Below are 54,872 nucleotides of genomic sequence, written 5' to 3'. Positions count from 1 at the left end.
GTTAGCACTTTACATTAGGTGGATGTTTCCGCTGAGACCAATTAGCAGTGAGGGACTTAACAAGGCTGACACTGAAATGGTCATTTTTGCCCCAATACCCCATTGAACTGAACGGGTCGGTTCACACCTTCTCCCTAGAGATATTGTGTTGGGCTTTCTCCCCACCTGCACTACCCGGGTGGCCTTACCTTTGCAAGCAGACAGGGCTGCCCTTTGGTTTGTGTTTGTCCGGCACCCGCACAGCGGGGTCCTGGCTCCTCGGCACTGTGATAATACAAATAATAAATCCGAATAACACCTGTGTGTATTTTTACCGTGACAGCGTGGATTGTGGGAAACATTAAATAGCCAGGATTGCTGCAGACACCCTGAAGCCACATTCCCATGTGGAAGTTCCCGGGATCCCCACTCATCATCCTGTGATATGCTCCTGCAGTTCCAGCCGTTCCTCGTCTTACCCTCCCCCAGGATCCCCCCAATCCAGCCTCCCCCATCAGCAGTCTCCCCGCCTGTAACACCCAGCTCCTTCACACTCATATTAGCCCCAGACATGTTGGGGGGCTCCCGTGATGATGGCACACTAAGAACATGGCTGTGCCATGCTTTGGACACACAGACCCCGTTCGAGAACGTGGTTATGGTTGTAGCACGTTGCGGCTGGACCTTTTGACCTGGGTCCTTTCGTAGTCAAGGATGTTGAGGCCAGCAGGGACTGTTATAAGCATCCAGTCTGAGCACCTGCGTAGCACAGGCCAGAGACCCACCCCCAGAGATTCCAGCGTCCAGCCCCATCACCTGTGCTGCAGCTAGAGCGCGTGCCATACCCCTGGGCAATCTCCAGTAAAGTTACCCTCCTTGGTTGAAATTGCCTCCTGTTTCCAGTTCACTTTGTAATCTGGCGTGTCCCCTCCAACCCGGAACTAGCAATGGGTTCAACCTTCCACAACCTCAGAGCTTCCGAGATCATGCCAGGGCCATCTCCACCCTGCCTCCCAGCTCCCCAGGTCCCTAGGGGCTCTCCCCATACCTCCATCCCATGCAAACTCCAACAGCAGTTGGACAGGCTCAGCCTGGCATCGCTGTAGGGTTGAGGGGGCACAGGGGATCATATTGTGGATCCCGACAAAGGGGCCCCCCAACCATCCTTTGCCACCCACAGGATCAGCAGTTATCAGGGAGCAAGCCTGCGAGTGGGCATTTGCCCCCTTTCACTCCCCTTTCACTTCCCCTGGGCCGGCTGAATTTTGCACCCAGAAGGGTGAATATGGACTGGTAACAACCAAGGCCTTGTCCGTCCCGGGGTTATCCATTCAGCTGTGCATGGCACAGCAGAGAAGGCAATGGTGGAGGGCGGGAGGCAGATTGTGTCCTAGGATGAGTTAATTACTGCTGAAAAACACCTCTGATTTAAGATGAGCATTCTGGGCCAAATTCACCCTGGTGTAAGGGCTGTTGTATTCCATGGAGTTGCAGCAGCCACAGACGGAGGTCACAGGGGCCTAAATTGTTTCATAAGTCTGTTTCATGGTGGTTTCTTCAACAGGAAATCTACAAATCTACTGGGTGTTATTTCAGGAAGGGCTCTAGGCAGGAAGTGTAGTTTTGTGGCTAGGGCAGAGAGAGGCTGGGAGTCAGGACTCCTGGGTTCTAATGCCAGTTCTGGGGGTGGGGTCTAGTGGCCAGAGATGGAGGGCGGGGAGGGCTAAGAATCAGGACTCCTGGGCTATAATCCCAGTTCTGAAAAGGGAGTGGGGTCTAGTGGACTAGCGTAGAGGGGATTCAACACAGATTGGGAATCAGGAGACTTGGAGTCTATTCCTATGCCACTGTCCTGCTGAGCCACTTCCTCTCTCTGTACCTCAGTTTCTCCTTCTGGGAATGATGAAGTTGACTCACCTCCCAGAACAAATTCATGAATGTGCGAGAAGTGCTTTGAGAGGCTCAGCTGGAGCTGGGAGGGGCAGAGTGCTACGCCGGGTCATATCCGCCCCTGGTGTGACTCCATCCACGTTAGCAGAGTCACACAGCAAGCGTGAGCTTCACCAGGGAGCTACAGCTGTCAACTGCCAGGGCCCAGACATGCCAGGCTGCCCTTTCAACCACATCAGCTCTCCCATTTATCCCATGCTAACCAAGGAGGGCTGGTCCGTTTTAGTGATTGTTAGTGCAGGGCTTTGTCTACATAAGGCTTTTTTGCCAGACATCTCAATCTTTGCTACCCTTGGGCACCAATGGTGGGAGTGCTAGTGTAGACAGGTCTCTGGCACACCCTGGAGTTTTAAGACAGAGTCTATAGGTCTGAGGATTCTCCTTTCAGTTATGCCAATCTTATAGCATTGAAATCCCATTGACGTCAGTGGAGTTACTCCCGATTGACATTAGTGTCAATCAATTAGGGGGCCACCAGTCCCAGGGAAGCTAAGGGAAATGTGATCTACTTCCCCATCCACATCAGTTGGGGTGTTGACTCTGAAACATAATGATGACCATTTGAATATCAATGTACTTTTTCGCTAGTGACGACTTTAGCAGAAACATTCAGCCAATGGTCGTAGATTCTAAAGCTAGAAAGGAGCACTGTGGTCTTCTAGTCCAATCTGCATAACGCAGGCCAGAGAATCCTTCCCGGAGCTGGATTAAAGCCTATCTATTAGAAAGATATCTAATCTTGTTTTAAAGACCCCAAAGCAATGGTGAGTGCACCAACGCCCCTGATAAGCTGTTCCAATGTTTAATTACCCCTCGCTGCTAGGAAATTGCATCTTATTTCAAGGCTGAATTTGTTTAACTTCAGCTTCCAGCCATTGGCTCTTGTTATGCCTTTGTCAACATGATTGCAAAGCCCCTCCACTATCAGATCTCTTGTCCACGTGCAAGTCCATATACCCAGGGATCAAATCACCTCTCAACCGCTCTTCCGTAAACCGAATAGATGGAGTCCCTCCACCACTGCAAGGCTTCTTTTCCAGCCCTGTGATAATGTCTGCAGCTCTCCTTTTGAACTCTCTCCCCATCCTTCTTGAAGCCTGAACACCAGAACTGGACGCTGCATTCGAGTAGCCGTCTTACCAGCGCAGTGTACAGAGGCAAGGTCTCTTCCCTCCTTTCTACTTCTTATACATGTAAGGATCCCACTAGCTCTTTTAGCCAGAGCAAGCATCACCCTGAAATCACTCATGCTGAGCTCAGGGCCTGCGCTATATCCCAGAGCTTTTGGATTCCTTTGGAAGGAGAAGCCACGGCGGGGAGCAGGGGGGAAAGGAGGCTGGACATTTTAAATGCAGTTAGTGTAATGTTCTCTCCAGTGCCTGCTTTCAGTTATTTGTTTGTCCTCAAAATAGGAATCTTGGGAGGGGACGGGGGGAAGGTAATCTTGATTAGGGAAAGCATGGTGAAGGCAAATTCTAGTCTTCAAAAGACAAGAAGAGGGTGAAAACACCCCACTTCATTCAAAGTTAGTAGCAATATGCTAAAGTGTTAGAGTTTTCAGCTGTGTTGGGAGTGAATTTGCTTTAAAACGTGTCTGATTAAAAAAATAACCCCACGGAACAATGTACGGTGGGTGGGCTGGGTGCGTGTGACAAAGCGGGAGTGTGCACACGGCCACAACACTGCTGATATTTTCCCAGTGCTTCCACTCCTTTGGGATTCAGCTCGAGCTAGAGCGTTTGTCTCATCAGCAGCTCTCGTGATTTCGTTGTGACTCCCATGATATCTGGATGTTTTGCTGAATCATTTTCTAAAGTCTTGTCATGGTTTTCTTAAATCCCCAGCTCCTGTAGTCATGGCGTTAACCGAGTCTCAGCTTTTACTTTTTAAAATGTGAGTTTCTGGAGTCATGGCTGCAAATAAAAGCTCGAAAACATGACCAGTCCCACACCTACCCCAAAGGTTCAAAAACCCACAGGCAAATAAAAAGACCCAATGTTCATTTTTGTAAAAAACCTGATTTTGTGGGGTCCTTACTCTGATTTTTGAGCCTTTGACATTGGCAATACTGTATATATTGTATATTACAGTAATGCCTAGGGGTTTTGTCTGTATTGAGCCCCAGCGTACTGGGTGCTGTATAAACATATAGGACATGAAGTGCTTATAGTCTAAAAGAAGATAAACCCTAGACTGCAGCTGTGTCTGATTTGTTGTTCCACGCCACTTCCCCTTTGATGGGTGGGTTTATATGGTCCAGCTGCTGGGTGAGCTCAGGCACCTCAGGGTGAGCTCAGTTTCCCCAGCTGTAAAATGGGGATCATGATGCTGACCCATCCCACAGGGCAAATCTGGAGACTGATTAATTTACATGTGTGAAGTGCTTTGATGGCAAGTGCTGTAGAAAGGCTGAAGATTATTTTTCTAATGAAGGAGCTCAGAAGACAGCTGGCCTTTCTACATGGTTTGTCCAACTGGAAAGTTTTCACACTATCCCCCTGAATTTATCTTTGCTCAAATGCGCCTGCAGATTGAATCTCGAGGGATAATAGCTGCATTTTGCAACCAGTTTTCAGGAAATTTATGTTCCTCATAAAGTGGAGGCAGTTGCCCAGTGAATGAACACTTAAGAAACATCGTTATCACAAATCAAGGACTGCCCAGCTGTGACTTGAACCTATGAAGAGAATTGGGCTGATCCCTGGTCCAAGCCTCCCAGGGCAGAGTGATCTAATCATGACTGTTCTGCAGAGCTGGGGTGATTGCAGTGTCCAGACAGATCTAGATCAGCTGCCTGCTGGAATCAATTGAAGGGCTCCCATTGACTTGGGTGAGGTTTGGATTGGGCGCAGAGGGCATGTCTATGCGGCAGCTCACAGGTGTGATTCCCAGCATGGGTAGACAGACTGGTACTAGCTCAGCTAGTGCTAGCGTGCTAACAACAGCCGTGTGGACACCGTGGCCTGGGCAGTGGCTCGGGCTAGCCACCAGAGTCCAAGTCTGCCTGACCCCCTGACATTTCTGTAGCCTCTAACAACCTATGCACCCTGAGTTAGGCCTTGTCTACACTGGGTTACGCGGATCTCAGCCGTCAGTATAGCTGCCCCAGTGCAAGCATCAGTGTAGACAGGCAAAGTGACGATTTGCACTGATGGTGCTTAGTCCTTCTTGAAATAGGGGGTAACCTGTCCTGCAGCTGTGCAAATAGTGGCTTTGCCTGTCTGCACTGATGGATGCACCAGTGCAGCTGCACTGGTGACTGATATCTGGGCACAACTCCCAGTGTAGACAAAATCCTACAAATTAGGAGTGAGTCCTCCTTTCATTTTTACCCAGTCGTTACTCAGACAACACTCCAGGCCATTCCTACACTAGGAGGTCTTTGCTTGAATATCCCACGACTGCTACCACCAGTTCAACTCCACCCGTGACAGCAAGAGCAATGGCAGTTCCAGTGTAGGCGGGGGGCTCAGGTGGCTGCTGGTGTTCGAACCGCCACATCACACCGGCCTAGTCTGAGCGGGGTTAAATGGCATGGTGCCTGAAACCGCTGAGGCCACCCAGAGACTTAAATTGCAGTCACCAGTGGAGCTGAACTTGGTGGTAGCAGTGATGAGACTTCGGGGGGGGGGGGCAAAAAGCCTAGTGTAGACACCTCTCCGCCGCATAGGGTCAGAGCCTGAAGTGCACAGGCAAACGCTCTTATAGGCAGTATAGCCTAGTGGATAGGGCACTGAACCTAGATCACAAGGAGACTATGCTTTCAGGGCACTTCACAGTCTATTCGCACCGTACCTATCATCCCTCATTCGCTGTCAAGCTGTGGATCCTCACCTCTGATCCGCCTCCATCGCCCACTTGTTACATTTTCAAACAAGCCCCTTCACGCTTCCTCCCACAGGACCCTCACGCTTGGGAGGAGCTCCCTGTAAACATTCACAATGCTAATCGTCCTCCTCCAAACCCCTCCTTAAAACTCTCCTTTGCCGCCACGCCAACAAAAACACTGGCACCGATTAGGCTGCGGCTGTGCTGAGACCCCGGCTGATCATGCTGAGCTGTATTGTCTCATGGTTTCCTTGCACTCCCCTGTCTGGCTGTCTCCATCTGTCGCCTCTTGTCTTGTACTTAGCTTGTCAGCTGCTGGGGGCAGCGTGGTGGGACACGCCCCCGTGCCTGACAGCCATCCATCCAAGGAGCATCCTTGCACTCTGGCCGTGCCAATTCGGCGCACCCGCAGAGCGTGCTGCATCAGGAGAAGGGGAGCTTGAGAAGGTGAAGCTGGCCACAGAGTTGGAGAGAAATTTGCGCTGGAAGAGAGGCTGCAAGAGAGCCCAGCCCAGCCCACTCGCCTTCCCTCCCTTGCGTAGGCAGACGTATGCTACAGCCCTGAGAGGGGCTCTGGACCTTGGCTCTGTCAGTCCCCTGCAGGTGGACTTGAGGTGCGGCCCCAGGGTCTGGAGGTAACTAGAGTGAGAAAGGACCCAGGGGTAAACCCAGCTCTCTCAGGGAACAGACTGTGCCCAGGATTGCAGTTTCCAGAGGGGATCCAGGGGCCAGGGACATAAAGAGATGAGACCGGCTGACTGTAGGCAGGGACTGTCTTTTTATTCTGTTTGTACAGCGACGAGCGCAATGGGGCTTGCGCCATGACCAGGGCTCGTAGGTGCTACTGTAATACAAATACATTATAACAATTAACAATAACAATAAATTATAACTGGCTCACTGGGTGGCCTTGTGCAAGTCGCTTCCCCTCCCAGTGCCTCAGTTTCCTCATCTGTAAAATGAGGCTAATGATACTGACCACCCCCATGTAAAGCATGTTGAGATCTACTGATAGAAATCGCTATATAAGAGCAAGGTGTTATTAATTATTATTGTATTTAATGAGTAAGGACTGAGCTAAAAACTGAGTCTGTATCCATCCATCCATCCATCCACACCCCGCTATCTATCTCTACCGTGTCCGTCGCTGTGGTGTCTGAGCTGGGATGTATCAGTGTCCTGTCCTCAGGGTGCTGGGTGATCTGTTTGTGGATACGCCTGCACCCAGGGCCTGATCCAAAGCTCACTGAGGTCAATGGCAAAGCTCCCACTGGCATCAATGCGCGTGGGATCAGGCCCTCATGAGGACGCCTGTGGGGACACTGCATGACGCGGCTGGCTGTGGCGTTCATCCTTCCGCTGCTCAGTGCCTCACACGCACCCACAGCGAACTGGGAAATCAGGGGAGTTAGGCGCCCAGCGGCTTTTGAAAATCCCACCAAATTGCCTCTTCAGGCACCAAAATACTGGTACAAATCTGGCCCCAACATGGGCGACTGCCCTCGTGCATTGTGGGGCTCCTGCAGCAGCTATCCCACAAGGCCAAGCGCTGGTGCCGAGAGCAGGGCTGTGGAGGCAAGTTCCCAAAGGCTAAGGAAAAGATGCTGGGAAAGATCATGCACGCTTGAGAAGCCGCCTCAACCAGCCGGGATCCGTCCTGACTCTCCCCACCAACCACCCGCCTGCCTGAGCTCCCAGAGCTCAACCCTCCGGCTCCTGAGAGATTTCGGCATGCGTTAAAGGAGGCCTGGCCTAAGACGTGCGCCTCCCACACACGCCCTGCCTGGCTGGTGAAAGAGAGTCACATAACGACTGGTGCCGGTCCTGACCACGACAGCCAAGGAGCCAATCCTCCCTTCCTTCTTCGAACACACAACCGTCCAAATACCACTGGAGAAACCCACCCTGGACACTTCAGTCCTAGGCCACTGCCACCCTGTGTCTAACCTCCTGGAGAAGCCAGAAAGGCCAACTCCAAACATTTCCAACAGCACGGTCAGGAGTCAGGCCAGGACACAGAACTGAAACGGCTTCCGTGACACTGAGGGATGCTCTTCTGCTCTCAATAGACAAGGCAGATATCCATTCCCGCCCCGCTGGACGTCTCTGCAGCATTGGACGCTGCTGACCTGCCTGAGGGAGGTGGCAGGGGTCTAGGATAATGCGTTAAAATAGTTTGAGCCCTTCTTGCAGGGACACACCCAAAAAGAAGTTACGGGAAACTGCACTTCCACCACGGAAGGATCCTTTCTCTCCACAGTCCTATTCATCATCTACATGGAACCGCTAGGTGAACTATTCAGAGGACAAAGACTAACGTGCCAGCAATATGCAGATGATGCGCAGCTCTACCTATCCTTCACCACGTCCGACCACGCCACTGCCACCAAGATGGCCCGGTGCTTGCATGAGACCAGCTCTTGGCTGAAGCCGACCTAAGCAAGACAGAGGCAATGCTGACGGGCAGAGGGAAGTATTTGGAAGAGCTCGCGGCCACGCCGCAGTTGCTGCTGAAGATACACCCCCGGAATTGATCAGTTCAGTCCAGAGTCTAGGAGTACTCTTGGATTCCTCGCTGACGCTGAGCTTGCACATAGCAGCATCCTTGAGTTACGCTTTACAACATCTCTGGTTGCTCAGAGACTCCATCCCACCCTGGTGGACAATGACCTGGCCTCAGTTACTCACACCTTCACCACCTCGCAGCTGGGCTCCAGGAACGTCATATACCTGAGCATGAAACCCGCAGTGCTTAGGAAAGTCCAAGCTAGAACAGAACGCTGCGGCTTGTCTCCTCAGCAACACGGGCTACCGTGGGTGCATCAGACCTGTCCTCTGCTCAAGTTCAAGATCTCGGCCCTTATCTGCAAGGCGCTCCATGGCCTGGGCTCAGGATACCTAAAAGACTTTCCAAAGGTCTGGGTCGAAGGTGGTTGACAGCTCTGCTCCTCTGGCTCAGCAGAACTTTACCATGAGGGCAAAGCTTGTCTGTGCAGGAGACAGAACCTCCTCCGGGGTGGGCTGAGATTGTGGCATGAACTCCCCCAGGAGCTAAGGACTATCACAAACCTCATCTCCTCCCGCTCCAAGTGCAAGTCACCTTTCTTTGACCTGCCCTCTCTACTATCAACAGGTAGCAACAGGTATATTTATATTAAACAAAATCGCCAGGAGACACATTCTACCAAAACCAGACAGTCCGCGGCACACGCCTCTCTCTCTGGAGAGGATGGGAGAGCAAACAGCACGTGACCGATGTGTGGTCATGTGGCTGAGCACGACTGCAAGGCTCATCCTACGACGCTGAGCGTGGTATGAAAACCTACCTAGGCTAGCATAGAAAGTACCGAGTCCTGTTGGGGAGCTGGGCAGCCTGGCCCGGCTGAACTGGTGCCGCTCCTGCTCTTCTGCATCCAGACCCCACAAAAGGGGAGTTGTTGCAGGTGACACCGGTTGAGTGGGGCCTGAGCTAACAACCCCAGTGCAGGCCAATGAGTGCAATCAGCATAGGAACAGAGCAACTGCTGTATCTGATCAGGCCACCAGCCAGTCCCGGCTGCTTCAGAGGAAGGTGCAAAGAAACCCATTTGTGGACCATTATGGGCTTGAAAGAGGACAATAACCCGCCTACCGGGCAAATTTCCTCACCCCCCACCAGTGAGGCCCCATCTAGCCAGGGGGTTTTCATACTAGTGTAGCTGCACCAACACGGTGGTGCTAATGATATATTGGTGCAAACCCCTAATCTGGATGTGTTGCTGACACGGAGCTTTCCCACGGCGGCTCTGACAGCAGAGTGAGGCGCACCTCTCCGCAAGCTTCGCTTTCCGCCAGCTGCAGCACATTTTACACCAGGGATTTGCACTGGGGGAACTACGCGGGTGCAAAAACCCCTTTACAGATGGCGCCCTAGTGGGTAGCTTCAGCCCCAGAGTAGGAAAGTTTGTAACCCCATCGAGCGTGACTCTGGCTGTTCCCACTATCCATCCTTTTTTGGACCCCTGCAAAGCTCTTGTCTCAGGAATATCTTGTGGCGATGGGTTCCATAGGACAATTCTTGTTAATTACTGTTATTATCTGTGTCTCAATCATTGTGCTAGGTGCTGGACAGACATAGAGTAAGAGACAGTCCCTGCCCGAAAGAGCTGACAGTCTAATGGCTGTTGCATGTAATGCAGTATTTCCTTTTATCAGTTCTATGGCCCCGATCTTGCAGGTGAACCCATGCAGGAGGATCCCGGGCCTGTGTGGAGCCCCATTGCAGGGGTCTAACCACATGGAACCGAGTTCAGGATCAGGGCCTGAGTTTGTTGCCCTTTACTTTCACTGGACACCCTTTTACGCCATCCTTATGACTGGCAATCCCTTGTCCAAATGCCTCTGATGCTCTCTGTGTGAGGCCAGGCCCAGGCCTCCTGCAAGCTCAAGACCTTCCAAGCTGCGGGGTTGGGCCAGGTCTGTACTAAAAAGTTAGGTCAAGCCAGCTACGGCGCTCAGGGGGGTGAAAAATCCTTACCCCTGAGCGACAGAGTTAAGCCAACCTAAACCCCGGTGCAGCCAGCACCAGGCTGACGGAAGAATTCTTGCAGCCCTGCCGCTGCTGCGGTGTAAGTGAAGACACAGCCTTATCGTTTGCAAAGCTTTTGGGATTAGTGTGGACGGGGCCCACCTGTCAACGCCAGCCAGAGCTTGTGTGACTTGGGAGGTTTCCAGGGCTGAATGGTGAGGAGCTTTCTCATGTAAAGCAGCTGTTATCCGCATTCCACTGCCCTGACCCCGGCTCTCCAAGGGCTCCCCAGGGCTGGGGGTGGCATTCCTTTCAAGCCAGTGTCAGGGAGGGCTTCATTCTTTCTTTTCGAGGGGGGGACCCAAAGGGGAACAGAGGGGCGGGATCTGTTTTGCCTTTGCCCAGGAGATCTGAGCCTTGCTTTGTGCTGGGGCCAGGAGTGGGGAGCCGGGTGCTTGTGAATGGAGGATGGGACCAGCAAGCTGGGTTGACAGACCACAGGGGAACCTCTCAGCTCACCAAGCTGAGCGGGGGAGGTTGGAAGGAGACAGAGAGGTCAGTGAGATCACTTGCTCCATGGGGAATAGACAGTGGGCCAAATTCGATCAGGGACATGGGGTAAAGGCCAGATTCTGCTCTCAAGTCATTGACTTGGATAGGGCCAGGGATCGGCCCTAACTCCAGAGAAACTCAAGCCCAGGGGGACACTTTGGATTGACACCAGCGTCACTGAAATCTGGCCCAGTTTCTTTATTACTCCTGGGAGCAGGGCTGGAGCCAGACAGACTCTGTGTGCCAGGAGCCACGAGGACAGGACCTTGCTTACCTAACACACTGAGCTAGGTTTGAATATTAAAATTCAGTAATATGCCAACACCTTCCCCATTTCCCGAAGGAGTCAGGCTGTCACTGATTCCTTCCGCCCTCCCCTCCCCAGCACCCCTGGTGTCTCCTGGTCTTGTCCTCACCCAGCTTCCTGCCACATCCGTGACTAGCGAGTGCCGGATCATGGCACTCCACCGGCTCTCTGGAAGGGCGTTCGTGCTCGAGCAGGGAACATCGCAGGGAGGCTTCTTATTCTGAGGCTCTGCCGCGGTGACAGGCAGCGGGGCCACTGATGAAACCCCACTTGACACCGACCAGCCCCAGTGTGGAGTTGGTGGAGGCTACGCACAGGGTGGCAGGTGCTTGGCTTGTGGGAGCCGGAGCAACCCTGGCGAGGGAGGAACATAAGTAATGTAGTCCCCCAGCGTAGGCCATCTCCCTGGCAGCAGGGACGTGGTTCATCACTCCCGATAGCAACAAGATCGGAGTGGAACTGACTTAATGACTGGTTGGGGGCCCCTCGGACACTGGGGCGCACGGCCCTCGTTTATCACAAGGCCAGGCACCCGTTGGGCACTTAGCAGGATGTGATGAATTATATTGCCCTGGTCCTGCATCTGCCCTTCCTGATTGGCCCCTCTTGTAGTCCAGCCAGCCAGAAAGCCCTGGGGGCCAGACCCCCAGCTGGCGCCAATGAGTGCAGCTCCAGTCAAGTTGACGCCGCTTGGAGGATCTGGCCCAGAGAAGCGAGGGCAGAAAGCACCAGAAGGCTTTGCACCATACTTTCCAGTGCAAGAAGCCTCCGCTGCATTCCCAAGCAGCTCTGGCCACCAAAGGTGACTTGGGATGGCGGGGGCCTTCCATGGTCAAAACTCAGAGCCAAGCAAACAGAGCTCTGTCCCCGGCACGCTGCCTGGCCCCATCCAACAGGGCTGCCGTGCCAGGGCTAAGGCCTCCCAGGGTCCTTAAAACTCGCTGGAGCCAGCTGGCTGCATTCTCATTCTGCTGGCGAGGGGTTTAATTACTTCCAGTTTAATAAACAAAAGCTTGATGGGGGGATGGGATGAGAGAAGGCGCCTTCGCCCGGAGGCCACCGCTTCCACTTCCGGTGCTGCTCGGGAGGGACCGAAAGCTGCCCTGGTCCAGGCGCTATTCCGCCACCCCCAGGAGCTGAGATGGGGGAGGTCTCGGTCCGGTCCGCTCCCTGGTGTCCATAAACAATCACAAAACCAGGGGGCCTTCCCCTCCTGGGGTCCCCGGGATGTGCTCCTGGAGAGCAGTTGCTGCCAGGCTGCTGCCCATCCGGCTGCTCCCAGGGGATGGGCCGCTCCATGGCGGTGTCACACTTTGTGATGTTCGCGTCCAAAGAACTCAGACCCGGCCCGGTCAGGGAGCGAGGCCGGTCCAGCAACTTGGGTGCTAGCCCGTGGCTGGCGAGAGCGAGGCTCAGGTCCTAGTTCTGCCCCAGACACCCTGTGTGACCTGGGGCAAGTCATGTAACCTCTCTGGGCCACAGTCCCCCATCTGTAAATCAGGGCGAACAGCATGGCCCTGCCTCCCGGAGGCACGTGGGGATAAATGCACTAATGCCTGCGACGTGCTCAGATACTGTGGTACTGACTGGGGGCCAGATGAGGACCTAGATCAAAGGACTGATTTATAGTTAACTCAGCTGGGGATGGGTGCGAGCAGGATTGATTCGAGCAAAGCCAGGGGCCTCCGGAAAGGCCTGCACCCCTGCACCAGGTCAGCTCCAGGGTGTGCATAGGGGAGAGGCTCTGTGTGTGTCCAGAACTCGGCTGGGCAGCTGAGAAAGGACTGAATGGAGGAGCTCCAGTGGGAGGAGGGGGAGACTGGGCCGTGCCCCAGGCAAGGCAGAGTTACGGGGGAGACATGCCTGGGAGGCCTCCAGTTCTCAGCCCCACAGAGCTCTCTCAGCCAGCAGGAAGCAGCTTGCAGCCAAGCTCAGACACTTGCTGGGCCACAAACCAGGATCAGCCAACAAGCCCTGGATAGGGTTTGAGGTTATTTTTTGAAGCAGTCGCCCAGCCCACACTGAAATGGGGCTAGGGGCAGAGTGGGCCCCCGAGGGTGTGGGGTGGATCCCCACGCAGCAACCCTGAGCTTCCCACCTGCTCCCTCCCAGCGTCCAGATCCCTTCCCTGACTGCACTGGCCATGGGGTCAGGGCAGAACCCTCCCTTGCCCTCCTCGAGGGAATGCAGCCCAGGAGAGTGGGAAGGGAGGGTGCTCAGTCCAGAGGGAGCTGGTCTCACTTTAATGGCTGCGCTGGGAGAGCTGCCATAACAATTAGTTTAATTAATGGCAATGGGGCCCTGGGAATATTTTCTGCCTTCCAGCCCAGCACCTGTCTGGAGAGACTAGGGCAAGGTTCATCCCTCCGCATTCCCAAACGGGGTGGCTCAGCCATCGAACTGCCAGGTAAGAAACCCACATGGATTGAAATCCCAGCAGGGCCAGCCCAACTGTGCGTTCCTCTGCGCTGGGCTAATGGATCGCCAGGCACTTGCTGTGGGTGGATCTTTCAGATCAAACCCACATCCTCTCCACTCTGAGCATGTGTATCTTAACAAAACCAACATGGCCACTTGGCTGAAGCTCCCTCAGCCCACCTGCTGGTTGCCCTCCATGCCAGAGCGCTAATGGACACCTGGTCAAACGGGCCCTGAGATGGAGAGACGGAGAGAAAGACAGACAGACAGTGACCCACTTTACGAACACAGCCATGCTGAACAGCATACCCACTGATAATAACAAGAACACTTCTCTCTTGTAGACCATGTGTCATCAGCAGGTATCAAAGCACTTCACAAAGCAGGTCAGTAGCATTATCTCCATTTCACAGATGGGGAAACTGAGGCACACGGTGGTGAAATGACTTGCCCAAGTTCACTCAGCAGGACAGTGGCTGAGACTCAGGGTAAAAATCCTGTATTTAATTCTCATAGTAACTTTCCTTGTTTGCAGAGTTGAACACGTACTGTAAAAAGTAGCCGTGAAGTAATAAATTGTGATCCCCTGTCATTCACTTTCCAGGAACGTTGGCACAAGCAAACATTTGTTTCAAGGACAGGGAAGGTGCGGCGGATACTTGTGCAAATGCATTTGGCCCATGAATGCTTGTGCAAACCTGTATTCTCATGAGTGTTCACATGGGAAGTCTTCAGGCAGCCAGTTTGAAGACTTCTTGTAGGTTTGGGGGTCATCCACCCAGAGAGTGGAAACAATGCCAGGTGACTTAGGTGGGCCGCGTGAATAGCACATTATTGATCGCGACAATTCAGAGCAATAGTCCTGGTAAATTGTTTGCGAGTGACCCAGGAGGCTGGAATCACTTTGCTTCCACCGTGTGTGAACATTTAAATCTGTTACTGGATGATCCACACATGGGAAAAGTGACTGAGTGTGCCGAATGGTTCCTTGCCAACAGCTGTCCTTGCTCTAGTTACAGAGACTATCTTGCATTGATGCAGCTCCCATCACTGGAAAAATCCCCATTCCTTTAAAAAGCACAGGGGCCATTTGTTTGCTGTGTGCACTTTGCTAGCTAGACTGGTCAGCTTCATTTTTGTTTGTAGTCAGTTTCACTTTCCAGTTCCCAGGCAGACGAGGGGCTTGTCTTCACTTGAAACGGTGCACGGCACAGCGCTGTTGTAGTGCTTCAGTGTAGACACGACCCACTCAAACAGGAGGGGTTCTACGTCACCGTAGCTAATCCACCTCCCTGCGAGCGGTAGCTAGGTCGAAGGAAGAATTTTAGGGCTGTCTACACTGGGGGTTAGGTTGTCTTAACTACATCCCTCAGGGATGTGGATTTACCACACCTCTGAGCAATGTAGCTGGGTCAATCTAATTTTCTACTGTGGACCATCCCTAGGAGAGCAGATTCTCATGCATGCTGTGCTTCTGTTATCTGGACTTTCTCTTACAATGCCCATGCAATGATCACACCCAGCAGAAACACTCCTGGTAGGATACTGAATAAGTAGCACTTACAGAGCATTATACCTTCCACCTTCAAAGCACTCTACAGACATTAACTAATTAATCCCTCTAACTCACCTCACTCCAGAATCTTGAGCTGGGTGATGTGTATGTGTTCCGAGTGCCATCTACTGGATGGAACTGGAGCTGCTCAACCATGAGTCATAGGCCCTATACTACGGAGTGCTAATAATGATTCTCCTGTAGCTCAAAGTTACAAGCTCTTGTGGGCAGGGCCCTTCAGATATGGACAGCACCTAGCACATTGTGGGTGCAACTGGGACACAAATAATAATATTGACAAGTGGCATTATTATTGTTCCCATTTTACATAGGAGGAAGCTGAGAGGAGACTCCATAAGGAGGATCCAGGGAGTTAGGCCTCATTATTTCAGGCTCCAGGACCCAGTGTGTTGTCTGTATTCCGATTGCATCACAATTTCTCCCCTTCTATCTTAGTTGGGTCAGACTATGGAGAATGATCTCCCACTGTTTGCTTCATGGGCCATACAGGCCCGCAACGCTCCCAAAGTAAAGTCTGCCATGTGTCAGCTGCCACTGTCCTTGGAGCTGGGCACATCACACTGAAAACAGCCCCCAGATTTGGAAAGACTGTTGCTTTCAGTCTGTTGTTTGAGTGCGAGTGTGTGTTGGGGGGACACTAGAGTGACCAGACAGCAATTGTGAAAAATTGGGACAAAGTGTGGGGGGTAATAGGCACCTATATAAAACAAAGCCCCCCAGAATCGGGACTGTCCCTATAAAATTGGGCTATCTAGTCACCCTAGGGGACACTGATGTGTCCTCATTTTGTGCCACTGTGGCAAGGTTGCTGCACTGCTGGGAGTGTGATCAGAGGCTTTCCCGCACACTGGCTCCCTGATGAGAATTTCAAGCAGCCTTGGGCTTCTTTGAAATGGGCAGAGGGGAAGTGTGTGCGTGTGTGGGCCCAGATATCACAGTGGCAGATGGCAGGACTGGGCGGAGCTCCTGGGCTAAGCAGAGGCAAATGCAATGGGGCTGTTTTGTCTGGTGAATGTGTGATTGGCAAACCAAGAGGCCAGGTCTCTTTCCTTTTAACTGATTCATTCAAGCTCTTTTAAAGGAAAACTGCAGGACTAGTTATCAAACTGTAGGCAGTTAGATATTTACTAAGTAAGGCCATGTCTACACTGTTTGCCTTCATAGATCTATACTAGAGACATAGTAGGGATATACTAGTTCTTTTGCCAGTATATCTTAAACCAGTTCCCTGCATGGAGTAAACTCTACCCACAAAAGAAGCTTTTGTTGCTATAACTGTGTCTACACTACAGGATTTGTTGCTTTAGCCATGGTGGACGGGGGCAAAAAAAGCACACCCCTGACTGATGCAGCCACGTAGCAAGTCTTGTAAATGTCGACCAAGTCTAAGATACTGCAACAGATCCTAGGCACTCATGGTGGTGCTGCACCCTTGGAACTTCCTAGAAAGAGCAAAAATAGAACTCAGATCCTGCATTACTGCTGGAGCTAAAAGAGAATCTCCATTAGCTACTAGCAGTATAGGATCTATGAAACACAGCTGATCCATCCCGCAGAGAGCAGTGCCGATACACACGATGAAAAGTCATTTTTCAAAAGTTTTTCTTTTTAGAACACCTGTCTGTTTCTCGCCACAGTTGCCAGTGGCACTGGGGGTTTCTCTCTGCAACAGCTGCCATTTTACTGTGCTTCCCAGCAGGAGCCCCAGCCCAATGTAAAAGGGCTGATTTCCAGGAAAGGCAGCTGGTTGGTGTAAGGCATAACAAAGGCCTTTCAGAGCTGGTGGAAGTGGAGTTTTTGTTTATTCAAATCAGCTTTTACAAAACCGAAAACCACTAGAAGGATTTCCTGAGTTTTTTAAAAAGGATTAAGTTGCAGTGGATGAAATTTGTAATATAAACACGTAACCATTCCCCTGTGCCTCCTGCAACCCAAACACTGAGCTGGTGCACAAAAAAACTAAACAAAACACCAAAAAACCATCACAGTGAAACTGTTTAGGGGCTCTAAGCAATTGTCTGCCCAAACTTGCAACCATGTAGCTCTAGGAGTATTTTGACAACAATTGAGTGAAAGCCGCGCAGACTTGTGCGTGGAATTCCTATGCCGGTTTCAAAGTGCTTTGTGGCAATTTGGCTTAAGTTGTTTCCTTACCAGTTTAAGCTACACTGCAATAAGCCACTTTTAAAACCAAAAATAAGAGCGTGAACAGAGGGGTGTGCACTCGTTTAACTAAATCATGTGAAAAAGCTGTTTCAGTTTTAACCAGCGGGACTCTGAATATACACAAGGTCTGCCTATGTGGAGCAGATGGCAGGATTGTGGTCCAAGGCTTTGTCTTTAGTCACCTCCTCACACTTCTTGTAACACATGTTGCGTCCACCCACAAAAGAGCAGCCACAAGCCACAGTTTACAGGCCTGCTCAGAGCCGGCTGGCGTCGATCCTGTCAGTCAGGTTGAGAACCAGCTCAGTCTAAACTGGTTTATTGTGAACGGAGTAAGCCCCAGACACAGACAAGCGGAAACGGTTAAACTCGTCTACCCGTGACTCTTCCGCAGTGCACCAGAGTGGCTGCCTGAAATCTCCCAGGAGCCGTGCCGAGAACTCTGGGATAGGTGAGCAGAGGGCATTGCAGCTGACGCGTCTCAGGACAGCGCTGATGTGGATATGGGGCAAAAGTGCCAGGGTTCCCAAACAGACTCAGCAAGGGCTGGTGTGAACAGGCTGAACGGTTCATGCTGACACCTGGTCTGTCTGGACACTTTTGTCTAGCGCAGAGCTGGAGGCAGGACGTCTGGCACCGCGCCACAGAGAGCAGGACGTAGCGCCCTGTAGCGGGGCCGTTACCTGGCTCCTGAGAGAAAAGCCTAGGCTGATGGGGAAGCAGCCACAGCTGGGGCCAAGCCCCAATCAGCCCACAGCTGGCCCTATAAAAGGGCTGTGAGCCAGGCAGTGGAGAGAGAAGGACCTGGCTGTCTGGGAGCAGGGTACCAGAGGTAGAGAAGTGCTAGCGGAAGGCAAGAGGAGCTGGGGAGCTCCAGCCTGGCAACTCTCCAGGCCCTGTGCAAGGCCCCAGAGAGGTACTGGGCTGCAGGGAAAGGCAGCAGGTCCAACCCCCCCTTGCAAGTGATGAGTGGTTTACAGACTGCAGCCTGCCCCAGTGAGTGGGGGCTAGGTGATGACTGGCAGTAGTCACTAGGGTAAGGTGGGGATAGAGGGTTGGGGTCTCCCCTGGGAGGGGAGACCCAGAGTGTGGGGGCACTGTTAGGGGGCAGCACCCCAAAGTAAAGGGCACTAGGGTCTGGGAGGGACATGGGTGGCCAGCAGCAGGTGAGATGCTGGCCAGGAGGAGGCGCTCCATATGCTGGAGAGCTAATTCCTGAGATGACCAGTAGGAGGCGCTGTGGTGGTGAGTCATTGCTTTGCTACACACCCCCTATGGGCTCAGAGACAAGAGAGAATATTTTAGGGAGCTTTGCCAAGGAGACAAACAAGTGTATGTACCTAAGGTACTTATCTACCCCCTATTACCTCAGTGCCTGTCACAATCATTAATATATTTAGGCTCATCACCACCACCCCTGGGAGGCAGGGCAGTGTTGTTATCCCCATTGCACAGTTGGGGAAACTGAGGCATGGAGCAACTAAGTGACCTTCTCAGCTCAAACAGGGGGTCTGTGGCAGAGCAGGGAATTTAACCCTGCTTTTTTCCACCCCCAGTGAGCACGCTAAGTTGTGGATTAGCCTTCCCTGCAGGGGCCTGGGCCTCCCCTTCCCCCCCGCCCCGCCCCCAGGCAGCGGGAGCCTTGTCACTGGGGGAGGAAGTAGCGATAAGCAGCACCAGCTGTGTCAGTCCCCTTGGGGAGAGCGGAGCCCTCCCTGAGGACACCACCCTGTGCCAGCTCAGGAAACCAGCGGCCTCTTTGCGGTTCAGAAGCCTCCGCAGGTGAGGAAGGCGTCAGCAGGCAGGGGATGTTTGTCGAGAGCAGAGGCAGCGTGCAACAGAGACATGCCCCCCCCCCAGCGAGGAAGTGCTCGCCCTGCTCAGAGGAGCATCGCACAGACACAGTGCGGGACGCACAACTGGCTGCCTGTACCTGCCCAGCTCGCAGTGGGCGTGTCCGGGGTGAGCACCCCCTGCTGTCTCGGCGTGGAAAGCTGCCTGCAGCTCAGCTCCAGGCAGTTCTCACGTGGCCCCTGCCGAGCTCATAAGCTGGGCTTAGGCTGCGGGCTCCTGGGCGAATGTGTGGCTGTGACCGGCCCTAGCGAGGGGGCAGCAGCGCCAATGGCCTCCCAGCGCCCTCCACTCGCCCCCAGCGCCCGCTCTGGGCGGGCGGCCATGCACATCCAGCTGTCGCTGCCCATCTCTGCTCCGCCGGCAAAGTAGGGTGGCCTCTTTCCAGTGCCTGATCCTGAGGCGTGCCGAGCCCCTACAGCTCCCTTTCCCTCCAGGATGGGAGCCCACACACCAGCAGGTCTCCGCACCACCCAGCACCCCACGTTCCTGCGTGCACAACCCCGCCAGTGTCCCCTGCTTCTTATTCGGCTGCAGCGAAGCCAGTGGGGGAGAGCAGTTTGCAGAGCAGGGCCCAGGACAATGGCGTCTCTCCCTAGGCTGCTCTTTGCAGGCCAGATTGGGTGATGATCTGGCCCTCCTTTAGGAAGGCACCTGGAGGGGTCAGAGGGCAGGTGCAGGCCTTCTGCCCCTCTGGGTGGGGGAACACAGGCTTTGCAGAGGAATCTGCTTCTTAAACAGAGTTTCCTTTAGCTTCAGGCTCTTGAATCCCTCTGGGCCCCATTGCCCGCTCCTGCTGGAAAACCACATGGGAGGCAAGCCAGGGCCTCTCCAAAGGGGCAATCCTCGCTAACTAGGAAGGAGCTGGTGGGGTCGGGGAACAGTGTAGCCTCAGGCTGAATTCTACTGGCAGCCCCAATCGGATCAGGGCCCAGCGTGCTAAGCGCTGCACATCCAGAGAACCGGCCCTGCCCTCAGATCTCCCCATCTAACACAGTGGTTCTCAACCAGGGTGTGCGTGTACCCCTGGGGTTACGTGGGGGTCTTCCGGGGGGGACGGACAGGAACTCCTCTAGAGAGTTGCCTAGTTTTACAACAGGCCACATAAAGAGCACTAGCACGGTCAGAACAAACGAAAATTTCATACAGACAATGACTCGTTTATCCTGCTCTATATACGATACCCTGACCTGTAAGTACAAGATTTATATTCCAAGAGATTTATTTTATAACATGGTAAAAATGAGTGAGCAATTTTTCAGTAACGGTGTGGCTGGGACACTTTGGTATTTTTAGGTCTGATTTTGTAAGCAAGTCGTTTTTAAGTGAGGTGAAATTTGGGGTACACAAGTTAAATCAGCTTCCTGAAAGGGGTACAGTGGTCAAGAGCCACTGATCTAACAGACAAAGGAAGGATCACAATCTCCATTGAACAGAGAGTAAGTGATGTGCCCAAGATCACACAAAGTGTCTGTGGCAGAGCCGAGAGTAGAAGCCAGGTCTCCCGGGTGCTAGCCAGCTTAACCACATGACTAGCCTGCCTTTCCCTTAGCCTTATTTCTCTGCTCTGAATTCATCTTTGGTGGGGGTGTGGCAACGGGTATCCACCCTGCACCCCTGCTTCTCCCACTCCTCTCCAGTTCATCTCTTAATCCTACAGAGATCCTTTGGTCGTAAAATGCCGCTGGGGAGTCTGGAGTAACAGGGGGGGTTTACTGCCATGGAGGAAGCTAACCCTGCCCCCCCCACACACCCACACACCTTTAACATGCCACGGTGCTAATGCTGAATCACCCGGGTCAGAAAGGACTGGTGAGATGGTTGGAGTGCTGGAAAACTTTAGGACAGACATGCAGAGAGAATGGAGCTGGTTAGATTAAAAAGAGAATTTCTCACCCACGTTACTAATAACCTTATTCTGTAAGAGTCTTAACACTGATTCGCAATTTGAGAGAGGCATGGGTTTAATTTTTGGGGGTGGCTGGAAGCACATTATGCCACAAGATGGAGACAGGACTCCTGGGTTCTGTCCCCAACTACTGCATTGACTCGCAGGGCTGCCTTCTGTGAGCCACAGCAGTCCTTTGTCTCAGTTTCCCTACCTGTAAATTGGGGCTGGTGACACTGGTCTTGCATCCTTTGGCTGTAAAGGGGTGATCTTGACTTGGCCTGGGATACTGAGCATCCTCTTCCCCCAACTGAAAGCAGGAGGTTCTCTGCCAAATGGGGGTCAGAGCCTAGAACGGCTCTGTGTGGGATTGGGCCCTGCTATGACATGGTTAGGATGGCCGGGTGCACAGGGTATTAATATAAAGGGGGGGGGGGAAGAGGCAGAGGGGAGAAAGCCAATTGATGATTAATCAGCTGCCAGTTTAAAGAAAATGCAGTGAAAATTGCTTCCTGCAGCAGATCACAGAGGCCGGGATCCATGACAGATGCCTAATTCAGGATGCTCTTTAGGGCTATTGTCAGCAGCAAATGCTCTTTCCCCATCTGGCCCAACTGTCCCAACGGGTGTGCGGTATTGATTTAGAAGGCATCAGAGGTGTTAACATCACCCCATCACTGTCCAGTGTTAAACAAGGTTTGGGGTTTGATACACAGACCTCAGCCTGCTTAGGACCATGGGAGACACATTAGCAAAAATCCTTTTAACTTCTATTAAAGATACAGAAAAGAAGAAAGAGCGTTTGCAATGGAAAGTGTTACAACGGAAGCCTTGGTAACATCCCTTGTTCCCTTGCCCTTTAGCTGGAGAGAGTTTTGAGAAGGAAAAAGCCCCTTGTCTGACAGTGTGTTAGAGGGTATCAAAGATGAGATAACTGGGCTTTTGGGGACTAGAGAAGGAGTTAGCTGAGAGCAGCTGGAGCTGTCATTGTTGCTGCTTTTGTTAAAGTCTGATCCTAAGGAGAAAAAACAAGGCAAATGCATGCCAAAGGGAAGAGAAAAGAACAGCAAAGGGAGAAAATGAAGCGTCTGTCTCTAGTGCTGCTTATCGCTTGCAGCGTCACTGCTGAAAAACTCGGGCCCAGCGCATGGTCTGATGGGCCACGCCGAGACTCACAAACCCGTACCAGCATCGGGCTGTTCAGGGCATTGCTTTCAGCTGCCTCTTCCTGGCCACAGGCTCACAGCAGCGTGGCAAAATGTGAAATCCTGGCTGAGTAGGCAAAAGGGGAAAGAGAAGAAATAATTTGCTGGGGGGGGGGGAAGAAAAGGACATGTAGAGGGCGGTGTGTATTACAGGCCTGGTCTAAACAAAAAAACTAGGTTGGTTTAACTATGTCGGTCGGGGTGTGAAAAATGCGCGCGCACACACCCCCCCGAGTGGCATTGTTAAGCCGACCTAAGTCCCCGTGTAGACAGCACTAGGTTGATGGAAGAATTCTTCCACTGACGTAGCCACTGCCTCTCTGGGAGGTGGACTAGCTACCCCGACAGGAGACCCACCTCCTGCAGCGGCATAGGTGGTGTCTACACTGATGTGTCTGTAGCAGCAAGCCCCTAGTCTCACATCCCAGGTGATGTTCAGGATTCAGCCAGAGCTGGAGGCGGCAGTGATGTGATCTCGGTCTGTACCCTGACCAGAGTGAGCCAGGAGATCTCTCTCAATCTTCCAGAACTGTTCCAAGCTGCAAAGGGCAGGTATCTCATGCTGGGGGACAAGGAAGGCAGCGGGAGAATGCAGAAGTTTGGATAACAGGGTTTCGGATAAACGGAAGGATTGTGTATATGGCAGATCCTGGAGGGGAATGGTGGAACGCTCCCGAAGTCTTGTCAGATTTATACTGATTCATATTTGCATTAGCGTAGAAGCTCGAGGCCCCAGCCAAGGTCAGGGTGAGAGACGGTCCCTGCGCCAATCCTGCAGGGGGATGTGCATGGACAACTCCTGTGCCTGCAGGCAGCTTATTGCAGGATTGGGGCCTAAACAGACAAGGGGAGCGGGGAGGAAAGAGAGATTACGATTGTCATCCTGGTGCTGCTGGACGACAGACTCCCAGAGGGAGTAAGGGACTGAAAAAGGCCCATGAGAAAATCGGGAACCATTTTTAATTTCTAGTGCCCGTTTTCTCCAAAAAAAAAAAAAAAAAGAAAAAGAAAAACACCCAGGAAAAGGGAAGATAAAGTTTACTGAGCACTGGAGTATCACAGCCTGCCAGACTATGGGCTGATTGTGAGGAGGGTCTGTCTACACTAATCTAATCTATGCTGATACTGTGCCCATCACCACAGCGTCGCCACAGCCTCATCATCAGAGAATGTGGAATGGACCAGAATATGCAGGTCCCCTGAGAAGGCTTGTTTCACCAAGAGGCAGATGTTACCCTTAGCAAGATTGGACTAGAGGTTAAATGGATGGTGGCGTCTCTCCAGTCTCTTGGGGCTTCCTCCAAGAGCTGTCAGAAGACAAACACCAGCTGGCTCAAAGTGGTTAACTTGGATTTACTTACCTCAGGGTGTTTTTCCTTAGCTTTATCTCTGCCATTTAATACACACACACAGAGGGATCACCTTACCTAGCACTGAAATGCAACCATCTCCAGGGCGGAACTCAGTGCCATTTAACAGCCATCAACAACACAATGGTAATAAAAGTTAGTTTAGGGCAGGAAGTTGCAGAACACCACAGCCAGCTGTACCTACAGGAGGAATTTATGGAGATGGAGTGTAGATACCCAGCCAGGAATTCAGCCAGTATACACCCAATCCTTGCAAAAAGTGTTAAAAGATCTTCAAGTACAACAAACAGTCAAGAACTCAAGATGGACAGGCACAATCCCTTTGCCTCTTTTTCTGTGAGCCAATTGTCCATGAATAGATCAGGATCAATGCAAGTGTAGTTGCAATTGCAACTGGAAATTATTTGTGGAATAATTGTCATGTACGATTCTTGGTCGGTGCCTTGTTCACCGTAAGCATTTGGGATTCAGAATTCAAGCTGTTTTGATTGGATGCTCAGCTCACACACTATCATTTCTGTTCTCTTACTGGATGAGTGTAAGGCCAAATCTACCTGCAAAAGTTGTAAATAAGGTATCAATTTTTAGCAGAGTAATTAGCCATTGGAACAATTTCCCAAGGGTCCTGGTGGATTCTCCATCACTGACCATTTTTAAATCAAGACTGGATGTTCTTCTGAATGATCTACTCCAGGGATTATTCTGGAGAAGTCCTATGGTTTGTGTTGCACAGGGGGTCAGACTAGATGATGACAATGGTCCTATCTAGCCTTGGAATTTATGAATCTATGGGATAGTTTCTACTATTGTAATTAAATGGATGTAATGACACCAACTGGGTGAGCCCACACTGCTGTGCATGCACTGGTTTAAAAGCCATCATTCAGAAGCATGGTGTCCAGCCAGTGCAGCGCGGCAGTGAGAGAAATGCATTTCACTCCGGGTATGTATCCCGGGAGACTAAGCGCTGCTTCTCTAGACTGGTTTCAGAGTAGCAGCCGTGTTAGTCTGTATTCGCAAAAAGAAAAGGAGGACTTGTGGCACATTAGAGAGTAACCAATTTATTTGAGCATCAGCTTCCTTGAGCTACAGCTCACTTCATCGGATGATGAGCTGTAGCTCACGGAAGCTTACGCTCAAATAAATTGGTTAGTCTCTAAGGTGCCACAAGTACTCCTTTTCTTTTTTCTTCTCTAGACTGTGCATTCTGGGTAACGTTCACAGTGGATTGTAGGATCCCCACCGATCCCAGAGGTTCCTGCCAATATCCTGCTGCATTCAGTGACTTAAAAGTTTGCTGCCTTGGCAAAGGATTGTTCCCACCGACAATCTCACTCTCTAGCATAATTGCGGGAAGTGAGCATGAAAGAGACACGGACAGAGGCAGAGCAGGTTTGTTTTAAAAATTCAAACCAATTCTCCAGATTAATTTATTCATAGTGTTTACCCAGCTCTAATCCAGATCTCCAGTTCCCAGCTCCCCTAGCAACCTACAGCACCAGCTGGCACCATGACCGAGCACTGACTCAGCATCCCTAACCACCATGACAGAGCACGGACAGAGGAAAGGGTGCCACTTATCTACTGGTTCCTGTACCACCTTGTTTTTCCTTGGCAGCTCCCCTACTGAGCGCTCACTAAGCCTGACCCTGCTTCATTGTCCCAGCCCAAGCTGGAACGGCTTTGTGTTTAGAAGACGGGTGGTTTTTCCCAGTCAGTCCCAATTTCCATGCATGTGTCCCATAACCCTGGCAGGGGCACAGCTAAGGTTTCATGTTTAATTCAGCTACCAAAAGCCCCTTGCTGTCTGTCAGCTGTGATCTAACGCTGTAATGTTGCAGCATGATCTAACGATAATGGGGTTTTTCCCCTTCTTCCTGCCTAATAAAAGGGCCTGTCCCCTACGAAGGCTGCCTTGTAAACTCAGACCTCCAAGAGTTAGTTCCTGACTGCTGGGGTCAGATTAGGCTGTGTTAAGTGCCCCACCTTTCCTTTGCCTTGTATGCACCATCCATACCTGTCCTCCAGGAGGTTTAGTGCTCTGAGTAGGAATCAGGATGCTGCCGCTGACTCACTGTTTGGCCATGGATAAGTCACGTCCCCTCTCTCTGCCTCAGTTTCCCCATCTGTAAAACAAAGATGGTACTGACTTACTTCAAATTGCTTTTGGAATCCTTATGACAGGAGATATTTGCCAGCATCTGCCAAAGCCAGGAAAGCAGGTCTTAGCCCCATCTTCCAGAGGGGGTGGTTTAAAACCTTACTAGCCACTTTAGAGCTTGCTGTTGGCAGAGCTGCCTGTTTAACTGAAGGCATGATTTTAAACCTACTTAGTTATACCAGGGCAAAAGGCTGTGTGGACATGCCTATTTCAGTTTAAACATGGGTTACTTCAGTTTATGTTAAATAGAATGGGAACAGGTTTAAACTAGACCGAAATGAACTAACACAAAGCAAAATAAGAGCACGCACACAGGGATTTGCACCAATTTAACTAAACCAAAGCAACTTTTCTGTGTAGACAAGCCCTTAGTCTGTTTTCCATTCTGAGACTGGAAGCCTTCTAGTGTTTCTGTAAAACTCTTGTGTGAGGCAGAAGCTGGGAGTGCAGACTTTAAGGCCAAAAAGCAGAGTTTAGCAGGAGAGAAATTGGGGAGCGGGGGGTGTGTACCCTTTTTTGCTTCTTTATTATGTATTAGGAAGGAAAGAAACACTGTTTTTCTGCTCATTTTTTAAATTCAAATTTCATGCTTTCTGTATCCCTGGATGGATGACTGGAGAACCAACAGGTTTATGAGCTCAGACACAACAAGGAAGTGAAGTCTGGTTAATTGAGCGTGGGAGGGGTTTTTACTAGAATCTATTTACTTGGGTCAGACTAACACAAATGTATAACAAACAGCTGGGAGAAAAGCTCTCTTTGTTAAAAATTAAGCACTCATATCACTTGTATTAAAGGCGAAGAAAGGTCCCAAGCCATATTTCTGAGTCATCTAAACAATTCACTAACAACATAAACCGGAAGACAAGGCTTATTATTCCTGATATTTTTAAAGTAAAAAAACGAATAGGAAAAAATGAAAAAAACCCCAAACTTTCCAGGCTTCCTTTAGCCATCCTAAGGAAGCAAAATAGGGCAGAAGCTCCAGTTGATTTCCCCTTGTAAGTCACTTTGAACAGAAGGATGGGAGGTTAGTTTGCTGCCTATGAGATGTGAATGCAGGTGGCTTCTGTTATGGGTGCTGTCGTGCTCTATGCTGCTTATAAAGCAAGGAGTTCCCATCTTCATTCCCTAGCGATAAAGCAACAGCCTCTCTTTCCCTGGCGTCTCCACTCTCTCCTGAGCACCCGGCTCATTCTCAGGGCGGCCCCCCCAGCTGCTTTTCCCGCCTGACAGTGATTCCTCAAGGAGGGCAGATGGGCACATTGCTTCCCGTTGGTGCCGTGGTGCCTCTGGGGATGGGAGAGCTTTGGCAGAGTGTGGGGAGTTGTCCAGGAGACAAAGGCAAGTGTGGGTCAGATGGCTGGGAGGGTCTGGCCAGGCAGATGTTGAAGGGTAGACTGGAACATTTGTGTTTGAAATTTGGGTCTGTGCAGCCTAAGGAGCCGCTTGCTGCAGGGAAGGCTTGTCCTCGCCAGCTACGAATACTGCTCTATTGTAGCCCTTTTGAGACTATAGCGTCTGGCTTGGTAGAGGAGAGACAGGCCTGGGCTGGGCTGAGTATAAACGGGGGATTCTATCGTGAGGCTGCAGGACACAGACAGACGCGGTTGCTCCCAGATGGACAAACGCAGGCTGCGCTGCCAGGGGCCCCTGCACCTGGGGGGTCAGATTCCCAGCACTGACTTCAGTGGAGACAGGCTGATTGCCATCAGCTGAAAACATCCCTAAACCCTGACCCGGATTAAGGAGTCCCGGAGCACTCTGGTGACTATACTGCAATAATCCCTAGCTCAGATAGACTTTCCATGTGTGACCTTGGGTACGTCCCTTAGGGTAAAGTTTTCAAAAGTATCTGAGAGCTTATCTACATTGCTGGGGTATCATGCTATGCGGCTATAACCCAGCAGTGTAGATGCAGATTACAGAGATTGACGGAAACTCCACCTCCCCAGCCAATGGCAGCTAGATGGACAGAAGAATTCTTCCCTCAACCTAGCTGCCTCTGCCCTGGGTGTTAGTGCAGCGTAGCTAAATTGCCATATGGATTTTACATGCTCCTGAGTGCTGGAGCTACGTCAACCTAAGTTTTCAGTGTAGACCAGGCCTGAGTGACTAGGAGCCTAAGGCTCATTTTCAGAGGTGAGGTAGACACTTAGGGCCCAGATCCACAAAGGTAGTTAGGCACCTACATACCACCGAGGATCTGGGCCCTAGAAGCCGCAGTCTCATGGCTGAATCGCTTTGAAAATATAAACTAGGCTCCTTCATCACTTTTGAAATTTTACTCTTACTCTCTCTGCCCAAAGTTCTCCAAGCACTTCACAAAGGGACGGGCGATGTCATTATGCCTATTTTACAGATGGGGAAACTGAGGCACTGAGTGATCTGTTCAAGCAGGTCAGTGGCAGAGTTGGGACTAGAACTCAGGTCTCCTGTGTCCTAGTATGTGTTGCCAGGCCCTACATTGTTATGTTTAAGACATAAAAGCAGAGAATTTAGCTAAAACCATCAGTATTCTCGCTGGAAGGTTGCAACATAACAGGACTTTATTCTTTAGAATTCAGAACAATAACACACCAGAACCAAAAACAGAGGGAGAAAAACCAGGCTGCTCTCTAAACAGCGAGGCACAAGTTGCCCCACCTTACTGGTGGCTGCCTGCCTGTCTGCAGAACTGACTGCTGCTAGGCCCAGATCCCACACTTCTCTATAGAGCCCCTTAGCCTGGAACAAGCTGGACCAGGAAATCCCTCCGAAATGCATAGTGACAGTCTTCCATTTTAACCCAGTTTTTAACACCCCACCACACATCAAGAATGATCATACACAGAACTTTTCATTTGTGGGTCTCAAAGCATTCATTATCCCCCTTTATTTTCCAAATGCGGGAACAAGGGTATGGTGAAGTAGAGACACTAACAGCATGCCTGCTGTTTGTGAAATTTGACTAGATCAAAACCACTTAAACTCATGCCAAAAATGATTTATTTATTCCAGATGATGAGCAGAGTAACAAATAATCACCCTTCGGTATTATAGAACTATTTCAAGTGGATCGGGGCAGAGAAGAGCTAGCAGGATGATCAGGGGAATGGAGAGTGGATTTTACGAGAGGAGACTAGAGGAGCTTGGTTTGTTTAGTCTGGCAAAAAGGCAGGGTGAGCAGGGATCTGTAAAGACATGGGGCTGGGGGAGTAAACACCAGAGAGGGCGAAGCACTCCTGAAGCTAAAGAACAATGTTGGCCCAAGAACCAGTGAGGATAAACTGGCCGGGCATACGTTTAGACTGGGAACGAGAAGAAGGTTTCTAACCCAATAGGCAAACAACCTAACTAGTCTGAAGATGGAGCATGATAAGCTTCGGAACGGGAGGGGGTTGCCTGCGATGGCAAGAGCTGGACTCAAAGACCTGGGAGGTTCCTTCCCGTCCTGCGTCCGGTGTTCCTAGGTAGCATACATTCTGCCAGGCCCCACGAACACGATGGTGCTCGGGAGTCTTCAACACTTGCTCACATCCGTGGGTGAACATTTTAACTCCTGCTCTTACAACAATATGAAATCTACGATGGGGCTAAATCCAACAGCAAAAATAGCATCTACAGAGCATGCTATAGGGTCAGACCAAGCCAGATAGAAATGCAAATCCTAAATGGCTTACAGACGCTTCTGAAGGCATCTCTAGTATGAAGTGTCACCTTGCCAGCATTAGAGGCTTGATCCATTGCCCATTGAACTCAATGGGTTTCCACTGAGTCCAACAGGAGCTGGATCCGGGGGCCTGTTGTTTAGTTTCCTGGGCAGGGCGGGGGGGCACGTGTGTGATGTTTTTCACAGCTCAGGGGAGAGGTGTCACTTACTAACTGGGGTGTGGGGTGCGGCAGCACAGATGCAGCCCATAGGGGAGGAAGCAAGACTGGGTGGAAAGTGGATCAGGGAATTAACTACGCTGATAAGGGTCACGCTAACAACCTTTCATTGCAGTGTGAAGAGGGGTCTGAGCGCAGGACCGGGAGCCAGGGACAAGCGTAGAGCCTGGCTTACAATTCTTAGGGTGTGAAGCAGAGCGAGGCTGGCCCAGGGGTTCGGGTGGCAGCCTGGGACTGGGGCGACTTGGGTTCAATTCTCTGCACCACTACAGGCTTCCTCTGCGACCCTGGGTGAGTAACTCAGGCCCAGTTCCTGCAGGGTATTTAGGTGCCTGCCTGCCTTGGAGGACCTGGGCATCAGTACACCCCAGCATACAGTGGGGATAACACCCCAGCCCTACCTGATAGGGTGTTGCTAACAAGAGTAAGGGGGCATGTAAATACCTTAGTTAGAGACGCTGCTGGGGTTGGGGTGCGAATAGGCTGTGAACTGCATCCCGGTTTGGTCCCACTGCTGTAATGGGGCGGGAGGGGGGAATTAGGCTGAGAGCTGGACTCCTCCCCCCTAGCCCTGCAGCCAAAAGGAGTGGGGAGTGGAGGGCCTGCCTTGGATGCAGGTTGAGCTTTGAGCCTGCACGGGGACCCCAGCCCTGCAGCTGGTTTCACGCTAGCTCTGAGCAGGCCGGGATTCTCTATAACACCTCCAATGGGGATCTGGCCTGTGAAAACAGGACACATACAAGACCTGCCTGACCTTTGTGCTGGGGTCCCTATCCCTGCTGCCCTATCATGATACTGCAGGGCGTTAAGCTGCCCAAGGGGGTGGATGGGAATGAAGCAGCCGTAAATCAGAAAGGCTGCAGCCTCAGATAAACCCTAGCACACAGAGAGGAAGCTGGGGAGCATTCATATCAGCTGCTGACCCCATTCCCTGTGCTCAAGGAGCAGAGCAGTCTAAGGGGATTCACTCCGATCCATTGCTCCCCTGGCAGTTTAGTCACTTGCTACCTTGATATCCACATGACACCCCGCATATCTATCCCAGCTACTGCCCCAGTCCTGCAACATGTAGCATGCTGGCCTAGTGAAGTCAATGGGTCTTGCCCTAGGCACAGCAGTCATAGAATCATAGAATATCAGGGTTGGAAGGGACCCCTGAAGGTCATCTAGTCCAACCCCCTGCTCAAAGCAGGACCAATTCCCAGTTAAATCATCCCAGCCAGGGCTTTGTCAAGCCTGACCTTAAAAACCTCTAAGGACGGAGATTCTACCACCTCCCTAGGTAATGCATTCCAGTGTTTCACCACCCTCTTAGTGAAAAAGTTTTTCCTAATATCCAATCTAAACCTCCCCCACTGCAACTTGAGACCATTACTCCTCGTTCTGTCATCTGCTACCATTGAGAACAGTCTAGAGCCATCCTCTTTGGAACCCCCTTTCAGGTAGTTGAAAGCAGCTATCAAATCCCCCCTCATTCTTCTCTTCTGCAGGCTAAACAATCCCAGCTCCCTCAGCCTCTCCTCATAACTCATGTGTTCCAGTCGCCTAATCATTTTTGTTGCCCTTCGCTGGACTCTCTCCAATTTATCCACATCCTTCTTGTAGTGTGGGGCCCAAAACTGGACACAGTACTCCAGATGAGGCCTCACCAATGTCGAATAGAGGGGAACGATCACGTCCCTCGATCTGCTCGCTATGCCCCTACTTATACATCCCAAAATGCCATTGGCCTTCTTGGCAACAAGGGCACACTGCTGACTCATATCCAGCTTCTCGTCCACTGTCACCCCTAGGTCCTTTTCCGCAGAACTGCTGCCTAGCCATTCGGTCCCTAGTCTGTAGCTGTGCATTGGGTTCTTCCGTCCTAAGTGCAGGACCCTGCACTTATCCTTATTGAACCTCATCAGATTCCTTTTGGCCCAATCTTCCAATTGGTCTAGGTCCTTCTGTATCCTATCCCTCCCCTCCAGCGTATCTACCACTCCTCCCAGTTTAGAGTCATCCGCAAATTTGCTGAGGGTGCAATCCACACCATCCTCCAGATCATTTATGAAGATATGGAACAAAACCGGCCCCAGGACCGACCCTTGGGGTACTCCACTTGATACCGGCTGCCAACTAGACATGGAGCCATTGATCACTACCTGTTGAGCCCGACAATCTAGCCAGCTTTCTACCCACCTTATAGTGCATTCATCCAGCCCATACTTCCTTAACTTGCTGACAAGAATACTGTGGGAGACCGTGTCAAAAGCTTTGCTAATATCAAGAAACAATACATCCACTGCTTTCCCTTCATCCACAGAACCAGTAATCTCATCATAGAAGGCGATTAGATTAGTCAGGCATGACCTTCCCTTGGTGAATCCATGCTGGCTGTTCCTGATCACTTTCCTCTCATGCAAGTGCTTCAGGATTGATTCTTTGAGGACCTGCTCCATGATTTTTCCAGGGACTGAGGTGAGGCTGACTGGCCTGTAGGTCCCAGTCAGCTCGCCAGAGGCAGGATCAGGGCCTCTCTCTCTCTGCTGGGGCAGCCTGACTGTCCCATTTGCAACCTGTGGCAGCTGGGCATCAGTTGCTTGCTATTTGGTGTGAAATTTCCATCTTCCTGAGGTCCGCAAAAGCCAGCCAGGGTTTTCACTCTCTGCCTCAGGCCTTTGCAAAGCAAAAACCTGGCTGTGTATTACCAAGCAGCAGCAGATTCCAGCAGAATTCTTCCTTTCCCCGCGGGAGGAAATTGGGGGATCTTGTATTACCCTCTAGTGGTGCTCAGAAAGATTTCCAGATACTTTATTTAATAGCAAGGTAACAGCCAGGTTCTCTGGGAAAGCGCCAAAGTATGTTAGCACCCGCCTGGTGTGCTGTGTTTTTGCATATACAAACCCTGATTCTGCAAAGACTTAGGGATTAAATTTACTCATGTGAGTCACTGGGGTTCCTTGTGTAAGTAAAATTAAGCACATCAGTGATTGGCGCATTGGGGCTTTGAGGTAGGGTTGCCAAATGTCTAATCACACAAACCCAAACACCCATGCCCTGCCCCGTTCTTGAGACCTGCCCCTGCCCCGCCACTTCTCTGAGGCCCCGCCCTACTCACTCCATCCCCCCTCCCTCTGTCGCTCGTTCTCCCCCACCCTCATTCACTTTCACCAGCCTGGGGCAGGGCGCTGGGGTGTGGACTCAGGGCTGGGGCTGAGGGCATAGGTGCCAGCTCTGGGTTGTGGGACTGGGTGAGGGGTGTGGCCTCCAGCCGGGTGGCACTTCAGGGAACAGTGTGGGGCCGGGGCAAGCAGGGAGCCTGTCTTAACTTCACTGAGCTGCTGGACTTTTAGCAGCCTAAAATCTATTGGTTTGGCTTCAGTAGCCTCCGGGAGATAGAGCCTGATTCTGGGAGACTCTCGGTGAAACCAGGATAGTTGGCAACCCTACTTAAAGGTGAATTTTCAGGCTAAAATTGGTATTTTATAAATTAAATGGCCTTACCTGTGTTATTATTTATTTTACTAAAATAAAATTGTATTTTTAAAAAATTAAATATGCCTTTAAGCATCGTTTAGGTTATAAACTGCAAGGGCTGTGTGACTACTTCTGGAATTTGTGCTCTGCAAAATTGGCACTGAAATTAAAAGCATTAAAGAAATTAATAACAGCACCTGCTTTTGTGCTGTTTGTTTCTTGTAAAATCCTTTCAGCTTGGGGCGATGAAGAGAAACTCCAGTTAGTTTCACTGTTGTTTCCTGTCAGTTTTGGATCAGCTTCACTGTTCCTGGGTCAGCCCAAGGTTAATCTGATAGTTCAGAAACAAAACTGGGAACCAGAAAAAATGTTTTCTCTGGCTTTGCCATGGACTCCTTAGGTGGCCCTGGGAAAGGTCACTTGATCTTTCTGAGTGTGAGCTTCTGTAAAATGGAGATAATGCTAGTTCTCTACTTCACAGGGGTGGTGGGGAAATAAAGGCATTAATATTTGCGAGGAGTTCAGATATGGCAGTGATAACTAGCATAGAAATAGCTATAAATAGCTCTTTGGGTTGCAAACACTTTAGGGGGAATGTGTCAATCCAAACAAAACACTTATTCTCAAGGACTTTGAGAGAAAGGGCAGCATTTCTATTAATCCTGGGCTTTGAGAAAAAGCCCTTTTTTAAATAGCAAAACCCAGTTAACTTTATATCTGGATTGTAACAAGTAAAGATGGATTATAACTTTACAGACACAAACCTCATTTGGGGGCACAAACTACCTTTACTATTACATATATTGCAGTAGCAAACAGAGTCCGCAGGCATCTATGGGGAACCTAAGAGGGAAATTGAGGCAACAGACAGATGACCAGCTGGTTAAATAGGCTGTAATCCAGTCTCTGTAGGATTTCAGGTACTTCCTGCTTCTGCCTGACCCCAGAAATAGTAAGAGAAGATCATTTACATCAGCTACCTTGCTCCCATTCTCAGCCAGAACAGCAGAGGGCAGATCAGTGGGGTAAGGAGGGAATGACCAGTTAACCAAACATTTTACTATTCATTTAAAACCTCCTGGTTTTGATCCTGTTTCTTCACATACTCTTAGCAGCCAAGCTGACAGCACTTCAGAGGGTCAACCACATACATCAGAGCCTGGTAACTATGGGCTTTGCAATCAGGGATGGAGGTAGCACTTTGTAGCGAGAAATAATAATCAGTTAGACTGTAAATTCTTCAGGACCTGGGCTGTCTCTCACAAGGTGTATGTACAGAGCCCAGCACAAGGGGGCCCTGATCAGCTAGAGAGTGGAGCTGCAGTACTGCTAACCCGAAGTGCTCAAAAATAATGAAATATTAAAAATAATACACTTTGGGCCTTGTGGCGGGGTGCCCCCCCACCATGCCTTGAAGGGCTTACAACAGCCCTGGGAGAGGGCTGAGAGGGAAAAAGCTGGGCTGTTTGGGAAAACAGCTACAGCTGTAGCCTGTGTAATTAGGGCCCAGCTGGCCCTTATAAGGGGGCAGTGGGCCAGAAGGAGAGAGATGCTCTGTCTAGCTACATGGAGAGAGGAGGACCTGGCTGTTTGGGAAGCTAAGGAGGGTACCTAGGGTACAGCAGTGTTGGGGAAGGGTAGAGGGAGCTGGGGAGCTCCAGCTGAGCAGAGCCCCAGGCCGAGGTAAAGGCCCACGAAAGGGAACTAAGGCTGCAGAGGAGCAGCCCAGACCTAGACAGAGGCAGCTGGTTCGACCCCTCCCCCCCCCCCCCCCGACTTGCTGATGATGAGTGGCGCAGACTGAAGTCTGCCCCAGGGGGTGCGGGCTAGACGATGACTGACAGTAGCCACTGAGGCAAGGGAGGGTTGGGGGTTACCCTGGGGAGGGGAGACCCAGACTGAGGGGGTACTGCCAGGGGGCAGAACCCTAATCTGGAAGCACACTGGGGTCCGGAAGGGGCATGGGGCCAGCGGCAGGCGAGACATCGACTGGCAGAGGGCGCTCCTGGCTGAAAAGAGCTAATTCCCTAGACAACCAGCAGGAGGCGCTGCAGGGGTGAGTCCCACACCATGACAGGCCTTTTTATTTGCCTCCTGTTCCGAGACTTTAGGGCTCACGTTGTAAAACTTTTGTCCACAACCCACAGGGCTAGAGACGGGGTGGGATCCACAAAGGTACTTGGGTGCCTCAGGCCAGGGTTTAGGTGACTAAGTCCTAGTTTTGGCTCCCCTGTGATCCACAAAACTCTCTTCCCAAACCCTGTGGGTGCCTAAATTCACTCTGTGTCTAGGTTTTCGGCGTTCCCACCCCACCTGTTTCTGACTTCAGACATGCGCACTGCTGCCTCCCACCAGGCACTGGGTGGGCCCCCTATCTCCCCCGGGAGCCCAAGAGCGACCTATGAATTGGAGAGAGACAGGCATTCGGGTGCCCAGGTCAGTCACACGCAGACCTGATCCGTGCTCAGAGGCATCCAGCCCCAGCCAGCCAGAGGAGGAGATGGGGGCGGTGCCCACCTTGTTCAGCCCAGCGGTTAGAGCACTCACCTGGGATGCAGGAGACCCAGGTTCAACTCTCCCTCTCTCTGCCAGCTGGGGAGAAAGGCTTTGAACAGGGGTCCCCCGCCTCTCCGGACAGTGCCCCAACCACGGAGCTATTCCCATGCGGGGAATCTCGCAGTCTCTCCTGGTGAAGCTGCTCCATGGTGGCTCACCAGTGAGAGAGCAGCTGGGGCGGGGGGACCAGGACCAGGGGTGGGAGGCTGCAGCATCTCCCCCAGCCCAGCGACGCTGTGTGTTTATCTCCGTGGAACAGCCACTGGCCCTTTGTGGATCGCAGCGTTGTCCCTGGGAGTCTCCAGGCCCTGAGCCACTAGGCCCCAACCCGTTGCGCACCCCAGCCCGGCCTCTTTGTTCAAGGACCGTGGCAATTCTCGGGGCACGCCGGGGCCCCGAGCAGAACCCCTGATTGTGGGCGGCTGGCGGTAGCAATTGGCGGTGCTGCCGTGGTGCAATTAATAATTAATCCCCCAGACCCGTGCACTGGTTATCGGCTGCATCCTTTCAGTGCAGCTCACATGCTGTGCCCTAGCTGTGTTGCTAGGCAAGCTCGTTGTCTGGCAACAGTTGCCCCCTAGCCTCTTCAGGAGGCAGAGGACTACAACTCCCAGAATCCCTGGAGTGTCCCTGGCTAGCTGGCCGTTGCCATGGTTCTATGAAAACACTATGGCTGCCTCCAGCCCTGCGGGCAGGCAGAGCCAGGGGCGAGCTTGGCCGTGCCCCGCAGGCGTGGGGGTGGAGAGGCCTGGCCTGGGCCCAGCTGGCGGCCGAGCCGATGGCGAACGGGGAGCTGGACGAGGAGAGCCTGCAGGAGCTCTACAGCTGGGTGGATGCCATCCCCCTGTCCCGACCCAAGAAGAACATCACCCGGGACTTCAGCGATGGAGGTTGGGGAGCCAGAGTCCAAGCTCCTGGAGCTGGCCGCCGGCGGGCCGGGGTCCAGACTTCACAGCTTGAGGCCTACGAGTGACCCAGGAATGGATCCTGATCAAATACCCTGAGCTTGGGGAGAGCCCAGACCCAGATCCAGACTGCATGGCTTGAGCCCTGTATGCAATGGGACCGACCTGGGATCCCAGATCCAAATTCACTGAGCTCAAGGAGAGCCCAGACCCAGACTGGATGGCTTGAGCTTTGAATGCAGTGGGACTGACCTGGGATCCTGGATTGAAATACCCTGAGCTCTGGCGGAGTCCAGACCTGGATCCAGACTCTGCTGTTTAAGTTCTCTCGCTGTAATGGGACTGACCTGGGATCCTGAATCCAAATAGCCAGTGCTCTGGGGGAGTCTAGACACAATTCTGATCTTTACAGCTGACCCCTCTTTCTATAACTGGCCACATCCACCCTTGGGATGCAGTGAACTTTGGGAGAGTTTGGATCCAGCTCTGAACTCCACAGACAGGGCCTCCTTTACCATTTGCAGATTGGGGTTGTGGGAAATGTGGGGGGAGTGTGTCAGGTTTGCACTGGTTGGTAAATGTCCATTTCACCCCCTGGTTAAAAAACAAGTTTGTATTTGTTTGTTTTTAAAAATCAAGCAATATTCACAGAGAAGAAAACTAAATTTAAAATAAGATTGCTCTAGGGTTAATAAGGAAGAGGTGAATGAGCGACTGCAAATTCCTAGTTTCTGTGTCCAAACTGCACACCGCACAACTCAGGATTATTTGCAAAGGTGGATTTAAGTCTCCTCTATGCCCCCCAATCCTGGAGCCATCTAGCCAAATCCTTGATAGCGGTCTCAATTTATGCCAGCTGCCCACAATGCCTAAAGAGAGAAGCTGCACATAGGGTAACCAGACAGCAAGTGTGAAAAATCGGGACAGGGAGTGGGTGTGTGTGGGGGTGTGTGTGTGTGTGTGTGTGTGTGTGTAATAGGAGCTTATATAAAAAAAAGACCCAAAAATCAGGACTGTCCCTATAAAATCAGGACATCTGGTAACCCTAGGTACACAGGTGTTACTAAAGGTAAATTTTGGCCAGCAGAACCAGGTGGTGTTGCCAACTTTTGCACACTTATCACAACTCTCATATTTCATGTTTTCCTTAAAGCCCCAGCTGCTGAAGTCAGCTGACTATGTGAGAACTTCAGCTTTCATTTCAAAAATAGGAAAGTAGGTCTCTAGCTCTCTTGGTTACAGAAAAAAGCTTGAAAACATGAGTTCTAAAGGCTCCCAAAAAACCAACAACAAAAAACCCCCCAAGGCAAATAAAGAGCCAACATTTATTTTTAAAATCTTGAATTTTTTTTTTTAAAAGCCAACCTTACAATTTTTTTCTGGGTCTGGATTATGATTTTTGACTGTGTGGTAATGCTGTTTACTGCTGTGGATTATGCATGGAAGTGAAATAACCTGGATGCCTCTCTGATCCCAGGGCGAGTTTGCAGGGTTGCTGGTTAGAAGAGATTAATTCTTCTTTGTGTATTTGTCCAAGTGGCTCTCGCTTCTGAAGTGCATGAGTCCCATGCGTGCACTCAAGAGGTGGATTAAGGTTTCCTGGGCCAGAGCAAGTGAGTGGCCCTTCCCCACCCCTTCCACTTGCAGTCCTGCTCCCATTCTGCCCCTTCCACCTGCAGCCCTGCTCATGGCCCCAGCCTGTTCTGCCTCTTCCCACCCCTGTTCCACTCACAGTACTGCCCCATTCTGCCCCCGCCCCTGCAGCCCACAATCTGTTTGCTCCTTTCTGCCCCCCTCCACTGGAGAAGCTCTGTCCCTCCTCCCCCCCACGACAGCCCTGGGGCTGCAGTGGGGAGTGAGAGTGCCTCCAGTCCCTGGACTGAAGCTGGGGTCCGGGCTCTGGCGCTTCCCCCGCTGCTCCGTGCTTCTGCTGGGGAGCGCCCCGCCCCACCCGCCCACCTGGTGCTTCTGCCGGGGCTCCGGGCTTCCACCGCCTGGTGGCAGACTTTTTTTTCCAGTGCCCCCTATAGACTGGGGCCCATGGGCACAGGCCCCGTTGGCCCAGTGGCTAATCTACCACTGCATGCACTCCCTGCATGGAGCTCATCTGCTCCAGAGTGGGATCCACTTGGACAAGTACTTGAAGTAGAATCACAGTCGCTATGAGGTAAGGAACCCTTCTTTTTCACTTAGATCTGGAATCTCTGACAGACAATAACTAGTCCTGGCTGTGGTTTATACAGTATCTTTCCTGAGCATCCATTATATATATATATATATATATATATATATATATATATATATATATATATATATATATATATATATATATATATATATATATATATATATATATATATAAGGCGTGTCATTGTTTTCATTATGCAGATCATGGTGTGATGCTCATCTGACCTCTCCGAGCACTGCATTGTCACTGATTCCTCCTCTTCTTTCCTATGCAGTTCTAGCAGCAGAAGTGGTGAAATTTTACTTTCCCAAAATGGTGGAAATGCACAATTATGTCCCAGCTAATTCAACGCAACAGAAACTCTCCAACTGGGGCCATCTCAACAGGTAAACATGTGCCCAGCGCCCCTCAGGCAGCATGGTGCTGGGGAGGTCGGGCCATGGAGCTGCGGGTGCATAGGGAAAACAGTGATTCAGTTTCCTTGTTGTTTTCCCACTCCTCTGCATCTTGCTGACCTCACATCCACCTGACAATACCATGCAGCTTTTCTGCTCTGACACCCTCTGCCAACGCCAAACAGTGGCTTGGACTTCATACCTCTGATCTCCCCCCAAGTCCTGCGCAGCCTTCCTGAGCTCAGACCCCTCTTTCTGGGGCAGTGTGGATGCAACTGGAAACAAATAATTAGAGCAGCGAGATCCTAGACATTATGCAATGTTCTCCTCTACATGCTGAGCATGATCCTCCGCTGGGGTAAATCAGTGTTGCTACATTGTCTCTGAGGGAGCTACACCCACTTACCCCAGCTGAGGATCAGGCCCCTTAGTCCAGGAGAGATACTTCCACATGAGACTATTCTAGGAACTCAAGCCAGTTCTGCAGAGTGGGTGCCTGTACTGTGGTTTGACCATTCCCCTACCTGGGGGGCGGTTTGTACCCTTGCAGGAAGGTGCTGAACAAGCTGAATTTCTCCATCCCGGAAGACATGATCCGGAAGATCGTACAGTGCACGCCCGGCATGGTGGAGCTAGTGCTGCTCCCACTGCGGCAGAAAATCGAGGACAAGCAGAAGCGGAGCAAGGTGGCACCTAGCACATATCAGGTCAGCGGTGCTTGAGGGACGGCGGGCACCTCAGATGGTCAAACGTGGTGTAGGATCCTGTTGTGTATATGGGCCATGTGCTGAGGTCCTTGCTCAGGCAAACTGCCTTGGGGGCAAATGCTGGGTGAGCACTTTGGAGCTTGGCCTACAGCTGTGACAACTAGGTGTAATTTACAAACACAGAGCCATTAAACTGCATTCAGAAGGAGCATGGTTAAAGTGCAGGAAGTGTAGGAGTCATCACAGGGACTGAGGCATGAGTTCTGTTTCTGACTCACAGATGTGCTGTGTGCCCTTGAGTAAGTCACTTCATCGCTGTGTGCCTCAGTTTCCCCATTTTCAAAATGGTCTTGCTAGACCCTCCCAGCGAGTGGGTGGGGGTTAATTCATTTATTGCAGAATAGTGACTCACCAGCCAGCGCGTCTCCCTGTGGCTGTTCATGCCATTGCAAGACCTTCCCCTTCTCCATCTGATGGCCGTTCAGGCCCTATGGTGGTCTGGTTCTAGTCACTCAGCCCAGTCACATACACTGATGTACATGGTTACCGCCCTGGAGCCTTTCCCCTATTTCAGGGCCCACCACAGGGCTCCACTGTAGCTTCCCCCTGGCTCCTTTCCCAGGCAGTAGGAACCCCAGACTCCTTTGCTGCTGGGTCTCTCACTCCCATGTCTCCCCCCTTCTGGCTCTCTTCTTCCCCTATTCTGAGCTTCTTCCCTTAGGGAATCAGCTGGGTCTGATTATGAGTTATGCCGAACACCCTCTCCCCCAGGTGGAAATGGGAGAGCTAACTGGGCCCACCAGCTCCCGTTAACCCTTCATCTATCTGTGTGTGGTTTATACACCCCATCATGTGTACGTACAGGGCTTTGAGATCCTCAGATAGAAGGCATTAAACAAGTGCACAATTGTTGTTCTGAGCAGCTCACAGCGTGTGGCCGCGAATAAAATGGTTATGCCTGCCACCAGAAATGCGCTCTTGGCCAGCGAGTGATGGAAATCAAATAGAAAAAACCATCCATTCAAAGCTCCATGCAAGCAGCACTCCATGCAGTGTGGTAGTCGGACTCGGACCACTAGGGTCGAGGGAGAGCCCAGCTACCAGTGCTGAGAGTTCAGGGCTAGGAACGGAGTGCCCCAGCCGACCCTAGCAGACTGGGTATGGGGCGAGAGGCAGGTCTTGTCAAGATACCAGTTATCCCTCAGTCGTCAGAGGGCATCAGTGTTGTTCTATGGAGCTGACAATTTAGCTGATCCCGCTGATGTTGGGATAGATGCACAGGAAGGAGGAAACTGAGTGGCGAAGGGCTAATGAAGGGGCACTAAAGCCAGGTGAGTGGAGCTGTTCTGAAGCTCAGGCATGGGTCGGGGAGGTCTCTCCTCCTCGTTCAGCGTGAGCCCACCTCCAGCCGCTCACCCTTAACCCCTTCTCAGTCGCACCCCTCGTCCCTGCTGTGCCTCATGACGAGGCTCCGAGGGAAGCCTCGCGGGGCTGATAGTGTCGGTGCACGTATAGGAATGGCATGGGCTGCCGCCCATGTCGGGATGCCAGGCAATGAAATGGGCGATAAAGCATCAAAAAGGACCTTAGAAAACAAGGCGGTTGATCTACCGAGTCCCCCGAGGCTCGGTCTATGCTACAGACTCGTGTCGGTGTAAGTTCGGCGCTCGGGCAAATCCGCCCCTCTGGGCGATGCAGTTCTACCGACCACACTGCTGCTGCAGACAGCGCTACGGCGACCTGAGGCAGGAGCACCAGAACCCCAGTAGAAGTGGGGGTGGGGAGGAGGGAATGAGGCCCGGTCCCTCTCAGTGGCCCTCTCACTTTTAAAAGTGGGGGAGGCCATGCCCCCCTCCCCAGTTCTGGCCCCCCTGAAGGGGGTGCTTCTCCTGTCAATATAGCTACTGCCTCTCGAGGAAGTGGAGTACCTACACCAATGGGAGAATCTCCCCGTCGGTGAGGTCGTGTCTCCTCCTAAGCCTGCAGTGCTGTATGCGTAGACAAGCTCTGCCTCAACAGGAATGCAAAAGTGTGGTTAAGGGAGAACTCGCGAAGGCACAGCAAGAACTATGGCGCAAAGAGGAAAAAGGAGGAAGGGTCTATGAAATGTGCCCGAACCTTGAGGATGCAGTTATCCTTCACAGCTATGGCTGCACAGTAATTACCTGGAGAGTGCGAAGCGCTCCTAAGTTCTGCTCAACGTGCACAAAGTCGGGTTGTGCGAAGGTAAAGAAACAGTTGAGCATCTGCTTTGGCAAAGCAGGGAGAATTTTTACAGAGACAGATTCTTGATGAAGAACAGAGGCCTCAAGGTGAATAGTCCGAAAGGATCGGTAAGGCCCTGGGAAAGTGGGGCAGTGTGGAAAAAGCATGATTCTGCTTTTTCAAAGACACAGGACAAGGTGAGGACAGATTTTGGAATATGTGAAAACCTGCAGTACATGGCAGTTGCAGCCTCGCATGCTGAGCCGCTGCACCAGACTGCCCCAGTAAAAGAGAGCAGGGGCCTGCAGCGTGCTGCTGGTCTTCGAAGACGACCTGATTGCAAGTTACTATGCAAAACAGCTTCAACAAGGGACTGGAGACGGGGCCAAATTCTTCTCTCACGCCTCTCTGTGTAAATCCAGAGTAATCCCATAGTCTGCAATGGAGCTGCTTTGGTTTTACCCAGTGTAAATCAGAGCAGGGACTGGGGGCTGGCTGGTGACTCTTCTCCTGGCTGGTCACCGGGGATGATGATGATGATGATGATAGTTACTGGTGCAGGAAGTGAAACCAGATATTATAGGTATAACAGAGACCTGGTGGAATAGTAGTCATGACTGGGCTACAGGTATTGAAGGGTCTGTGCTGTTTAGGAAAGACCGAAATAAAGGTAAAGGTGGTGGAGTAGCACTGTATATCAATGATGAGATAGAATGTAAAGAAATAAGAAGCGATGAAATGGATATGACTGAGTCTGTCTGGGCAACAATTAAATTGGGGAAGAAAACTATTAGAGCCTCCCCTGGGATAGTGCTTGGGGTGTGCTATAGACCGCCGGGATCTAATTTGGATATAGATAGAGCCCTTTTTAATGTTTTTAATAAAGTAAATACTAATGGAAACTGTGTGATCATGGGAGACTTTAACTTCCCAGATATAGACTGGAGGACGAGTGCTAGTAATAATAATAGGGCTCAGATTTTCCTAGATGCGATAGCTGATGGATTCCTTCAGCAAGTAGTTGCTGAACCGACTAGAGGGGATGCCATTTTAGATTTGGTCTTGGTGAGTAATGAGGACCTCATAGAGGAAATGGTTGTAGGGGATAATCTTGGCTCAAGTGATCATGAGCTAATTCAGTTCAAACTGAATGGAAGGATTAACAAAAATAAATCTGCAACTAGGGTTTTTGATTTCAAAAGGGCTGACTTTCAAAAATTAAGGAAATTAGTTAGGGAAGTGGATTGGACTGAAGAATTTATGGGTTTAAAGGTAGAGGAGGCCTGGGATTATTTTAAATTAAAGCTGCAGAAGCTATCGGAAGCCTGCATCCCAAGAAAGGGGAAAAAATTCATAGGCAGGAGTTGTAGACCAAGCTGGATGAGCAAGCATCTTAGAGAGGTAATTAAGAAAAAGCAGAAAGCATATAGGGAGTGGAAGAAGGGAGGGATCAGTAAGGAAAGCTACCTTATTGAGGTCAGAATATGTAGGGATAAAGTGAGACAGGCTAAAAGTCAAGTAGAGTTGGACCTTGCAAAGGGAATTAAAACCAATAGTAAAAGGTTCTATAGTCATATAAATAGGAAGAAAACAAAGAAAGAAGAAGTGGGACCGCTAAAAACTGAGGATGGAGTGGAGGTCAAGGATAATCTAGGCATGGCCCAATATCTAAACAAATACTTTGCCTCAGTCTTTAATAAGACTAAAGAGGATCTTAGGGATAATGGTAGCATGATAAATGGGAATGAGGATATGGAGGTAGACATCACCATATCTGAGGTAGAAGCGAAACTCAAACAGCTTAATGGGACTAAATCGGGGGGCCCAGATAATCTTCATCCAAGAATATTAAAAGAATTGGCACAAGAAATTGCAAGCCCATTAGCAAGAATTTTTAATGAATCTGTAAACTCAGGGGTTGTACCGTATGATTGGAGAATTGCTAACATAGTTCCTATTTTTAAGAAAGGGAAAAAAAGTGATCCAAGTAATTATAGGCCTGTTAGTTTGACATCTGTAGTATGCAAGGTCTTGGAAAAAATTTTGAAGGAGAAGGTAGTTAAGGACATTGAAGTCAATGGTAAATGGGACAAAATACAACATGGTTTTACAAAAGGTAGATCGTGCCAAACCAACCTGATCTCCTTCTTTGAGAGAGTAACAGATTTTTTAGATAAAGGAAACGCAGTGGATCTAATTTACTTAGATTTTAGTAAGGCGTTTGATACTGTGCCACATGGGGAATTATTAGTTAAATTGGATAAGATGGGCATCAATAGGAAAATTGAAAGGTGGATAGGGAATTGGTTAAAGGGGAGACTACAACGGGTCCTACTGAAAGGTGAACTGTCAAGTTGGAGGGAGGTTACCAGTGGAGTTCCTCAAGGATCAGTTTTGGGACCAATCTTCTTTAATCTTTTTATTACTGACCTGGGCACAAAAAGTGGGAGTGTGCTAATAAAGTTTGCAGATGATACAAAGCTGGGAGGTATTGCTAATTTAGAGAAGGACAGGGATACCCTACAGGAGGATCTGGATGACCTTGTAAACTGGAGTAATAGGAATAGGATGAAATTTAATAGTGAGAAGTGTAAGGTCATGCATTTAGGGATTAATAACAAGAATTTTAGTTATAAGCTAGGGACGCATCAACTAGAAGTAACGGAGGAGGAAAAGGACCTTGGAGTATTGGTTGATCATAGGATGACTATGAGCTGCCAATGTGATATGGCTGTGAAAAAAGCTAATGTCGTCTTGGGATGCATCAGGAGAGGTATTTCCAGTAGGGATAAGGAGGTTTTAGTACCGTTATATAAGGCACTGGTGAGACCTCACCTGGAATACTGTGTGCAGTTCTGGTCTCCCATGTTTAAGAAGGATGAATTCAAACTGGAACAGGTACAGAGAAGGGCTACTAGGATGATCCGAGGAATGGAAAACTTGTCTTATGAAAGGAGACTCAGGGAGCTTGGCTTGTTTAGCCTAACTAAAAGAAGGTTGAGGGGAGATATGATTGCTCTCTATAAATATATCAGAGGGATAAATACCAGAGAGGGAGAGGAATTATTTAAACTCAGTACCAATGTGGACACAAGAACAAATGGATATAAACTGGCCACTAGGAAATTTAGATTAGAAATTAGACGAAGGTTTCTAACCATCAGAGGAGTGAAGTTTTGGAATAGCCTTCCGAGGGAAGTAGTGGGGGCAAAAGATCTATCTTGCTTTAAGATTAAACTCGATAAGTTTATGGAGGAGATGGTATGATGGGATAACATGGTTTTGGTAATTAAATATTCATGGTAAATAGGCCCAATGGCCTGTGATGGGTTTTTAGATGGGGTAAGATCCAAGTTACCCGGGAAAGAATTTTCTGTAGTATCTGGCTGATGAATCTTGCCCATATGCTCAGGGTTTAGCTGATCGCCATATTTGGGGTCGGGAAGGAATTTTCCTCCAGGGCAGATTGGAAGGCCCTGGAGGTTTTTCGCCTTCCTCTGTAGCATGGGGCACGGGTCACTTGCTGGAGGATTCTCTGCTCCTTGAGGTCTTCAAACTACAATTTGAGGACTTCAATAGCACAGATATAGGTGTGAGGTCTTTTTTAGGAGTGGTGGGTGAAATTCTGTGGCCTGCATTGTGCAGGAGGTCAGACTAGATGATCATAATGGTCCCTTCTGGCCTAAATATCTATGAATCTATGAATTTCCTGCCGGAGAACAGCCGCTGGAGAGAGATGGCTCTTACTCATGGGCCTTAGGCAGACACCAGTATACAGAGTGGGCCAGACTCTTCTCCGTCACGCCCGTGTAAACCCGGAATAACTCTGCTGGAGCCAGTGGAGTTGCTCTGCTGGAACTTGGTCCGGTCCCTCCTGGGGTGGAGTGATTGCAGCGGAGCAGACTATGGCTGAGCGTCACCCGCTCCTGCATGTTACCCCCTAGCCACAGCTGTGAGATGCACATCATCTGCGTGGCTAATACACCAGTCATCATGCAATTGCCCTACCTTGGCCGCTCCACTCACTGGTGTTTCAGAGGTGACGCCTCTCTCCCTGCTTGTCCGGACTGCAGAATCTTTGTGGCCGCTCCCTCCCTCCCCATACACCCACGCTCTGTAATCAGCCACATGGACTTAGTGTTTTATAATCCCAGCAACGGCGGTTTGTCCCCTCTTCAGTGCGAGCGTGACGGCCCCAGCGAGTGAGCGCTGCTGGCTACAGCTCAGGCGTTAGCAGGGCAAGTTGTGTCAGAGGGACCCCGCCCCACCAAGGTGAGGACAGTGTTGTCTCCATGGCCCATCAATGCGCCGCCTCTCTGCTGAGACTGGCAGTGAGGTGGCCGATCTGTGCCAGGGTGATGGTGCTTTGGAAATGTGGACACCGGTGTCCTAGCAACCGGACTGAGACTAGACCAGACCTATTTTTATTAGACTTAAAAGAAAAAAGGGGATTTCAACTGATGACCAGATTTCTCTGACCAATAGGTCTAGTTAACTGTACAAAACCCTGCAAGGCCTTCCTGGGGAAGAGGTTTCTGATAGCAGAGGGCTCTAATCTAGTAGAATGAGACCCCGCGGTTGGCAGCTGAAGCTAGACGAATGCCGTCTAGACATAAGGTGTACGTTTTGTAAATGATGAGGCTAACTGTTGTCGCAACCTACCCTAGTGATGTGGTGGGTTCCCCATCACTCGGGGGCCTTAAATCCCAGCTGGATGTCTTTCTATATGTTGGGCTATAGCTCCAACAGAAGGGCTGGGCTTGATGCAGAAATCACTGGGTGCGGGCCTTTCCGCGGTGTCCGACTAGATAGTCATAATGGCCCTGTCTGACCTGTGAAACCCCACAGTACTGAGTTCATAGGGACCCCCATCCTCAGTGTCTTTCCTAAAGACTTGTTCCATGTTTCCACTGACAGGGCACTGCAAGTTCGGCCTAAGGCCCCCAAGTGTTCCAGTCCCCCCTGTTATCAGATATTGTACCAGGAACTGGCTGGGGGGGATGCGCCACTGCCCCCTACTGGATGGGATCAGAGCTGCTCCGCCCATGTCATTTCCTGTGTGCCACCTTGTATTCTGCCTTCACTCAGACCCACTCATCTCTGCAATATCCTGATCGTTGCCATCTTGCCGCCTATGGAAGTCTTGCCAGGCCTCTCTTGGGAGGAAGCTGACAGTGGATTGCAAGGCATTTTCACTTGAACCATGTGTTTTCTCTGTGCAGGAGCTGGGCACACGCTATGCACTCAATGAGAATGGCCATATGGAAACAGGTAGGAGTGACAGGAGTCTCTCTGAGCAGTATGTGTGTTCTGGGGGAGTTAGCTTCCATCCCTGCCACGTGGCTCTGTGACCCTGGGCAAGTCTCTCAGTCTCCCTGTGCCTCAGTTTCCCACCTGTACAATGGGGATGTGCTGTCCTGCATTGCAGGGGTGTGAAGAAGATACATGATTTGCATTACAGTAGCACCTAGAGGGCCTGATGGAGTTTGCGGCCCCATTGTGCTGGATGCTGTACAGATGTAGTGTCGACTCAAAGACACAACAGCTGAGGAATGGGAGAATGGGAAGATTCTCTCCTGTAAGCTGACACACAGAGAGGGACTCGTAACGGCTACTAAAATTGATGGACATCAGGAGCCTAAATACCTTGGAGGATCTGGGCCCGAGTGACTTACCCAGGGCCCAAGACAGAGCCACAAATTGAGCTGGATTTGCTGGTCCCAGCCCAGTGCCTTAACCACAAAACCAGCTACGTTAGTTACCGTTGCTGGAGAGTCCAGCTATTATGATGCTGCAGCTCTAGAAATACCTGCAGAGATTTCATAGGTCAAGTGGCTTCTTCACCAACTGCTTGGCCTCTAGGAATCTGCAGAGTCTGTAAGTCCTTGTAGCTTTTTCTAAGGGGACCAGCTAGCAGAAGGAAGGATGGTCTTGGATTAAAGAACAAAGCTGTAAACCAGGAGATCTGGGGTTCAGAACCAGCTCTGCCATGGACTTGCTGTGGCAAGTCACTTCCCCTCTCCATGTGCTAGGTAAGGCAGGGATAATGGCAAGGCTGACTGACAGCACTAGGCGTACATGAGCTTTTCAGATGGACGGTGCTAGCAAGGTGCCACTTCCCCAGTGGGCTCAAGCATGAGACCCTTCCTGTTAGCCCCACTGGAATTCAGAGCTGCCCCCTCTGAAGCCTTACGACTCCCAGCCCATACCTGTGAGCTCATAGAGCCCGAGGTGAGATTGGCACACAAGTAAACTACCCCAGCATGTGTGCGCGGCACCTCTCCGCTGCTCCCTGGGGGAGTCAATGGGACTTGCAGTGACAGCAGTTCCTCGCTCCAGACAGTAGTTCTAACCTGACCCTGCTCGCAGAGGCCAGATGCGCCTGTCGCAGAACTGGCTGGGCGTGCCCAGCCAATCAGCCAGTGTTTAAGCTGCCCAGGGTCCTAAGGCCTCACTTTCCCAGTTTCAGCTAAGGCTCAGTTCTGCCCTTGCTGAGGCTCCCATGGAAGCGGGTTACACTGGGGTAACAGAGGGCTTGATCTGCGGCTGTAACCGAACGTGGTTTGTGTTACCAGGCTATTCGTCAAAGCCAAAGACCAATGCAGCAGGGATCTACGTGCAGCAGTCCCCACGAGCTGAAAGGTAAAGTCTGCCCTAGGATCACCCCACAAACTGACAACAGTGTTTATTGATACAGTCCCCGCATGACCCTTTAGAACTACAGCCCCTTCCTGGTTACTTGGCTGGGAGCCCTCCAAGGAATGCTCAGGTGCTCCACAAGGGTCCGGGGGAGCGGCAGGTAGCTGGCCCTTCTGTCCTCTGGGCTCTACTGCTCTAGGGAAAAATGGAGGCCCCCCGCTTCACAGGACTGTCAATCCAACCCTTCCCAAAGGGCAAGTGAAATGCAAACCCTTCCTGGCCGGGACAGCTTTGCCCCCGAGATTTATGGAAGTGAACGGCCCACCTGAGCAAAGAGGAAATCTCCATGGTACTTTTGTCGCATATTTGCACACAGGCCCAGATCCTCAGCGGGGGTAAGTCAGTGAAGTTCCACTACCATCCACAGAGCGAGGCTGAATTACCCCAGCTGAGGATCGGGCCCTTAGCGTGTGCCAGGACGCGCCCACCCCCAGCACTGCTCAGTGCCCCTGCACACCTTCTGCCTCTTGCTGCTACCAGGGTTTGTCTAAGCTGAGCCGCCCTGCAGCCTCACAACAAAGAGCACAGGGGAATCGGACACCTGCTTGGGCTTTCAGTTTGCCTGGGCCACTCTAGTGGTGCCAACCTAACCCCCGCTCGGCAGAGGCCTGGCGCTTTCACCCCTTCACGCTGCTGTGTGCAGCCCTCTCTGCTGCCAGCCCAGATCCCAGTGAGCAGCAGGGACTGTTCCTAAAGCAAAACATCCAAGGACCATCCTGCCACTCACTGAGATGGTTAAACCTGTGATGTCCCGAGGAAGGAAGAGGGAACGTGATGTCTGCCTTGGCCTCCCTTATGTCTACCAGTGGGCCAGGGTTTATCCCAGGGTGGCTTATGTAAGTGAGAGAGGCAAAGCCCGAATCTCCTCTCACCTGGTGTAACCCTGTTGATGGCTTTGGAGTTCCTCCTGACTTACATCAGCGCATGGGAGGGGAGAATCAGGCTCATCAATTCACTCGGCCCCGGTGCATTCAGGCCAGTGGGAGATAGGCGCTCTGATGCCAAGGCTGAGTATGACCTGCGGAAGGAGAGATGGGGCCTGTTGTTCGTTCCAGTCTGTCTGAAATGCCCAGACAATGGCACATCCACTGCTTCCCTTGAGACACTGTTGCCCATCTAGTCCAGCAAGTGGCTGATGGAGGGCAGTCCAGTCCCCTGCGCTGCATCCAGCCTAGTTCTCAATGGCCCCCATGATGGGGCTCCCACCCCTTCCATAGGGGACCCTCTGCGATCTGACGGAGCTCACTGTGGGCAAGTCTCTCCTCCTCCTACATGTATATCTCTGGTTTTACTTCTTTCCCCAGGATGAACAAGGACCAGCAAGGCTATGCCCAGGCACTGCAGGGAGACACCAGCTTCCGCATTCAGTTAGTGGAGAGGGAGCAGGCTCTGCTGGCGTGTCAAGAGATGGTCCAGGTGAGGACAGTTCGCATGCTGTCCGTGGAACAGCAAGACATCCTCTGAAAGTATGCCGGGCTTTGCCCACAGCCACCTCCATGGCTCATCCCACCCCACCCCACCCTCTGGGTAGGGAATACCCACTTCCCATGATGCCCACGGGACGGGAGTCCTCAGCCAGCGTGGAGGTGACTGCACAAGACTGGCTTTCCTGCCTCCAACTCAGCACCTCCACTAGTCGCAATGGTGGGACCATTAGCATAGACTAGCTGCCAGGATCTTAATCGGCTCCATGTCGGTCCAGCGGTTGGAGCTGTAGGCGGACAGGCTTGAGGGGTCAACCTAGAGTCGGTAGCTGGGGTCTGGAGCCAAAGGTCAAGCCAGAATCAATAGCCATGAACCAGAGGTCAGGGCAAGGAGTGAGGAACAAGGCTGGGTCTATCTTGGCTGCAAGTCAGACCTCCTTGTTGCACAGACAGCTTCCTGCTCCTCTCTCCAGGCTTAAATAGTAGGTCTGGGCAAATGATTGCTCATGGGAGGAGCTGCCAGTCATTTCTACCAGGGCAGCACTTCCTGCAGTGACTGGTCTCCCAGGATGTAGGCAGAGCCATGGTCCATGCACCCAAGGCTGCCTGGTGATGCCACCTGCCCAGGGCCCCGTAGGTCTAGGCTCAAGAACCCTGGGTGAGGATTCACAGTATGTCGACACTGCACTCAGATGAGTGACTGCAGCCCATGTAGTTCGGGTACCACCAGCAGTGAAACCAGGGCAGGAGCTGGGAACGGGTGACAGGGAATGGATCATGTGGTGATGCCCTGGTCTGTTCATTCCCTCTGGGGCACCTGGCATTGGCCACTGTCAGAAGACAAGATACCGGGCTAGATGGATCTTTGGTCTGATCCAGGCTGGCCATTCTTATGTTCTTATGGCAGCATGGGCTTCGGTGCAGGTTAGCCACTCGACACCCGTGCTGCTGGGGCTTGGCCGCTGTTGGTATGTGAGCAAGCTAGAGAAAAGCTAGTGGATTGGAGTGGAGACAGACCCACTGTGGTTAAAATGCTGGGGATGGGTAGGGTCCCATAGACTGCTGTGCTGGGGCTTGCAATGGTGGGAAATGATAGGACAGTAAGTCTAGTGTAGACAAGGCCAAGATTTCAGCAAGCCATAGCCCATCATGACTCGTGTGCAGGGCTCCCTGTGCAGCCACATGGCCTGCTGGTCAGCCTGGCTCTGTACTTGCATATGAGATGCAGCCGCAGCTCCAAGAAGCCTGCAGTCCGGTTCAGACCCAGACAAAACAGCTCAGACAAGCATAAGCCCCCAGGTGATGGCACGGTCCCAAGGGGGTGAAGACAATGTGAAGTCCTGCCTGGGCCATTCTTGCAAAGCTCTGCAGAAGAAGGTGTGTTTTATGGCCGTCTTTGAAGGTGGTGAGAACAAGTGATGTTATGACAGTATCTGATACCCAAGAGCTGGGTGATCCTACTGATCTTGTGTCACTTACTGGGGACTGATGGAAATGTGAGGTAGAAACAAGGGTCATAGAATCATAGAATATCAGGGTTGGAAGGGACCCCAGAAGGTCATCTAGTCCAACCCCCTGCTCAAAGCAGGACCAATTCCCAGTTAAATCATCCCAGCCAGGGCTTTGTCAAGCCTGACCCTAAAAACCTCTAAGGAAGGAGATTCTACCACCTCCCTAGGTAACGCATTCCAGTGTTTCACCAGGGTCTGGTTGCATGTTTGATGGGAGATCAAAAGAAGAAGAACATAGTCATTACTGCCAGCCCCAAAGATCCTGTTAGATCTTGCCATTGGCTTAAAGCACAAGACATAAAAAAAAATACTGGATTCTTTTTCATGAGAAACGGTATAGCCTAGTAGGTAGAGCGCTTGACTCAGGAGGCCTGGGTTCTAGTCCTGGTTTTGCCACTGTCCTGCTGGGTGACCTTGAGCTAATCTCTGCCCCTCTCCATACCTCAGTTTCACCATCTATAAAATGGGGATCATGATACTGATCTCCTTTGCTAAGTGCTTTGAGGTCTACTGATAAGTCCTCGATTAAAAGCTAGGTAGGAGAAAGAGGACACATGTAAAAGTAGGCAGAGACAGGCATAAGCTGCAGAATTCAGAACTGGCTCCAGCCTGCAAGGCCCATGGGGCTGGAATAAAGGGCTTGGTTTGGGCCCCTCTCTTTAAAAAAGGCCGATCACCCCAGCCAGCATGTGCTTCCCTTTGCTCAGATCCTGCAGATGAAGGTGCGGCGGCTGGAACACCTGCTCCACCTAAAGAACGTTCGGATTGACGACCTCACGAGGCGCCTCCAGCAAGTGGAGCAGAAACAGAAATGAGGCAGGGCTCGGTTTCCCTGCGACTCTCTCACCCTCAAACTTCTCACAGGCACATTTGTGAGAGCCGGCGTTCCTGTGCCTCTCCCACTGCTAATCGCTGCTCCTGGGCTTGGAGAGACCGAGCCATCACAGGCAGGACTGGTAGAGGTCTGCATCTGAATAATGACACAGGGCTCCCAGTTACTTACAATCCAAGGGCAAGACTGAGGGGAAAAAATAAGGCCTAGAGTCCAAGAGTGAGAAATGCACAAGCACAGGTGGCAAAGGCAGATCTAGAAGTTCACCTGCCATTGTGCACGAGGGTGTGGTAGTTGTCTAAGTGCACCGGTGATTGCGCATGCGTTTGTTAGTCACGCACATGCAGCTGCAATCAGTCGGCTTTGCATTCTTTGCAGTTATGGACAGGGACCCACAGTTGTGCATGCATTCATACAACTGCAAGAAATGCTAGTGCAAATGTGCGCTCACAAATGTGCTCGGGCTGAGGCAGTATTTTGAGTGCCAGGTTTTCTATCTACAACCAAATCCAGCGACTTTGCTGAATATAGACTCCTTTTGCTTTCTGTGCTTTAGTACCAGGCCACCCCTTCGCTTGTTAGTTGTTTTAAAGAGCCCCAAACTACCCCCTCTTGTTCCATCGGGTGACTCTTGGGTGACAGCTGGCTGGAGATGCATGGGGAAGGAATGGATCATTCACAAGGATGCTTTTCGACAGGTGCGATCCTGGAGCCCTCACTCAGGGACAACTCCCACTGAAGGGTAAGGATCTGTCTACGCAGCTAACGCTGTGCACAGGGCAGCCTACCTGAGCCAGCTTGAATCCAGCTAGCGCAGGTAACGCAGCCATGAAGCCAACACAGCACAGGGTACGGAGCAGAATGCGTGGCCAGGCTCTGTGCCAGGCAGCACTACCCAGGCTGATGCCCCATCCGCTCTGTCATGCCCAGCTGGTGCTGTGTAGACACACCCTGAGGAAGGCCCTCTGGGATCAGACCCGGTGGAGATCAGTCGCCTCCACCCATTGATCAGTTTACTCTGGGCTCCATTTGGCTACAAGCATGAAAAGACCCTCAGCTCCTGGCTCTCTGCTCCTTACAGTTTGTTGGGGTTCCCCTGCCTTTGGGTGGCTTTCAGAGGCTGCCTGATTAGTAGTCCAAGGGCTGATAATAGCAACAGGCGGAGGGCTGACCAATCACAGCCACAGAGAGGCCCCCTGCTGGGGAGGGGCTGCGCTGCTCAGACATGAAAGCTCCAAACTCAGGGCCAGCCCCTCACCTGCTGTGAACGGCAGTAACTGTACTGAGGTCAATGGGCCAGGTCCCGGCTGCTGTGAAGGGGAGAAGCTGTACTGAGGTCAATGGGCCAGGTCCCGGCTGCTGTGAAGGGGAGAAGCTGTGCTGAGGTCAATGGGCCAGGTCCCGGCTGCTGTGAACGGCAGTAACTGTACTGAGGTCAATGGGCCAGGTCCCGGCTGCTGTGAAGGGGAGAAGCTGTGCTGAGGTCAATGGGCCAGGTCCCGGCTGCTGTGAAGGGGAGAAGCTGTACTGTCACAGCAGCCGGGACCTGGCCCATTGACCTCAGTACAGCTTCTCCCGTTCAATGGGCCAGGTCCCGGCTGCTGTGAAGGGGAGAAGCTGTACTGTCACAGCAGCCGGGACCTGGCCCATTGAGCGGGAGAAGCTGTACTGAGGTCAATGGGCCAGGTCCCGGCTGCTGTGAAGGGGAGAAGCTGTACTGAGGTCAATGGGCCAGGTCCCGGCTGCTGTGAAGGGGAGTAGCTGTACTGAAGTCCGTGAAGCGATGCTGACTTGCATCAGTGGGGAATCTGGCCCATAAATGCTCTTCTAGCTAGGGATGGGACCGAGCTGCTGAAGCTGGCCCTGCATTCTGAACATGTGGGAGCTGGAGGGTGTTTGGATAAAGAGCTGCACTTTGACCCAAAGGGAGCCTGTGTGTGGGTTCAGACTGACACCTCCTGAAATTCTGAGGTATGGGGGTCAGAGGCTGGGGTTCAGGCCCTGCTCTGTTATCTTCTCTACAGCCAGTGACCTCGCTGCACTATCGCTTGGCACAACACATTTGCCTTCAGCTTCCTTTGGTCCTGGAGAATGGCTGAATTCCCATGCAAGCCCAGTGACTCCCCCGGGAGGGAGAATGCCCCATTGACCTCTGGGGAGTTAGTCCTGGTTTGCAGCAGGGTCAGGGAGAGCAGAGTCTGGCCCTGTGTTTCTCCAAGGCAGGAGCAGCATAAGGATACCATTAAGCAGCAGCTGATGGGAACGCTCAGGTTAGGAACCATCCTGCTCACTGGTAGGGCCCAAAAGTGGCTCCCATCTGATGAGCACCCAGTGCCAATCAGGCCCTGATCCGGCACCCACTG

General features: G+C 51.4%; 1 protein-coding gene across 1 annotated transcript; it reads left to right on the top strand.

The window, feature by feature from the left end:
- The first annotated feature begins 36,260 nt into the window (after positions 1–36,260).
- On the top strand, positions 36,261–54,031 carry SPEF1 (sperm flagellar 1). The gene is made up of 7 exons (XM_073343071.1): positions 36,261–36,533; positions 39,011–39,122; positions 39,682–39,838; positions 47,266–47,314; positions 48,619–48,685; positions 50,047–50,158; positions 52,385–54,031. The coding sequence occupies exons 1-7, from the start codon at positions 36,302–36,304 to the stop codon at positions 52,490–52,492; spliced, it is 837 nt and encodes a 278-aa protein (XP_073199172.1). The 5' UTR covers positions 36,261–36,301; the 3' UTR covers positions 52,493–54,031.
- Positions 54,032–54,872: the final 841 nt, after the last annotated feature.

This window comes from Lepidochelys kempii, chromosome 4 (genome assembly GCF_965140265.1).
Source record: "Lepidochelys kempii isolate rLepKem1 chromosome 4, rLepKem1.hap2, whole genome shotgun sequence".
NCBI lineage: Eukaryota > Metazoa > Chordata > Testudines > Cheloniidae > Lepidochelys > Lepidochelys kempii.
This window is presented reverse-complemented; position numbering and strand designations above follow the sequence as displayed.

Bases quoted from the DNA above. Each gene is read 5' to 3' on its own strand.
- SPEF1 (XM_073343071.1), top strand. From the start codon at position 36,302: ATGAAAACACTATGGCTGCCTCCAGCCCTGCGGGCAGGCAGAGCCAGG. The intron at 36,534-39,010 runs GTTGGGGAGCCA...TTTCCTATGCAG, and splicing joins CCGGGACTTCAGCGATGGAG to TTCTAGCAGCAGAAGTGGTG. The intron at 39,839-47,265 runs GTCAGCGGTGCT...TTCTCTGTGCAG, and splicing joins TGGCACCTAGCACATATCAG to GAGCTGGGCACACGCTATGC.